The sequence below is a fragment of the Rhipicephalus microplus genome, chromosome 3 (genome assembly GCF_043290135.1).
Source record: "Rhipicephalus microplus isolate Deutch F79 chromosome 3, USDA_Rmic, whole genome shotgun sequence".
NCBI lineage: Eukaryota > Metazoa > Arthropoda > Arachnida > Ixodida > Ixodidae > Rhipicephalus > Rhipicephalus microplus.
This window is the reverse complement of record NC_134702.1, coordinates 43642012-43714100: the sequence shown is the minus strand read 5'-3', so window position 1 is coordinate 43714100 and position 72089 is coordinate 43642012. Positions and strand designations below refer to the sequence as shown.

The window sequence follows — 72089 nt, the reverse complement described above, 5'->3', positions numbered from 1 at the left end:
CCTTCCTAGATTTGTTGGCCTGGATGATAAGTGGATGATAAAAAAAAGAAATGTAGTTAATCTGAAGAGATTTTTGAGCTATATTGACCCAGTACACTGTTTGAATGCGTTAATGTTGCGCATCGCTCACACAAGTGAAAACATTGTGTCAATAGTGCACACACGAGTTGCATACGTTTGCGCATCCAGTACTGTGTGCGAGTTATGGTCATCCATAGCAAAATTTGCCAATTTCTCTAATCAAAGGTGACGTGAGCAAGTCCGTGTGTGTAGCTCAATTTTCATGCACAGAAGTTATTGCAGTATAATAACATCAATTTCACCTGCAATATTGGAAGCAAGATTGGCTAAAGACCATACAGGAAAAGCAACCTTCTCGGATGCTTACCTAATTTTTCTCCTCTGCGTTCTCCAAGGAAGAAATAAATGACTTCATTTCATTTCTTGTGTTTACTGCGATTATTCTACATGGCAATTCAAAATAAATGAAGTTTGGGAATGTTGCTTGGTGTCAAAAAACAAGATGTTAGCTGAATGTTTATGTGTGTGTGTGCTAACTAAGTGCGAACACAAAACAAAGTAGTGTTAAAGATCAGATAGAAAGTGTCAATCAGAGATAAAGCATCCTACATGCTAAGCACCGTCAAGCTTCGATTCCTTTTTGCATACTGAGCTTGGATGCTGGATTTTTGTTTCATTGCAGATGCAACGCATGGATGGAAAATACTAGGCAGGAAAACTTGAAGGAGGTACCAAAAAAGAAGTTGTACAACAACTTGTGTCTTTGCACTTTACATTTTAAAGATGAAGATTTCACGAGCTCTGCCAAGAAGAGACTTATTTGGAACGCAGTTCCATCTGTAAGGCCTGATGTGTCTAACCCCTCAACTGTGTTTGTGTAACACGAAAGAAAATAAGGCATGCAAACTAACACACAAGGGAAAGGACACAACCGCTGGTACTGTGTTATTCTCATATCTACTGTCCCTGTATGCACCTCTTACGTTACTGCATGATGAATCCCTACTAACTAGCTGAACTTGCTGTCATTTTGACCCGCTAAGTCTGGAACTCATTACTCTCCATTCAAACATAAACAGCTTTTCACGAGCAGTTTCTCTCTCTCTTTTTTGAACATCTCTTTTCAATGAATGAATAGATGGATGAAAAGAACTTATTTAAGCCCACTAGAGATCTCTTTTGGAGCTCTTAAACATGGATGTCTTTAAAGGAGCCGGCCATTGTGAGTACTCACATGCTGCGTAGGAGCCGGCGCTCACGTGCATGCAGGGCCGGCTCGCGCGTTGTGACTGCCTTCATCTGTCTTGCCGTGCCGTCAGTGTTTATTTTCGTTTACGATGTCCGCGTTGTGCTTAGTGTTGACACTGTCCCGTGGCAATATTTTATTGACATCATTATTGTAACATATACTCATACCGTATTACGGCATAAGCAACTATGAGCTCACTCAAGTAGCTAGTTTCAGCGGCTACGTTTTCTGACAATGCCACCAGCATCTGTCGCATTCGTCGTCCATAATGACGAAAAGAATATACCGGAATTCTCACCAGGACTGAACCCAGGCAGTCTCTATCGAATTCCACCCATAGCTTACTACTGGATCATGCCAGTTCTTGCAAACAGATTGTAAAACAATACTATACAGTGACTTCTTGTCATGCTGGAATTTATGTATGCAGGCATGTGGTTGTAAACATTGCACTGTTGTTGTCTATTATAACATCAGGTGTGACACATTGTGAATTTTTAAGGGGTGGGTACCCGTCAGCATCAGTAGTTGCTTTGGACTAGAGATCCACTCTTTTGTCTCTCATATTTTTTAAGTTTTTGAATCAATCAGTCATTTAATATAACAAGCCATGATTCACATGTGCACATATGTAACTGAAATGCTTATTTTTTAGCCCGTAAAGTGCCCATGACTTCTCATCGTGCTACACGCTTGAGACCACTTGGTATAAAAAATAAAAGAAAACTATATGTGAATCAGATAAGAAAAAATGGAGATGGAACATGAGATGATGCCAGGGAAAACTGAAGAAAGCAAGATATTGTATTATCAACATCGATCTGGGCTTTTTACCGTTTCACCACTACGTCACAGTTACTACATAGGTTCTCCCCCCCATGGTCATTCATCAACTGATTCTAAGGCCCATATTCACAAACTAACCTCGGCCTTACTTAGAAGTGTGGCAGCTTGGGCTAGTTGGTATGGCATGACGATAGTTATAGCGCGAGAACAAAACGACGACACAGAGACAAGAAGGACACGAAAGACACGAGCTAACTTCCGACTCAGTCACTAACTTAAGACTCAGTCGAGCGCTAACTTCCGAGCAGTCGGAAGTTAGTGCTCGTGTCTTTCGTGTCCCTCTTGTCTCTGTGTCGTCGTTTTGTTCTCGCGCTATAACTATCGTCTCGGCCTTACCTCACATTTTGCTCAACTACTCTCTACTTGCGTTATGAAGGCACAAAAATGGTAACAGGGCGAAAGATAAGGACAAGACTGGTTTATGAGTACTGGTCCAAATTGTTTATCATGCGCAATAAAAGTTTAAAATCGATAAGGAAAACTCGAGTAGAGGTTGAGGTTGGTTTGTGAATACGGACCTAAGCGTTATGCAATTCCTTTTTCACCCTGCCTTTTGTTTCATCTTCCATCTTGCCTTTTCTATTTTCACTACTTATTTATACTCTTTTCTTTTTTAATTCCTTGTGCGGTACTTGCTGTACTGTCTACACTAAGTTACCTATTTCATCGCTTCATTTATTTATTCAGCACGCACGTCGACAAAACGTCCCAAACTTGAAAAAAGGTGACGAAAATAGCAGTGCTTTAATATAACCGCGGTGGTTTAGTGGCTAAGGTACTCAGCTGCTGACCCGCAGGTCGCGGGTTCGAATCCCGGCTGTGGCGGCTGCATTTCCGATGGAGGCGGAAATGTTGTAGGCCCGTGTGCTCAGATTTGGGTGCACGTTAAAAAACCCCAGGTGGTTGAAATTTCCGGAGCCCTCCACTACGGCATCTCTCATAATCATATGGAGGTTTTGGGACGTTAAACCCCACATATCAATCAGTGTTGAAGGCTCTTTTGCCGACACATTTTTTTATATTCATGATAAGAATGTTATCTCACAGTGATGAGATTGTTGTCGTAACATCACATATGTACATACATTTTTATTCCAACTAGCCTGGCTCTTCGAGGGATTCTGTGGCTGAAATGTACGGGCTGTTTTTTAGAAGCCACTTATTGTCCACGGCTAATCGGATCATGTTGATATTCCATGATGTCTCTGCAGTATGGGATACTTTTTTTAGGGACTCCAAACGGATGAATCTGACACTGAAACAACCACCACCTTTTCGTCATTCTTGTGTCACATGATGCGAGATGGAGTAGCAACTGAAGTGGCCCACGAGGCAGTTGAGTCGATGCTCCCAGCAACTACAAGCAGTCCAAGAAAAAAATCTAGGCCATTGTACATAACATACATTGCTTACTGAGGCCAAACTGTGAGCCACAGGTGTCGCTTCTCGTGTACAAATGTGAATTGCATCGATAATTTATTACTGAAACTTTTTATAAGATGCCGTTTAGGACTGACGGTATGGGTGTTGCAATGAAGCTACACCGCTTGTGTAGTTTCCAAAATAAATGTTTAATAAAAGCAGCGGCTAGTCATTTACGTCGTCTGTAACTTTCTGGGATGTCATCTGAGTTTTTTTACATGTTAATCCGCACTATAGAGCAAAATTTTTGCTGTTAACAATGTGATTGGTGTGTATTTTTAACTTCCATAGTAAGAACGCTGAAGATAGCATAAAACAATAGGCACATAGGACACGCTGAGTGCTGAACGTGCTTTGCATGCGGCCACGGCAACAAGGTACTACTCCTAGAGAACCAAGGACATGAGCAAGAAAGTCCTCTGCACTAGAAGTGACAGACTACAATACGATATGTTGGCCGACTTGGGTTTGGCTTCAATAATCATGGTGCATGAAACAGCACTGAAAAGAAGGCACGTGAGATGTACAGAGTGCAGCACTTGTTGTTTTGCCTATGTATTCTCTGTGCCATCATGCGTGCTGCACTTTTGGACTTCATCATTCGTAGCAGATAGTCATTTCTGGAGGGGCCATGTTCCAGGTGGAACAAGTGACCACAGTAGCACTTAGTCTTTCTTGACTGTGTTCATGTCGTATGATTATCATTACTGCAACATTGGCAAATCCATAGTCCCGGTGCCAGCCCCACCAACGGTAAAAAAATCTAGTGTATAGTTAGAATTGCAGCTGTCATGCACTACTCAATGTTGCATTGAAACTGTTGCGGTTATTGTGACAGTTCGTCTAAGTCATTCTTTCATCATAGAATAGCACCATACAAAAGACATGTGAGAGTGTTTGCTCGCCACAATGTACTCCATCATTCTTTATTCTCTCAACTTACTTTATGCGGTAGTACATGTAGGGTTGCATTGTGTCTTTATGCCCCCATTTATTCTAGGGGCGAAGCTCCTCTTAGTATAGCCTTGTCCTGCGTGTGGCGTAACCGAGAGCGAAAGAGACGAGAAAAAAAAAGGAAGGCAGTGTCTCTCGAACAATATAATAGATGGCGCTGTCTCATAGAAGTACATACAAACTGCAGTTGAATGAGAATATTCTAGATGGCGCTGTACTGCTACTCTTCGATTGGCTGCGTCACAGGTGCGCAAGGAAGAAGTGCCTTCCTTAGTCTCCTGGATAGTTGCCGTAGGTGGCGAATCGTTGGTGGGGCATAGACAAAGCAGAGCGGCGGGTATGTTGAAGACGCTTGCGCTCAACTTCCTTGATTCAGGTGTCGTCGGTGCTAGCCACGCGTGGGCCGTTCTGCATTCTCGAACGGGATCAGACACATGCACGGACGGACCGACACACGGACGTATGGATGGACATACACTTCGTCCTACTCATCATTCACTCCGTGGATATGGTGCGATTTTTTTTCTAGGGCTCCCATCAGCCAGACTTGTGCATAATATGTTCCAGGGCTGATTGAGTGTGCAGAACTTCCTTGCCCGTACACAGCTTGTAAACGAATATTGGAGCAGTACAAGTACAGTGATTTTATATCAATTTCTAGTGGTACATATCAGTGCTGCTGGCTAGTGCACTCGGGTATATCACATGAAACATTGGTCTGTGCGTAGGTCAAAATACTACGTCTATCAGTACTCACGTTTGCATAGAAAGTTCTCGGCTACATGGGAGGCCACTCTTCTTGCTTTAAGAAAAATTACTCTGCAATATTATTTACTATTACTTTACAGTTGCAGGTGTGTACAGGAAATTGAAACTTCTCAATTTGTGATGAGAACTGCCCCAGCTTTTTTCCTTTCAGATTAAGCAGGTGTTTGCACTTGTTAATGCAAATCACAGCACAGAAATGCATGTCGTACACTTTTCACTTAAATAAGAACTCTGCTTTGCAACTTGCCAATAACGTTATATATTGCAGATCAAGTGAAAATAATTACAATTTGTACAATAGAGCTCCTCCCACTTTTTTTTAAAGATCTTTGAATATTTGCCACAGAGTCACGAATAGAAAACAAGACTAACACAGCTGTCTATGGCATTCCATTGCTGGTCACCGAACCTAGAATGGCAGAACTTGCTAGTACAGTTCCTTTCATTTTTTGTGCGAATTTATGTACTCGCGTTTTTGCGTAGCAGCCCTTTATATGCCAAATCGATTCTGCCGGAGCCTACTAGGTGGACAAAAGGAAAATCAAGTTCTTGTTGCAGGACAAATCTTTTTGTCAAGCAAGCAGCCTCATTTCCTCCTTGAAATTCATATGAATTTCTCGTGTAGCTACTGTTGTAAATGGTTTGATGACATCTTCACATTGTTAAATATAACTCTTCTCGTTGAATATAACATAATGGGGTGACGTAAACTGAGCAATGTACTCTGATATAGCTTCTTGTCTCATTGTTATAGCACCAAGTAACCTTGAATGTGTTCTTCAGACAAAAGGAGAGAAAAAAGCACTTAATGTGCGTGATGTGTCTGTTTGGACATATTTTGCGGCGATCGACTCAGATGGTAAATAGACTCAGATGGCATGGTCATTTACTGATCACTTGGAGAAGCGTTGCAGGGCCCCTTGACAAGGACAGTAGTTAGGTCACCAGTCGACACAAAAAGTAAAAGCTTGTCCATAATACATTACTAGTAGACTCCTTTAGTAAGCTTGGACAATGAGATATGCTGTAAAAAGGTGAGGGCTGAGATCCACCAAACGTCTACAAGGCCGTTTACATTTCTTTCTTGTGAACATCAACCTTATTCCAGGATAGCCGTGAAACAACGCACAGTTCAACCTGGATATAGCAAAATTGACACATTGCCGCAAAAGTTCATTATAGACAAGCTTTTGTTATAGGCAGTTTCAGCGCGAAAATTCGAAAACAAAATAAACAAATTAAGCAAAAGGGGAATTGAAGGCGTAGTACACCCAAAACATTTATTTAGCGGTAAAAAACTATGTTTTAATTGCAATAATTGCGATAGCAATTATATGGACATTTTCGGCGGGTTTTTCGTCGCCGTTACATAGGCTTATATAGCTTGCGGTGAATTCGCACTCCACCTGCGCAATGCCATGAGCGAACTTTGCTTGTTACCCATCGGCCGCCAGGGTCGCGTGTTGTGCACGTTGACCCGCAGCTCACATTGTCCCTATTATGTGTTAGTACCACACGATGAGGTTCGGCGATCTCTTCAGCCACCCTGTGGCAGGCTGCTTGAAGTCCTCCGCCGCGGGAACGAACATTTTACCCATCTATAGATGCAGTCGTGAGGAGGCTGTTTCGGTGGACTGCATTAAGCCAGCACACATGGACAGTGAAGATGCAGCGGTGTCTTCGCCTAGGGAACTCCGCCATGGCCCCCAGCTTCAACACCAGCCCAAGCTATAACGAGGTGACCACCAGGCTGACGCACAGCGGACGGCTCTCAAGAGCGCCCACTCAACTTAGTTCGGGAACTGGGAGAGTTCGTGGCCACCAACAAATCAACTAAACAAGCTGTGGTGTCCCTCCTTTTGACTGGTCCTTCCTTGTCTACTCAACTTCCTCACCGCGCAGAGAAGCGGAGGGCGAGGAGAGCTGACTCGGCAGAGAATGAAATCAATGAAGTTGGTTCAAAGTTGGGATTCGAGCCGTCCCTTTGTCTTTCTTCACCGCGCGTACACGCGTCCCAACAAGTCAAAGTTGTCAGCGTCCACACGTTTCTCGAAAAATGACGCTAAAACTTCTTCTGAAATCATCGATGAAGTGGAGCAGATGTAATAGCCATGTTTATTGTCGGACTGCGTCGCTCATTTTGTCCGGTGGTCTCTCGGGCAGCTTGCTAGAGCGGCGCTCCAGGTTGGCTTGGGGGATCTCGGCAACCTTCACCAAATGTGATTATGTTTATTGATATTTTGAGGTCGTTACGAAGGAAAACCATATGGTTACAGTATTTTAGTACACTGTAATACAGTATACACAATGCATGGCTGGCATGGGCGGCACAGGCTTTCGTGCAATCAGATGATGATATAATGACTCAATATGGCTCATACCCACTCAGGGGTATTGTATCAGTTAATCAGTGAGACATTTTCAGTGCTGAAACCAGAACGATGGTCTTTTCGTCCTCTTCCACAGGCGCATACCCGCTGGCGCATTTTTATTTAAAATACCTTACAGGCCCTTGTTTCAGGGCATTGTGTAAGGGGGGTTACAAAGGGCGAGTGTCGCGACAAAACTGTAAGGAAACATTAAGGAAGGCTCCACTACACCCAGAAATATGGAAAACGCGATCTCGAATGGCAGTTTTAGGTGTCAAGTTGTTACCCCCTATGCCCGCTTCAGTAGTCTTTATTGTCCCGACACTCGCGAGAATAAGTTTCGTGAGTGCGGCCCGCTAAATTGGGCGAGTTCGATACCATTGCCATATACCAACCTATATATGAGCCAAGTCTGCAGATTTGCCCCGGAGACTCCCGAATTTTCAGCAATCCCCCCGATTGCATGGTGTTGGGACCGGCCGTTACCAGCACCGGAGTGTCGGGAGGAAGATGCCGAGGCACCATGAAGAGACGTACTGAAGGGAAACTTTACACAGTTGCAATTACAGGGCAAGCATTTTTTTTACATGACGAACATCTCGGGATAAAGGACAAAGGTCGTGTCGAATAAGCCCGCGGGGGCTGATTAGACCCTGAATAGTTTCTTTCTCCATATAGACACACTGAATAGTTTCTTTTCTCCATATGCATAGACGGGGAAATGGCCACAAATTGCGTCGCGGCCAGAGGGCTCCTCGGCGCGTTGTGCCCGGAGGCAGCGCTGCTGTGCCGCTTGTCACGTGATCATAGAGGGCGGTGGCGAACTTTGAACTGGGGCGGAGCCCGCACGTCGCGACGTCGCTAAAAGTGCCCCAGTATGTCGACTGCGCCTACCGCTGTTTACAAACATAGAATAGCTCCACAGTATGGAATAGCAAGAGATGAATGATGGAAGGGACGATGAGATGCAGTGATGGGAGAGTTGCGAGGAAGGAAAGAGAAAGCGAGGACATTATGGAAAGTGATGAAGAAAGAAAGATGAAAGGACTCTACGTGCGTTCGTCTGGTGGCGGCGCTTGCTTGCCAGCTCCGCTAGAGGTACTGTATATGCTTAGCCTAAAGGTAGCAAAAACAGTAACTCTAAGCTCTGCTATACTCGGAGCCATATGCAGTAGTTTCAAGCCCCGCTGTTGACTTATACGGCACATGTGTGGCTTTAATTATTTCATTGGTTTTTCCTTCTTTTGTGTAGAACAAAGAGGAAAAAAACAAGCAGAAAATTTTGTTTAGTTTTTCATTGTTCATTTGTATTATTCGCAATAAAAGCTTTATCACCACCAGAACTTCCGTAATATATTTTCCCAAAGTTTCTACTCCACAAGTTACCCCATTCTTAAGTTTTATAGAAATTCCTAGAACCATTCTATTCTTGGCCGATCCCTTGCAGTGGGTGTGAGCCACGGTTCACAGGTGAGCAAGAACAAGGCACGAGCACGGAAGAAGAAGAAGAAGAAGAGGTGGTCGCGTGCGAACGGGTTCAGCGCTGCGGGCTGTATCCGTAATATCTGCTTTTCCTACTTTTGCAACTCTGCGATCACAGAAGTGTCCCAGAGGCTACGCTCATGGAGACGAGTGGCTACAGCGCCCAGGTATTTACACGATGGGGATGCGCACTTTCTTAGACTAGTCTGATGTCATCGTGCCTACCAGGCCTACCAGGTCCATGTTCGGTGTCCGTATGGGACAAGAGCTATATAGCTATCTGCTTTCTGCATACACTCTGTGTACTCTCAATAACTTTCGTTGGCGTTCAACGCCTCAAAACTCTGACAGGATTAAAGAGACGCTGTAGTGAAGGCCTCCGGAACTTTCTGCAACCGGGAGTTTCGTGGCGTGCACCTAAATTTAAGCACACCATGGAGGCTTAATCAGGTATCGGGTGACGAATCTCATCCTCTGGTAAGTTCTGGCCGTGCCAGTCACATTTCGATGGAGTCGAAACGCCCGTGTATTGTGTAATGTCTCTGCACGTCTAAGAATCCCAAGAGGCCTAAACTATCTGCGAACCTCCACCACGGTGTCTCTCGTATATAGCCTTAGGTTACTCTGAACTCCATAAAACCAGTCAACCAAAGGCTAAGGTTTAGGGGCGAGTTAGAGTTTTCCAACCAACTAGCCATGCAGGTGGGTGAGAAGGTTCAACCCCCCCCTCACAGCTTTTTTTTAAATATTGTTCTCGTATATGTACACGCACTCATACAAACAAACGCACGTACGAGCATAGAAAAGTATGGTTGAGTCCAGGTCCCCCCCCCCCCCGAAAAATCTTTCTGACTACACCCCTGCACTTACCGCACACTTGACGGACCAACAGTTGTGTACCACTTTCTTTGTTCTACGTTTCAACGAGACATGACAGTAATAAAATTGCAGAATTTAAATTACTTTTTGAAGTAATTATGACTGGTAATATAGTAATGAAATGATAAAATATTACGGATACTCTTTTTAAGCCCTAGCAATAAGCGAAGCAGCTTGATTAATTAGTACACTGAGGTCCCGAATATTCCCGTGAATCGGCATTCAGGTTCGCCAGCCAACTTAGCGCGTCACAGACTTTTGATTAATCTTGCCGGTCAGCAGCGAAAGAAATCTTGCCTGTGCTGGATGTCAGACACCCCTTCTCATGGATGCACCCCCCTGCAAGAAGTTCTGAGGTTGCGTTTGGTCATACAGCGTGTAAACCTTGGCCCAAGCGAGTAATCCTGGGCCCATATAATCTGCTATAAATACCCTAGGGGAAAATCTGGCGCTGGTGTCTAGGGGAGCTGCAACGCGTGGTGCTCCGCCAACATGGTGTCTGTACGGATTTGTCCAAACGTTTTTTTTTCTTTCGTCTTCGTTGGGCCCCGTGTGGCCCACGTGAGCGGGGGTATGGGGAGGTTGAAGCTTCCTCCCCACCCCCGTTTTCACCTGACAACCCCACCCCTGCCCTTACAGTAGCAAGCATAGCCCAAAACACCGCATATGTTATCAGCCTCCCTTCCCTCCTGAAGGAACTCACTTGTCGTGGTTGCCCCCCTCCTTCCCCCCGGAAAAAAAAATCGCAACATATCCACAGAGTGAATGATGATGAGGGGAGCGAAGCGTCCTTCAGTCCGTCCGTTCGTTCTTGCTTCCGTGCGTCCATCCGTCCGTCCATGCACCCCTCTGTCCGTCCATCCGTGCGTCCGTCTGTGCGTTCGTCCACCCGTCTATACATCTGTCTGCCTGCCCGTCCGAGCGTGCGTACGTCCATTTAGTGAACACTCCAAGTACCGCCATCTTGTATTTTTTCATCATATATTCATTATACAGACGTACCGCCATCCAGCGAACATTCCGAGGACTAAACGAGAGGTGGCTACCTACTGCCTACTTCTACTGGTGCCCCCCTCCCCCTCCCCCCGGTGTGGCCTGCGTCCTCGCAAGACGAAGTTCAGCAAAGGCTCAGTAGTTCTACTTCACCACCTTCACCTTTTTAGGCTCACTATAATTGAAAATAGGCAGCGTGTCCATGTGTGCCTGCATTTGTCCCGTCTTTTATTCGCGTGACGAGGAAGCCTGCTGAATGAAGGTATTCCAGTGTGTGATGTATGTGCAGGTTCGACCTCAACTCATCGCCCTGCAGTCGGTGGCGGCTGCTACCGAGGAGGCGCCTTCGTCGGCGCACCGGATGCTGCTGCTGCCGTCGCTGGGCATCGCGGCCGTGGTGCTGGGATCTGCGCTGCTCCTCTCCATTGTGTTCGCGCTCATCAGCTCGCGCACAGAACCGTGCCGCTCGTACGCCTGCGGACGGTTCGCCCGGAATCTGCGGGAGTCCATGAATAGGTAGGTTTCGTGCTCCGCTGCGGATATCTATAAAGGGACAATAAAGCAAAACGATGAACAGATGAAGGCTAATAAATTTTAGTCTGAGAACTGCAATGTCGTTAATTTCACCACCATATCTTTGCTGGTAGAGAAGAAAAACGAGGTCAAAGTTTCATGTTTAAATTTCGCTCCGAGATCTGGGTTCGTCACGTCACGAATTTCAAAGCGTACATTTCGTATTTTGGCAACATTGGCTCAGTTAAATTTTCTTAAGTTCGGAATGTTGACTCTATAGCCTCCTCAGATGACTGTGTATTTTATAATTACTGATTGGGATCTACGTAAGACCTAGTATACGTCGTCAAAATTGACACGACTTCGCGGCGTTTGATGTGAAATTTCAAGGTGGCATTGCCACTCGCTACTATGTACTATGTACGCTACTATGTACTAGTTCCACGTAGCTCCTAAAGAGCCGTGCTGCGCATGCGCGAGGAGCAGTGACGTCACACGGCGCCCGCCCATGCGCGCCTCTCCGGTCTGCCCATTCCAGAGGAGGGACGTTGGTTACGTCATAGCCGCGGCAGACGCATTCCGATCGTACACCCTGGCTTGTGCCCCTCGAGCCACGCTGCTCTTTTCTTTGGTCGCATTTGCCAGTACGGCAGCGATAGAGGAGGAGAGCGAAATTGCCACTCAGCGGCGCAGAAGAGTGAAGATCTCGCGCGAACGAGTCCCGAAGCAGGCGCCTGGTGATTAGCGGTTGAGCGTAGGAAGAACGAACAGTAGGAAAGCTAAACGTGCTGCAGAGACGCCGCACCAAAGGTAGGAACGTCAAGCAAAGCGGCGTCGTCAGGATGCTGAGCGACGCGCCCGACCATCGCAGCAGCAGCAACAAGACGCCGTCGATGACGCCAGGAGACAAAACGCCGCCATTTTGGGCTGCGTGCTGGGCTACAAAGGTTGACGTCACAACCTCAGCAGTGCATTTTTTGTGTGCTACGCTAATTTTTGCAGCCCAGAAAGGACTCCGACGGCGCTCAGGTAGCTGTTTGTGAAAACGTATATTCGATGGAACTTTGAGAAAGCGCCAATGCGGCTTGTTCATGATTGACTTCATGAACAATCCATTTAGATATGCGTGCGACGTGTGTGAAGGGATATAAAGCATAAAAGACTTTACGCTGGTAAGCACCGCTACGATGAAACGTTGAGTTTGATGGCACCGTGCATCTTAGCTCATGGTACATGTCCATGGCGTAGCCGAGCTGAGCCACTGCTAATTACTTTTCCCGTTTCCTCGCTTACCGAGCGCTTAGTCACAGCGAGTTTGATGTTTCTGGTATCGTGAAACAGTAATTTACCAGTACAAGAGAAATTGTTTTTCTTTGTAGTGCCGAAGGAGGTCCCAATTCAGTCTCCGACTACGGGACCTCCTTCTGTATACTGTCTGTAATGACTTTACTTCACAGTAACAATAAAATCTGATTCTGATTCTGATTTAAGGCGAGCTAACTAAACGGATAAATGGCTGTTGGCGTCAACTCGAGCGCTCCAAAAAGCATGACGGCATCATTGATGACCCCAATTTTATGACGCCACATGTGATGTGTGAGTCGTCATGTGAAATTCGTGACGTGTAGCACATCTCTTGATTAGCAGTTAACCGGGCGAGCCCTCAAAAACGTGGCGCTTTTTCCGTGGATTTCTTTTGCCTTAAGGTTCCCGTTAATACTACTTCAGATCCCTGGATTTCAAATTATAAATTAGCAGAAATTTTACATGGATGAAATTTCACATTTAGTTTAAAATGTTTTTTTTTGTGTGTGTGTGTCTGTGTGCGTACGTCGTTATCAATTCAAGACATCCATAGACATGACTGGCCACATACATCGCTTTATAGGAGTGTGGATAGTCTCTTATGCAGGGTTGAGTCAATAGACAGTGCATGCTACAGGCAGAGCCACCCCGATTTGTGTAAACCTAAAGGGTACTTTTGGAGCACAGTGGGCAATTTCCCGGTAAATGACTTGCAGGTCCTTCAACCCGTGCTACAGCTTCACCCGCTTCGTGTGCGACGGCTGGCAGCAGCAGCACGCGCACTCGGTGCGCACCGAGATCTTCATGTCGGCGCTCGAGCGGCTGTCCCGACTCACGCGCGACACCGTAGATGCAACCACGACTGACCACCGGGGTAGCGGCGGCCGGATGCGCACAAGCCGGGAGCGTATCGCGGCGCTGTACCGCAGCTGCGACGCCGTGGTGCGAGACGGCAGGAACGAGATGCCGCACGTCAAGAAGGCCCTGGCCGAGGCCGGCGTCTTCTGGCCCGCCAGGTCCAGGACGCCCGACGTTCTGCGTACCGTGCTTTACCTGTCCGAGATCCTGCACTGGCCCGCCATTGTATCGATTCGTGCTAACGAAGACTCTTCCAGTGGAAGGCCAGTCAGCGACGTCTGGCGAACTACGGTCGTCGTGCGAGAAGCGCACACGTTTCCCCGGATGCTGAGCCGGCAGGCCCGACTCCGCACCGTCAACGAGTCCCGACAGTTCTTCGACGTCCTCCACGCCCACTTTGCCTCCGGCGGCGGGTCGGACCACGAAGGGGTGACGTTCGAACAGATGAGGGCCGTGGAGCTGAAGATGCTGCCTCCGCTAAGCAGGGCCTACCAGGGCGTTTTGCACGTCGAGCCGAAGCCGCTCGATGACGGTGTCGAAACACTCGTCAACCACAGCAAGTGGACCGCAGCCATAGCGAGGCACTGGGCCGTGGCGGGCCACCGGGGCATCCGTATCCTGGCGACTAACCCGGCATTTCTGCACACTTTCCTCGCGTTGCTTCGCCAGTATGGCGAGTCGGACACGCATCTCTACGTCTCCTGGTGCGCGGTGCGCTACGCCGCGCTGTTCGCCAACATGGAGCTCGTCCTGAACCACTACGGCGCCGACCAGAGCAAGGCCCTGCTCAACTACGGCCGTGCCTGCTTCGCCATGACGTACACATTTGTCGGGGACCTTGTTTTCGCCCTGTACGACTCTGACGTCGTAGTGCGGCCCAGCACCAACATCAACGTGCACAGCCTGGTGCGTGACGTGCGCGGCGCCTTCGTACGGCGCCTGACGTCGTCCTCTTCGAAACCCTTCGCCGCCAACACGTCGTTCGCGAGCCGCTGGCACACGGTGGACTCGGCGCTGCGACTCGTGGACATGCCCACGGATGCGTCGACCGAGGACGTCGCGCTACCGCTGGAGGTGAGCGACTCGCTGGTCACCAACTGGCTCGCCCTCTGGTCACTGACGCGCACTCCCGGCTACGTGGCCCCGCGCAAGTCGCTGTCGGCTCGCCCCTTCCAGGACTGCATGTTTTACACGATCAACGAGACCGAGAGCGACTTCGTGCTGTCGCCGTTCACACTTGTGCTGCCCTTCTACGACGACGGAATCACGGCCGCCGTCAAGTACGGAGGGCTGGGCACGCAGGTACGCCAGTGCGTCTCGTCTGCGGTGCATCAAGGAACGGCCGGATAGTAATTATTGGGGTGGAGTGCATTTGACAAGAATTGTAAATGGCAGTATGCAACCACTAATAAATGTAGTTGCAACCACTCTCCCTCAAGAGGAAAGTACATGACAGCTGCATTTTAACGATACCTGCGGTGCACCAACCACGCGTAGCTCGCAAGAAAGGGTTCAACTTAAATTGAGGACGACGCAGCTATAGCCAGGAAATAAAAAAAATGATACGAGTCACCTTTAGGGATGAGAAGAAATCGGAGAGGGTCAGGGAACAAACGTATGTTAGTATATTTAGTCAAAGCCGAGAAGTGGGTGCTGCGATGCTGTTGGATGCGTGGTAATACTGGGATGGGTCGGATTTGGATTGCCACCATTCACGAAGAACCCGGACACTTCGGAGAGTGCGTCTGGCTATACAGCGCGTATACTTTGCCCCAAAACGGTTTATTTCAAGCTGAATCGGCACACAGCAAGCTATGTCGTCTTCGTTTTTTAGCAGTGTACACGAACTAGATTTACTTAACTCAAAAACTTCAGCGTCGATGCACGTACTGCTTTTACTAAACATAAAATCTAACGAGTGGGCGCTGAACTTGGCAGATCACAAGGTTCGCTCTAGCTGTGACTGTTTGTCGTCTGTTTTTTTTTTCTTTCGCCGTTTTGTTATGCTGTACAGGTGAGTGGACATCTGTTTTAGAATACAATACGCGTGTGAATAGATGCGTTTGTAAATGTTTTGTTTTAGAGAAGCCTTATTGTGTGCACGTTTGAACCCAAGCCTTTCTCAACGTATACGTCTGCCAACACTATAGCCTCGAAGACACATCCGGTTATTCCTTTGAATTGACGGCATGGCGCGCCTAAAGAAAATCGCGTGGACGGTAGTGCCAGATTTACCTCCAGTTATTGCGAGAAAGTTCCCCTAACCCGGGGGCCCGAGAAAACGAGCCACGGTACACGTACCTACGGTCCCTCGCGCGTCTCGGCCGTCGTCTATCCCGCCAAGCCGCAAAAAGCGACGAAGCAGCCCTTGGAAAAGCACCTGCATAACCTCGCCCCCGCCATGCCACCGTGCTAAGGCACACGATCACCGAGTCGCCTCGCTCTGGGGCGTTTCAGCTAAGCCTAATCCGCCAGACGAGCGTGCGTCATGGGGCGAAAACGACTTTATGAGGGATAGCACCCCCGCAACCTTCGCATATATCTTTACAGAGCCTGTTAGATGGCGGGAATACCGTGTGCAAGTTTGACATCTGTCTATTTTTTTAGCTTTGGGAACAGGAAGAAGTCCGCTCGGAAATCGGAGTAGATGCAGCTCTGGTACGCGCCGATGTGAGCTCAGCAGACTTCGACACGTTCCCAAAGTTCAAGGAACCACTAAAATGTGACCGTTTTGACAGTGTTCCCGTCATCCAACGAACTATCTTGGTGTCCCTGAAAGTGCAGACTTTCAGGGAGCCGTTGCAGTGTGGGATTCGCATAGAGGTGTATCAAAAACAAAAAAAAAAAACTGGTTAGAAGAATTTAACTATAAGCCTGTCAGATCGATCAATTCTTTTTATCAGCTAGACTTAGTCTCATTACTTACAGCCATTGTATATATAAACCTCAAATGCGCACCCCCCCCCCCTTTTTTTGCGCAATGTGTGTGTTCTTCACACAGCCTTGCATGTTGCGTTGTTCCTTTATTTATTATGCCCTCAGGTGGGTGTTGCGTCGGCCGAGTTGGCCTTCCGCTTCTACCACCACCTGCCGGACGCCGAGGCGGCGCTGAACGAGTCGCGGTCCTGCCTGAAGTTCTCGTCGACGTCGCCGGCAAGCCCGGCCTCTCCGGACCTGCTCATGGCCGAGCTGGCCTCTATAGAGGCCGTGCTGGACGCCTTTGTGAGCTCGGGTCACGGCGAGGACGACCGGTGGCTGGTGACGCCGCAGCTGTCGCCGGTACAGGTACAGAATCTTCGAGGACGGTACGATGGTTTCCGCGTCTGGAACGAAGTTCGGGCGAAATGGCGCGCACACTCCATGCAGGTGCTGCTCATCACGTGGTGCTTCGTCAAGTGCCCCGGTCGGGAGGAGCCCGGCGTCGAGGGAGACCCGTGCAGCGACGTGCTGCGCCACGTGCCGCGCTTCTCGCAGGCCTTCGACTGCTCGCCGGAGACGGTTCTCAACCCGACGCACAAGTGCAGCGTCTTCTGAGCGCCTCGAAACCGACGTCACCTCTTTATTTTAGTTTCTGCACCCGCGTCGTTCTGTTGTGGGCGTCGGCCGTCGTAGCTGGAAGATTCGAGCCCAAAGACATTGAGTCAATTGAGATTTTGCGCTATATATGAAAAAATATATATATTGACATGGGCGATTTTTTTGTTATTTCTCCTCCACGCTCGCTATTCAGTGGAAAAAGTCTTCTAAAATCAATGGGTGAGTAAGTCAGTTAGTATTGCATTCCTCGCGAAAACATCTGTGGGAAGGTGGTACTTCAAAAGAGTGCCTACTTGGGATCGTTGATATTGCATTGTTGAAAGAAATATACTTTCTTGGTACGCAGGGAATGTTTCAGAAACGTTTCAGTATTGTCTGTCTTCTTTCTGAAACGTTCCCTGTGCACTAAGAAAGTATATATTTTTCAAAAACGACGATACTTGCGTTGCATGCAATCTCATTAAGGCATTCACGCCAATCGTCCCAGCTAGCCGTTCTGGCAACCATATTAGACGCATTAAAGAAATTGTGGCTTTATTGTATGGAAAGCAATAAATTGCTACAACACTTTAGCGATTAAAAACATTTTGGTCACGTTGGAGCCTTCCGAACTTATAAGAATGCCACCCGAGTGTTGCTCGTTGAAACATTTATTCCGAAGTAATCGTTCATCGTTTAGTTGCCAAATTTCGTTTGCACATTAAGCAAGTACAACTGCGTAAGGAGTGTACCTATTAAGTACACCCGTGTAAGCTTACCTGCGTAAGCTTACACACCTGTGTAAGGAGTGCGAAGGTAAGTGACATTTCTACGATTTCTCTGTCATATTCGCCTTTACGAATTTCGCAAGAATGTTATATGTTTGTATTTTTGCTTTTATAATAGTAGTATGTATGAAGATATAAAAATGAGTAGTTATACTGCAGAGGGTATACACAGGTGACGAATATTATGCAAGCAAAGCAGTTCAATGCTGGTTGAAGCATTAGCAACTGTTTCGAAGATTAGGTTCAGATCACATTAGAGACCACACAAGCTTAATATAAAATGCAGGAATAACATAACATATATTAAACCGTGCAGCTGTACTGATAATTTTGAAAAAAAAAATTTTCTCGCTTTCGAAGTAACAGCCGCAAAATGTGCTGACCAACTAAGGTCGGATGTTATAACTTCCGAAGTATTTCACGGGATCGCTATAGCTTCAGGGATTTCCGGATTGCCTAATGTATACTTCGGATAGTTGAGATCAGAGACTTGAGCCATCATAAGCACGTTCAAGCATATCGAAGAATTTATTGGTTAAGGTCACATTATTCATTAGATATTGACTGGTTATCGTTGTATATTAACTATGGGTTTCGACAATGCCTTCGGGCCACGCTAAGCATATTTAAGCTTTTTTTCTAGAAATAATTGGTTATTAATTTACTATCACGGGACATCGATGGCTATGCTAGGAGCTGCTTGGAACAAACCCGTTTTTGCATGCCCGCTCAGATTCAGCTAATGCGAGACGCATAACAAAAAGCTGAAACGACTCCGCTTTTAACCCTTTCAGCCCCAGTGATTCGAACAGTGGGAAGCGTAAGTTATGTAGGTCAGTCAGCTAGCATCTGGTTAAGATATAGCGCTGTTCTTCCTCATGAGCCCGTATTTAGCATCTTACATGCGGTGTCAACGTGGTACACACGATAAACCGAGGTCACATCTCGACGAAGAAATGACAGAAGTGGTCGTGCTGTTCACGCATTTCTTATTCTCGTCCTCCGCACATGGCACAGATCCATTGGAGGGGCTTGGTCGAGTGCAAGGTGAATTCTCATAATTACAGTATTATATTATTCTTGTGTCCACTAGTTAATCATTGTGATTAGTCGGTCGGTCCTGGCGCAACCCACCACGTTGCTGATTTCGCTGAGGCGGTGTCTTCTTTCATCGTGCCGAGATAGGGCATTTATTTTAGTTATGTGTCGGAAACGGAATTTTGGCTGTAGGACATTGCGGTGTCCTGTCTAAATGGCATTTCGGGTAATAAATCAAGTAAGAATCTTAGAGTTATTGAGTAATTATTATTTAATAAATTTAACTGGCGCATAATTACTATTCCCTGAAAAGTGTGAGCAAGTAGTCTTCTAGTTATTTTTTTCCTTTTTTTTATTGCACCACTGCCATGCGCATCTCAAAAGAAATAAAGAAAGGGAGCTAGTTGCTTACATTGAAAATATTTAATTCGGAACCAAATGGATTAAAACTAGATTTTAGTTATTTAAGCTACTTGGTGCCAGTGGATGCCCAATCGATGCCTAGCTAGTACTCGTTATTTACAATGTGCTCACGTGAACACTATAGGACGGTCGTAGACAGACATTTTTTTTCGGTATGGGGGGGGGGTGCTCCTTGAAAAATTAATGATCATTTTTCGCCCTGTGTGCCATGGCAAAATATTACTGGGTGCAGGGGGCTCGGTATGCCATTCCATGGCATAGCCATGGAATGGCATAACCATGGGATGCATTTTGCTTTTAACGCCCAAGTTTAACGGTGAATAGCTTCTACCGAAAACGAGGAAATCGTAAGTGGACATGGAGGAGCCGTAATGGCGAAAATAAGAAAGAAATGATCTTCATAATGAGTGCACACTCGGGCATCGTACAGGATGTGGAAGGGGTTGGCAAGGTACGATGCGGTGACCATAAAATGGTACGGTCTCGGATTCGCCTAGACTTGAAGAAGGAACGATAAAAACTGATACGCGAGAAACCAATCAATGAGCTAGCACTGATAGGGAAAGTACAGAAATTCAGAGTGTTGCTTCAGAACAGGTTCTCGGCTCTTAGTGAGAAAACCAACCTTAGCGTAGATACAGTGAATGATAATCTGACGAGTATCATTACGGAGTGTGCAGTGGAAGTTGGAGGCACGGTATTTAGACAGTACATTGGCAAGCTTTCCCAGGAAACGAAGAATCTCATTAAGAAGCGTCAAAGCATGAAAGTCTCAAGTACAACAAACAAAACAACAAACAAATCAACTTCGAAAGCTCTGCTTTCGAAGTTGATTAATATGCGTAAGGTATCCGATGTAAGAAGGTATAACGTGGAAAGAATTGAACACGCTCTGAAAAACGGAGGAAGCGTCAAAGCAGTGAAGAGGAAACTTGGGATAGGGAAAAATCGGATGTATGCACTAAGGGACAAAGATGGCAAAATAACTACCAATATGTAGGATAGATAGCGGAGGAGTTTTACAGAGATCTGTACAGTAGCCGGGACAACCACGACCTTATTACTATAAGAACTAGCAGTAACTCAGATGACACTTCACCAGTAATGATAGAAGAAGTCAGAAAAGTCTTGGAGAGCATGCAAAGAGGCAAAACTGCTGGGGAGGATCAGGTAACATCAGATCTGCTGAAAGATTGAGGACAGATTGTGTTAGAAAAACTAGCCACCCTGTTTACGAGGTGTCTGCTGACGGGAAGAGTACCAGAGTCTTGGAAGAATGCTAACGTCATCTTAACACATAAGAAAGGAGATGACAAGGACTTGAAGAATTACAGGCCGATCAGCTTGCTCTCCTTAGTATACAAGCTACTTACAAAAGTAACTGCTAACAGAGTTAAGAAAATATTAAAATTCAATCAACCAACGGAACAAGCAGGATTTCGAACATGCTACTCAACAATCGACCACATACATACTATCAATCAGGTAATAGAGAAATGCTCAGAATATAGCCAACCACTATACATAGCCTTCATAGATTATGAGAAGGCGTTTGACTCAGTAGAAACATCAGCAGTCATGCAGACACTGCGGAATAAGGGCGTCAATGAAGCATATATAAACATCCCGGAAGAAATCTACAGGGGATCAGCTGCTACCATAGTGCTTCATAAAGAAAGCAACAAAATACATATCAAGAAGGGTGTAAAGCAGGGGGATACAATCTCCCCAATGCTATATACCGCGTGCTTAGAGGAGGTTTTCAGAGGCCTGGAATGGGAAAAGTTAGGGATAAGAGTTAATGGAGAGTACCTTAGTAACCTGCGCTTCGCCGATGACATTGCATTGCTGAGTAACTCAGGGGACGAAATGTAACTCATGATTACGGAGTTAGGCAAGGAGAGCAGAAAGATGGGTCTTGAAATTAATCTGCAGAAAACAAAAGTAATGTACAACAACCTTGGAAGAAAGCAGCGCTTTGAGACAGGTAATAGTCCACTTGAATTTGTAAAAGACCATGTCTACTTAGCAGGTAATAACCGCGGAGCCGAACCACGAGTTTGAAGTAACTAGAAGAATAAGCATAGGGTAGAGCACATTTGGCAAGCACTCTCAAATTATGACAGGTAGATTGCCACTATTTCTCAAGAGGAAGGTATATAACAGCTGTATCCTGCCGGTACTTAGCTACGTAGCAGAAACATGGTGACTTACAAAGAGGGTTCAGCTTAAATTGAGGACGACACATCAAGCAATGGAAAGAAAAATTGTAGGTGTAACCTTAAAAGACAAGAAGAGAGCAGAGTGGATTAGGGAACAAACGGGGGTTAAGGATATAATAGTTGAAATCAAGAAAATAAATGGACATGGGCCGGGCATGTAGCGCGTAGACAGGACAATGGCTGGTTATTAAGGGTAACTAATTGGATTCCCAGAGAAGGCCAGAGGGTTAGGGGGAGGCAGAAGGTTAGGTGGGCAGATGAGATCAAGAAGTTTGCGGGTATAAATTGGCAGCCGCAAGCACAGGACCGAGTTAACTGGCGGAACATGGGAGAGCCCTTTGTCCTGCAGTGGACGTAGTCAGGATGATGATGATGATGATGATGATGATGATGATGATGATGAAAAAGTTTAACGGGGCCATTTTTTCTGGTCGGATAGGTCTCAAAGTGCGTCCTTGTGTTATTTAGTAAGCCTTGAATTCAAGGCAAATTTTATTAGAGATTAAGTTACCATTAGCTTCTGCGTAATATTTCTACGGAAACAACTATCTTTTAAATTATAATTACCGCAGCTCTTAGGCTAACAAGTCAAAGCCACTTTATTTAATATTTATTAGCAATACCCTCAGGGTCAATGGCATTATAGAGGGGAGTGGGTACATTCATAAGAATAACAAAAAAAGCAGCGAGAGAAAAACATATCAAACAAACATCTTATACAAAATTAGGCAAAACAAAAAGAAACGCAGCAAGCAAGCATAACTGTACACAACAAGCAAGAATTAGAAAATGTTGACTATGGCATTTTTGAAAAGCGTGTGATAAACAATGGTTGCTGTAGGAGAGGGAAGACGATTCCATTCTAATGACGTACGGGGAATAAACGATTGATAAAAAGCGGCCGTTCGTGTTGATGCAATACCGACTTTGTGAGCATGACCAAGAGTACTAAGTACTCTAAATCGTTAACCACTTTTTCTAAACGCATGATCAAGGCGAGAAGAAACGTACAGTGGAGGCAAAATCAGTTCATCGCGGAGATGTTGGTGATAAAATATTTTGTGGAACAACGAAAGTAGGGAAATTAGACGTCGAACTGCTAGGGATTGAAGGTTAAGGGTAGATTTCATTGTTGTTACACTGGCGGTTCGGTTATAGTTAGACAGGATGGAACAAGCAGAATTGTTTTGTACCATTTCGAGTGAGTTTATGAGATTGTTAATATAAGGATCCCAAATACACGGGGCGTATTCTAATTTAGAACGAATAAGTATTTTGTACAGTTTAAGAGAAGATGGTGCCTTAGGAAAATTACGCCTCAGGTAACCGAGCATGCGGTTTGCATCGTTAATAATATGTTCAATGTGAACGTTCCAGGTGAGGTTGCTAGTAATGTTAACATCGAGATATTTATAGAAAGAAACAGAGTCTATGGGGATGTTATCAAGGTAGTAAACAGGTAATGTGTTATTTTTTCTGGATACGCGCATAAATTTATACTTCCTAACATTGAGTTCCTTGCGCCACTTTAAGCACCAAGCCGTTATAGAATTCAGGTCAGTGTGAAGGGTGATAAGGTCATTATCACAGATTATTTCTCAGAACACTACGCAATCGTCAGCAAATAAGTTTATATTTGATGAAACACACGACGTTAAATCATTAGTATATATTAGGAAAACCGGAGGGCCGAGAACAGAACCTTGTGGCACACCGGATTGAACGAAGGTATTATTAGAATTTTGGCTGTTAATTGAAACGAACTGCGAGCAAGTAGTTAGAAAAATCTCAAGCCATGCAAGAAGTTTCGGTTCAGTATTAAGCTGCCGTAACTTGTGTAGTAATATAGTTTATGGCACACCTTGTCAAATGCTCTTGAAAAGTCTAAATAAATGCAGTCAGCAGATTTATAATGAAATAATTGGAAGCGCAAACCAACGGGACACAAGAGAAGAGACAAACAAGCGCAGACTGAAACTCAGTTTATTCAGAGAATAAATTATATACCAGAAAAAAGAGAAAAGGGAAAAACTGAGGAGAAGGTTCCACCAAGATCAGGTGTCGTCCAGAAACGAGATTTCACAATCTAACAGTGATATAGACGGTGAACTAACACAACTATCAATATTATTTTTTAATAAAAAAGGCTTCCGCAATATCTCTAGTTTTCGTGTCATGATGGCTGTATAGGACCAATGTGCGCGAAAATTCAGGTACGAAGCCACACTTTTTGCAATGGGCGGACAAATGTAAACCCGGCGCTGATTTCAGCGCATTGTAGTGTTCTCGCAGGCGAACATTCCATCCCTTCCATCCTCAAATATGTTTAGAAAAGGGGGTTAACGATTTAGAGTACTGGGTACTCTATTATAGGAGAGCATAACCGCCCTGTGGGCCTCACACTTCGAGAAGCTGTGTTTAAATAAGTGGTTAACGATTTTCAGTACTTGGTACTGTACCATAGAGTGACATAGTTTACTATGTTACTCTATGACTGTACTATAGGAGAGCTGAAAGCCGTCCCACACACTGGAAAGTTCAGCCACACAATGAAAGCATATTGTGAGGGTAGGCGTTTAGAAAAGAATGTTTAACGATTTCGAGTACTTTGTACTCAACTATGGGAGATCACTGGGCCGTACGTCCCGTTGCAACTGTAGGCTTCAGCGAAAGCGAAGGAACTACTTTGCGAAACGCTCACACTCATGTCAGCACATTATTTTATATGTGTTTCTATAGCCTCCAAAAGCAGCCCAGCTACACTTGCTAATTTTGGTAATAGGTTGTCTCTAAGTAATCTTGATTTCGTTTTTACTTAGTTATTACAACAGTGCTTTTACCGCTGCGTGTGACTTTTATCTGAGACATTTACTATTTCAGACAAACATGATCTAAATTTTTGTTTGATTGGTTCCTAAATTTTAGCGATCTCTGTGTTGTGAATGCTTCGAGACTATTTTTTTTATTTCGAAAGTTGGTTGAACGGCGTTTGTGTGATCGCAGAGAACAGCTCCAGCGTTCAGCTCTCAAAAGTTTTCTCAGTTTTCTCTGCGACTTCTGCAATCTGAGACAAGAACACTGGGGGACATGGTCCCATAAAATGGGGGATCCAAACCCCGCCCAGCTTCCGGACCCTGGACCGTCTCATCAGGGTGCGTCCGATGTGAGTGACCGCTTTGGCCCCAACGTGGTGCACAGTTACGCTTCTGATGACTCTTACACCGAAGGCATGGCCTCGGACAGTGATTTCACCCTTGTTCCAAGCCGCCGTCTGAAGAGAAAGATCAGAAGAACGTCGCCGACCGGTCGACAGGCACCGATAAAGGCGAGTAGCATGCGGTCCTGCACGATCTCGTACATGCCGACAACGACGACAGACGTCATGAAATAGGCAAAGCTTGTCGGAGTATTTCGAACGTATTGCACCTGGCCAGGTTGAGGAAATACGCATAAATACCCGCAAGAACATCCTGTCGGTGCAGGTTACTTCGAAGGCTACACGCTAAAGGACATTGTCCAGTTGGGAAACATTCCAGTGCGCGCGTTTTCCGCGTACGACAAGGCAACTACCAGAGGCGTCATTTATGATGTGGACGAAGAGATTACAGATTCAAGTCTCGAGAAATTGCTTTCTTCGACTGCTCCTGTAATTGGTTTTCACCGCTTTGGACGGTCTCGTTGTGTGAAAGTAGTGTTCGAGTTCGAGTCGTTGCCTACTCACGTCAAGGTTGAATATGTGCGTCATCCGGTACGCGCTTATGTACCGAGGCCTCTACAGTGTCATAAATGTTTGAAATTCGGGCATGTCAGTGCAGTGTGTAAGGTTGTGGTAACTTGCAAACGATGTGGTGGACCTCATGACGATGGCAACTGCAACGCTGCTACAAATTGTCCTAACTGCACGAGCGCCCACGACGCAAGCTCAAAGGATTGTCCTAAAATGAGGAACCAAATAACTATCATTAAGAAGATGGTTAGAGACCATTCCATGCACAGAGAACCTGCGAGGGCTGTCCGGCGCAGTATACGTCGTTCATGACACCGACGCAAACGAGGGAGCAGTGCTAACCGAGTTGAAGAACTGACATGAAACGTCCAGGCTTCACCTTCTCGTCGCTTGCTTTTACCGGCCAGAAATGAAGATATCTGTGCTTCCGCACCTTTACAGCCGACGAATATACGAGCCAACCAGCCACCGGCCCGTAATACTTCGGAGTGGCCTTCTTTACCAACAAGACCCACGTACGCCTTCCACGCATAATGCTGCTGAACGCAGCGAGCTGGATGACAAGATGGATAATAATGACATCAAGAGTATGCTTAGAAATTTGATGGGTTCAATGCGCAAGGTCCTTAGTGGTCTAAACACTCCGGTGGCTAAAGCTGCTGTCCAGTTATTTGAGGTGCTGGAGCCACTTGTTGTTGTTCTTCAGCAAGCGAACATGTCCTCGATGTTCGAAGATCGCATGCGGCAGACGCTTGTTATGCAGTGGAATGCTCGTGGTTTACGTCGCCATCTCTCTCATTTCAGACAGCGGGTATTGAAATACCAGTTCCCAGTTATTCTCATCTGCGAACCAAACATCGATTCTACATTTCGTTTATCTGGGTACATCCAGCTTTGGTCTTGCAGTGATCACCGTGCAAGCAAGGTGCTAGTTTGTGTACGCCGCGGTATGACGTACGTGCGACATGACATTCTGTCGCATACAACGAATGATTACGTTTGCTTGACTATAAAGTATAAGAGGCGCACGTTGTCAGTTATTGGAGGATACATCCATCCAAGTGCGAAGATGGACTGCTCCCACCTTAGGTCTGTGCTTCAGGCTGCTCAGAGCCCCCACATAGTCATTGGAGATTTCAACGCTCATCATCCCCTCTGGGGTATCACTGTAATGAACGGTCGTGGCAGAGATTTGTGCGACTTCGTGTGTAATTTTGGACTAAGGGTGCTGAACGATGGATCGCCCACTTTCATTCGGGGTACTTCTTACAGCAGCTGCCTCGACATTACATTTGTATCCAGGAGTCTCCTGTCTTCTGCAGCTTGGTCCACGGATATAGAGACTCACGGTAGTGATCACTTGCCAACTTATGTCCAGTTTAGGTGGTACCGCCGTTCAGCCACACGCAGCGTTCATCAGACAAACTGGTGTCTCTTCAAGTCATCTGTGAAAACCAGCTGTCAGCGCACTACTACACCATTTGAAATAGAAGACATCATTTCTTCGTCCCTGCGTGACACAACAAGACAAGTTACCATCCCGCTGCAACGATCGGCTATCGACTTACAATACGAGGCCCTTCGTGCTATCCGTCGCCGCGCAGAACGGCGATACAGAAGAACAAGATCACCGTCAGACCTCTCAGCCTTTCGTCAAGCTCAACGACACGTTCTTCGGCATCTCGACAAGCTGTACAGGCAACGATGGAGGTCGTTCTGCGGTTCTTTGGACCCAAGACAGCCTCTCTCTAAAATCTGGCGGATATAGTACGAACTCTACAATCTTCTCCACAACAAACCTGGCCATTCCGTGCGGCGGCTCTACATCAGGGTCGGAGTGAATTAGAGGTAGCCAAGGACTACTGTAGCCTTGTCGTTTCCACCGCTCACACTGTGACCCAAACTCTTACCACCACTGTGCCCCCGTGTTTCGATGAACGCCTCGAAGTGCCTTTTACAACGCAGGAACTGGACGCTGCAATTTCACTTTCCCGACGCTCATCGGCACCCGGGCCGGACGGAATCACGTACGCTGCACTTCGCCATCTTGATACAGAAGCTCGACAGATCCTGTTATCTTACTACAACACCTCCTGGGAGTCAGGAAATGTTCCAGATAAGTGGAAGTGCAGCCGCATAATCGCACTGCTTAAACCGGGGAAGTGCCCTAATGAGCTTTCATCTTACCGGCCGATCACTTTAAGCAGCTGCGCTGGCAAAGTCGTGGAAAGGATGGTATTGTCGAGATTAGAGTTGCTCTTAGAGAGCAATCATCGCTTTCCTGCGTTCATGAATGGCTTTAGGAGAGGCCGATCAGCCATTGACGGGGTCATCAACTTGTCTCCGATGTTGAACAGGAAAGATGTCGAGGCAGATTAGTGGCTGCTGTTTTTCTTGACATTAAAGGCGCCTATGACAATGTATTACATTATGCCATCCTTGATGCGCTTGAAGATCTAGAAATCGGCAGACGACTGTATGCATGGATCGTGAGCTAGCTTAGCGACCGTACCGTGTATATGTCAACAAGCGATGGAGATACAGACCATTATAACATTCACCGTGGTGTTCCCCAAGGGAGTGTTCTCAGTCCGACACTTTTTAACATTACTTTGATTAGACTTGCTACTGAACTTCCTGACACGGTGAAGGTGAGCACATATGCGGACGACATCTGCATCTGGGCTTCTGAAGCTACGCGCCCCTAACTGCGTGCTCGACTGCAACGTGCAGTGACCATCACAGCAAGGTACCTATGTCGTCAGAGTCTCGCATTGTCAACTGAAAAATGCGCAGTGCTTGCATTTACACGAAAACAAATGACAAGATACCCACCAACTGTGAATGGAACAGAAATGCGTGCTGTTGCGCAACACAAATTCCTGGGTGTTATCCTCGACCGGAATCTATCGTGGTCAAAACACGTCACAGCCTTGAAGTCAAAGCTCAACAGTTTTGTCCACGTTCTTCGGGTCATGGCCGGAGCAATATGGGGCCCTTCGGAGGCAGCTCTCCTGCAACTGTACCAATTTTTATTCGTAGGGTACTTACGATACAGCATGCCCGTGCTTTCAAGCATGAAGCCCAGTTGTGCAAGCACGCTAGAAAGCATCCAAGCTTAAGGGTTGCGCACATGTTTGGGCTTACCTCAATGCACATCAACCAAGGGAACTCTCCCAGAAGCTCGGGCTTGTCCAATCAAAGTATATGTGCTCTGCGAGCCTCTTCGAGTCCACCTTCGCCTGTTGACTCGACACAGGCAACATCCCCTATCAGCGTTCCCTGCCAGCCACCGAGACTGCAGTTATTCAAGAGCTATATCGCGGCTCGAGAACATAATACCGCCAAGATGCTCTCCCCCACGTGTTCCTGAAACACCTCCGTGGCTCCTGCCTAGACCACTTGTCATACTTCAGATTCCTGGGATTATGAAGAAGTCCCTTGTATCGTCGATAGGCCTAAAGCAACTTACACTGCTGCACATTTATACTATGTACGACGGTGTGGCGCACGTATATACTGATGGATCTACCACGTCGCGTACCTCCACCGCAGCCTTTGTCATCCCGCAGATGAAGATAGCTCGACGTTTCAAGACAGATCACAAGACCACATCAACAGCCGCGGAACTTGTTGCTATTCGGGAGGCAATACGTTTAATGTCGACAGAACCCGCTCTTAAATGGACGATACTGTGCGATGCCAAAGCTGCTCTTCAAACTATCGATGGCTTCTTGAGACAAGGTCCATATCATACTTTATCGAGTGAAATTGCAGAGCTTCTTGGCATTGCTACAAAAAATGGACATCAGGTAACATTTCAACCTGCTCATTGTGGCATAATGGGCAATGAAGAGGCGGACGCTGAAGCTAAGAGAGCTTTAAATAGTGGCCCGGACGTGTGCATCGCATTTTCTCGACAAGATACTAACATCCTACTTCAACGCGTAATGCGCAACTCCATCTTAGAGCACTGGCAGAAACCAGAACACCAGCACAATCGGCTGCACAAATGGGACCCGGAAATGAAGTTCCGTAAGCCTCACAAGTTAAAGCGAAGCATCTCATGCATTATCCACCGCATTCGCATCGCTGTGGCTTACACGAGATGTTACACCCACTTGATTGGCTGTAATGACACAGGTACCAATTGTGGTCACTATCGGTTGTCAGAAACGCTCGAACATATATTTTGCGACTGTCCAGCATATGCAAGCGAACGTCAGCAACTGATATCTTTAATTGGCCGATATATTAGTCGATGAGGTTGTGTTAGGTCCTTGGCCTGACGCCAGCAGCACACATGTGGTTATACGAGCCGTCATCGCTTTCTTAGGTGCCACTGGACTGGATGCACGTCTGTAGAGTTCTCCAGCCAAATAAGAACATATCTCTCTACCTTACCATCGTCATTCATCACTCTTTCACTCCCCAGTCACCCTTCCCCAGTGTAGGCAAGTAACAGGCCAGAGCAAACTATAGCTCAGGGCGACCTTTCTGTAAATAAATTCTCTCTCTCTCTATCTCTCTATTTTCACTGACATCATTAACATTTCAACAGATTTTCTTGTTAGACATACGTTAGCGATGATGCCAAAACAGACTTCATTTACATGAAAATCGAAATGAGATGGCTTGGAAGAAACACGTACTGTCAATGTTTTGTACAAGCGCAGACGACCACCACTACCACCACCCCCATCATCATTATCATCATCATCATCATTATCACCATCACCATCATCATCGTCGTCGTCGTCCTGTCTACGTCCACTGCAGGACAAAGGCCTCCCCCATCATTTAACCATATGGTGTAGTAGCGCAATTTTCACGGGGACGAAGAGGACAAGAACACACGACACTCGCTACGAGTAGCGAGTGTCGTGTGTTCTTGTCCTCTTCGTCCCCGTGAAAATTGCGCTACTACACCATATGGTTAAATGATGTCTCACCAACTAGCCCAGCTCTCAACCCTACTGGCCTCCCCCATGTTCCGCCAACTAACTCGGTCCTGTGCTTGCTGCTGCCAATGTATACCCGAAACTTCTTAATCTCATCTGCCCACCTAACCTTTGTCTCCCTTTAACCCGCTAAGCACAGACCGTAGCCGAGGCTTATGCACAGACACACAAAAGTGTATCACAAGAAGACAGCTACACATATAGTGAATGTAAACAAGAGGCAAAAATAAAACATGAATATGTACCGTGGAGGAAGAAAGCTAAGGAGAGGCACTCGCAAGGCGAGCTGCAGAGCAAAAATTGGGGCGGAAGTCACGTGCTTTTGCAGTGGGGTTGTGGGACAAGGTGGGCACGCCGGCGCCTCCCTATCGCCAACGCCCGTTGCGCACGCGCGTGCTGCCGTAGCGTGCCCACAATTGAGAGGAGGAGTCCTTTACTCTCAACAGGACACCTCAACAGTAGCTCACGAGGGTTGGGGGTAAAGAAGGGATTAAAAGGATAGGATTAAAAGGCAACGAGACAGAGAGAGAGAAATGGGGGGGGGGGGGGGGCGGAGAGAGCGAGGCGCGGGGACAGCGAACGACAGAAAACGACGGAAGTAAGGAGGAGATAGGAAAGATGGACACGGTCGCAGGAGCCCGAGAACGGGGCACTACCCGAAAACGGGGCACTACTCGGATTCGCTCGCAGGATTTCAAGCTGGACGGTTGTGCCCTCGCGATCTCCGACATCAGCGTAGCTCCCGCCGACTGGTTCGCCCTCCGTGGTCTCCTGACACCGTGCAGCTCTCGCATTGTGGCACCCCGCCCTTGGACTGCTTCGACCGGATCCCCACTTTCCTATCTCCTTCTTTTTTCTCTCGCTTGGCTGTCTTCTTCTCCGTCTATTTTCCTTCTATTCTTTTTATCCCTCCTTCCCCCCACCCCTATAAGGCACTGCGCCGTGTCGCCTGAAGGCAGGCAGAAATTAGGTGCCTTTTTCCTCTTCATTCTAATCACTACCACCACAAAATGTGACGTAACGGCCTCTCTTCAGTTTATTCCACGAAGGAAGGAAAGATAGGCGAGGACATGCCCAGCCGGCGCGCTACGTGAAAAGTGTGGAGGAAATGACATCATGGCGGCCATATTCACTGGGCACAATGGCGGCGTTGCTATGGTTACGTGTTGCGCAGAGTAGCTGGTCAAGCAGTGAGCGGCCGCGGTTGGCGGCGGCATGTGTGCCTCCGCAGGTCTCGTGCTGAGCCGTGGTGGACAATATCCGTTATTGGTTATGCGTTATTGGCCGCGTTGTTGGTTATGCAGTGTTCTCCTGGCAGTTACTGTACTCTTAGCAATGTTTACAAAACCTTTCGTCCACCATGGGGCCTCAACAGTGCGTAGAACGAGTGCATATCCATGTGTCATGGGGCGGATGACGCGGATGAAGCATTTGAAGTGTTCAGCGAAATCGCATTGAGCACCATCACTAAGCGGAACGACGGCGAACGCCTTGCAGGTCAGTGACGGTTGGGCAGTGCTCCTGCTTGTGACAGCGGATGAAACTGTTGTGCCCAGCAAGACCCAATGCTGACTCGCTCGCTGGATTCCGTGCCGACCGGTTGTGCCCTCGCGATCTCCGACGACAGTGCAGCTGTGGCTGACTGGGTTGGTCCTACGCCACCTCCTGACGCCGGTCCCTGACGACGACGACAGCGTAGCTCTGGCTGACTGGATTAGCCCTACGCCATCTCCTGTCACCGACAAGAGCTCTCGCCAGTGGTTTTCCGTCCTCGGACTCCTGCGATCGTCCCCATCTTTCCTATATTCTCCTCACTTCCGTCGTTCGCTGTCCCTGCGTCTCGCTCTTTCCTTCCTCTCTCTATATCTCTTTTCCTTTTAATCCCTTCTCTACCCCCATCCCTCGTAAGCTACTGTTGAGGTGTCCTCCCCCTGAGAGACAGTTACAGGGCCCACTTTTTTCTTCTTTTCACTTAAAATTACTACCCCCCCCCCCCCTTGCGCACATGCGTAGTTTGGTTTTCAGTATGTGTACAGTAACAGCTTGCATGTGCATGCAACTTGCGTGTAACAACTTGCATGCATGGAACCCCGCAAAATGCCTTTCCCGTCAATGTGAGGTGACCCTCACAATCTTTCGCTGTAAAGTTCTTCGGTTAAATTTTTATCTCCACAAATCAGGATTTTCATTAAGTAACCTATGTGCAGTTTGCAATGACAAGACAAGAAAGACAAGACCCTTGACGATGTGGCGCATACCCACGATGGGGGATTGGCAAAGAACCGGATAGTTTTCATGAATTTCTTCTTTAATAACAGATTAAAATTGATCCATTTACGAGAAATAAAAGAAAGATAAAACAAGACGAATTTGATGGTTGAATTGTAAATAATCTGTAGTGTAATGCAATAAAGCGTCGTATTTGATTTAATATGAATTTGGAAATTTCCAAATCTACCGAACAATGATTTCAACACTTGGACCGGAAACAATAGATCACTTTCTTCTCACATGCCGCCGCTTCGCCTCACTGCGCCGAATAATTCTTGAGAGACCGATTGGTATGCTCGAATTGCTAGTTAATGTATCTACACTTTTATTGTTTGGAGCCAGTCAGTTGGGTGCGGGCCGCAGTGCTATTCTGTCAGCGCTACATAAATTAATTCAGGGAACTGGAAGGATACGCTGCTAGTGGTACTGCCAGATATATATCCAATTCTTTGTCCCCCTTCTTCATTTTTGCTAGTTTGTTTTATATATTCCGGTTTATCGAATCCTTCTGCACTTTTTCACGTTTTTTTCAAAGGAACATTATTATTTTTCTTATCTAATTTCTCTCTTTTTAGCTAGCGTTGTACAAAAAATTTCCATTATAAAGTACAGTATGGCCAATCCCCTTTGTGGGTATGAGCCAAGATCTTCTAGGCGACAAGACAAGGCAAGAAAGCACAGAAATAGATAAAGAGAGAAAGATATACAAAGAAACAGCTAAAGCGGTAAGTAGAAGAAAGTTGAAATGGTTTCGCCCCCCCCCCCCCTCCAAATTTTTTTTTTCACGCTTTAACTTTTGAAACGTAGGTGTTCTCTGGGGAGTATTCACACATCTTCACATTAATCTTAGCAGTTGTGATGAATGTCTGTACTTTCTTTTACAATGTGCGTTGCGCTTACAATGCAGATCTGGGCGCAAACGAGCGACTTGCAGGCTTTTTACAAAACTTGGAGCCACATGCATAGTGGATTGACGTATTCGTGTAAGCTTCACCTGATAATCTAATTTGTTCAGTTAGGCAGAGACGCAGGAGACAAAAAGATGGTCATCTGTCCACTGATCCACACGTAGGGCGTTTCAAGAGTTCCCGCGAAAGGTATTACACCGTATTTTTGAACGACGGCAGCAGATGTCTCGACCTGTCATTCACGAATCACGCAAACGCGCAAACCGACCACACTCGCAATGCGTGCTGCCATCTGACGCGCTATTTCGCAGGCTTACCGCTTACGTTATGTCGACGTCTAATGTTCACGTCTGACGGCAGCAGCAAGCAGCAGCGGCAACGGTAGGCGTGTAATAGCAGCCTTGGACCCGAGAACGCCAAGCGATTCACGATCGGTGGTGAGGTGGCCGCGCATTACTCAGGCGCGCTAGCCCCCCAATGGGTCCCAGGTGATACCCGTTGCCGCTGTCGCGGTGACAGGCGAAGCTAGCCGTTGTTCGAGCCTCGCCAGCGCCTGAGGCATCTCCCGTTCCAGTCGCTTGGACTTCCCCCGAGCGTATGGCTCACAACCACAAGAAGCTCGTCGAGCCGTCGTCGTTAGGCTTCGCAGTTCCCGAGCACCCCGTCGTGGTTGTTCAAATGACAGACCCGAACAACAGCGCATCGGTAACGTCGCAGTCGTCTTCAGTGGCCTCCCTCTCGTCGCTAGCGCAGGGCGCTGTGCAGGCGCCGCGACCCAACGACAGGACGCCTCTCCTTCGGCACACCAGGCTGTTTCGCAGCCTGAGTGGGGGCACCCAGAGTCCCCAGCAGACGACATGTCAGGCGCCGTCGACACGACGGCTCGCCACGTTCTCGGGATGTTTCACCCCGGTCTGCCTCTCCATGTTCAGCGCGATCCTGTTCCTACGGATCGGTACGTGATCACGGCCAAGTAGTGTCGTTTTTCTTTATTGCTTCGCGTCCTTCCCACCCCCTTTCGTGAGCCTGGCCCCCGTCACACTTGAGAATGTATGGAGACCTCCCCTACACCCCCGTGGTTTCTTGCTAAGAGAGAGCGCAAGGCCCATTTACGGGGTCGGCCAGCCGCACAGCGAAGGGCTTTCAGGAAGTGACTCACTCGCTCGTGAGCAGCGCGTTATACTGGAACCGTTTCTTCGATTCAAAATGACACACAGGACAGCCCGATTAGCTTGCGTGGAGCCCAACGAGAAGGGCAGGCCGCATTTCCGAAAGATGGATGCGTATATGTTGCCACTGCTCACGCGGAAAGCGGAGGAGCGCGCGCGGCGCTACTTTGAGCGCACCTGTGCGTCTTGTCGGACGGCGAGGAGAAACAATTAGTAGTTTGTAAAGTAGCAAGCGTTACGTGCAACAGCGGGTGGTCGACAGCCTTTGTCGGAGATCGTGCTTGCGTAATCAGCGATGCGATTGAATTTAAAATGAACTTTCTTTTCGGTGCTCGCCGCCGCCAAGCGGAATTCTAGGAGTGTTCCTTAGAAAGGGAGCTAGCCGAGAGAAATGCCCTTGTTTCCAACGATGAACTGTTATTGAGTGCTTTAAACGTGGTGCGCCCGACGATGTTTCCACGAATGAATGGGGCGGATGTCGCGGCTGATGTAATCAGCTGCGGCTGCAGACATACGGAACGAAAAAAAAAGGGGGGGGGGGGGGGCAGGGGAGACCGAGGCCACGCGCACGGGGCAACCCGCGCTACAGTTATCTCTTTAGCGCCGTAATCGCTTTTGCTCGCGTCGGCATGACGTAACGGCACGCCTCAAACAGCTGTGTTCGGTCAAATTGGCGGTAAACGGCGGCATGGGGGTGAAAAACGAGTTTTCGTCGCTAATGATTACTTCTTTGCGCTTGTGGCTGTAACGTGGGGTGACGTGCTATTAACCGCTGCACGCCTTGTGCGACTCTGGCGTATTCCGAGGTTGTAAAGCTGCAACTGCCAACTTGCATTGCTTTTATCTCCTACCCAGTGCGAGACCTTTTCAGGAGCAACTGTATCATTAAAATACGCCTCCTGCGGAGGTGTCCCCTTTTTATTTCTCTTGCTTCCGTGACGAGCGTGTGTGTGGTAAATGTGGCAGCACAAACATTTCATAACACTTAACACACGTCAAATGCATGGAAGCAGCTGCATGAAATTCACCGTTGTGTGTATAGCTGTGATCACTTTTTTTTTTTTCTTGAACAGGAGTCAAATTCTCGAAACATTGTTCGCCAAAGCATTTTGCCATTGGTCAACTGGCCTCGTTAATGATATGTGTCGCATCGTGATTAGCTAAAAAATTCTTCTACGGAATTTTTAGCATAAGACGTTTTCGGGAATACGAACCCTGGAGTTTTAATTTGAACTAAGTTCAGACATGAACTTTCGTGTTGCTTTGTTCTTATGTTCCAAAGCTAGTTTGCCATGCGCAGGTAATCAAGAAGTAGAATGGAGCACGCGGATTGTGGTCAAGCTACGCAATTGTGAATGCCAGTGTGCTCCATCAGAGAAGTGCTTTTTTTATTTTTGTATGAAAACGTGCCTGAAGATAGCATCATCATTTGCATGTAAAAATAAAGAACCACTTCTCTGGTGGAGTACGCTGGCATTCGTATAGCTTGGCTGCAGCTCCTGTGCTCCGTTTTACACCCTGATTACGCCTGTGTTTTCCAAAGATGATCTGTTGCAATTTTATACACACCAGAGTACTTAAATATTGTAAACGAACTTTGAAGATTCAAAATGCCGTGTGAAGGTAAAATTTACTTATTTGAAACCTAGTCGCTCCTGACACATGGGTACCATATGCCTCTTTCATTGCCCACGTACACTGAACAGTCCATTTTCTTCATTACTTGAAGTGCGGAGCACCGTAGGGGACTGGCTTGTTGTCTATCCATGGATCTCATGCAGTGTGGTCTCACATACAGTAAAGCACTCTGTAAAGGCTCTAACAAGGCTAGCAGTGCTCAAAACCGAATGACAGTGAACAAACAAGGTCTGAAATAATACAATTAGCAGAAGTAAATGTGCAGTAATCACAGCATTTTAAGTTCGCTAGAAACGTTTAGAAAACGTGCACAGCGTTTGTGAATCTTTTTAACAAGATTGTTCTTGTGCCTGGAAAATCCTACACGCTTACCCCAAACATTCACATCATCGATTCTTCGGTAAATAGACCAGTCGGAACTCTATCAATGGGCATTGCTGGTTGCCTGTGTTGTCCACTTCTTTAGGCACAGTCAGTAGTCAACCTAGTAGTCAAACTGCCACATGTGTTGAAGTAATGCATTGGTATGCCAATGCAATTTGCCAGACGTTTCAATTGATGAAGTGTTGACACTTCATTGCTTTTAAAAAAATGTCTGTGTTGTCTGAATGCAATGGTTTTTCCTTTGTCACTCATTGCCCATAATTTTTTTTCTCTCTCTTTTGGAACAGGCTTTCTAATAGGTCATTCCGGCCTACTCGAGTGCCTGGTTGAGATTGTACTCGCCTACTCCATCCTTTTCTTCACTGTGTTGTCCATTTGCGCAATCTCTACAAATGGTGCCGTGGAAGGAGGCGGTGCCTACTGTATCCTTTTTTTCAATTCTGATGTCTTGTTTTGTCAATTGTGAAACAAAAACGATTCCTATTGATCAACTGCATTGAAGTATTGCTTTAGCTTGACTGTCTGTAACTATAGTATTCATACTATGGAAGGGATCTTTGCAACGTTCCACACTCTTGTATGGGCTCAATACCTTTGTTTTGTTCCTGAAATTTTTTGTCCACTTGTACTTAGTTTTACCAGACTGTGGTATCAAGAAATAATCATCACAACATTGAAGTTAGTAAGGAGAGTTTTGAAAAATGACTTGGTAAGGCTAAGTCATTTGGTACTTGGAAGACTTGTGAGCTGAAAATGTTAGCAAAGCCACAGGTTCAGTTACTAGCTTCTGCATATTAAATTTGTAGTTTCTAAATTGCTTTTCTGTAAAGCTAGTAGACTAAGAAAAAATCAATCTAAAATCTATTTGTAGGCAAGTATTTTCTGTCCATTAAGCCATAGAGCTTCCTAAACATACACTAGAGGGAACTCTGGTGCAAGTGTCTATGGGAGCTGTGATGCACGGCGCTTCAGCGAGCATGGGAATGATGGGTAGCACACGGATTTGCCTAATCTTCGTTCTTCTGGCTCCGTGTTTGTTCGTGTGGCTTGGAGTTATTTTATCACGAAACAACAATCAGCAATAGTTTATCAGTTGGGTTTCACCACCTTAATCTTGTAGACTTACCTATTTTAAATCAGGTCACGAAGTTTAAGATGATTCGTTATTTTCCTCAAAACAAAACAGAAACCAACAATAAATGAAGCCGCAAGTACGAATACTGGGAATATCCGTGTACTACTCATCATTTCCATGGTCCCTAAACGATTACAGCGCCAGAGTCCCCTCTAGTTATTTTTAGGAAACCCTGTGCATTAAGCATTTATTATCTGCAAAATTTGCTATTGTATTCCTTCATGTACATTTATGACATTTAGCATCCATGCATTGGCACATTCAACTAATACATCGCAAAGCCTGTTTCATATTTTGTGATGGCAGTTGATTTTTTAACCGTAGCTTACTGGAGAAAGTTAAGAAATGTTTCATAAAGTAACATGGCATCTCACTAAGCTTTCAAGACCTCCTTATTAAAGAGCCAGTAAACAACCCCAAAGTCCAAAAATTGTAATGAATATGCACACTTTCGCTATGTGAACATGTTGCCACAAGAATTTAGTACATACATGCTATAATAAGAAAGGTGCACGGCTTACAACATCCGTTTCAGCTGGTTTCAAATTTTTTTGCGGTCTTGCCACTCTCCTATGCTGAAGGGAGGGGAAACGCGTAGCCCGTTGCCGTGACTCCACCCACTTTGGCAACGTGACATGATGCCAGCGATACGTCACGGGTCTGCAGCCAACGACCGAGCAATGCAGCCCTGACAAGAACGTGTGTCATGGCGGTGTGGGGAAGAAGCGTAGATCGAGAAGCAGCCTTCCCCTAGCAGTAAATGTAGCGAGATGCCTCTTTATTTCGGAGCCCTACTGTATGAATTGGTGAACTTGTGTAAAAGGGGCCAAAGAAACGGAGCCTGTTTACTGGCCCTTTAAATATTGAAAGAGAGGCGCTGTGAAATTTGTGGTATTAGTCCTTGGCTTGAAAGTGATATGCGTGGGATGTAGCAGTCTGCAGATTTTGCCGAAACTATTGAGCTGGAAAATATTATAACGCTGATTACATTTGTGAGGAAGTGCTCGTGGCTTTTGTCGTCTTGTCCTCGGTTATTGTGTGACACACTGGCAGCTTTATCTTGTCTATTGATAAAAACAAGGTAGGCCTTTGTGATCGAATGCCATTCTGTTTCTGTGTCACGGGGTCTCAAGTATGGGGTAACACATTTTGTGACTAACCGGATTGTACCGGAACCTTTCGCTTGTGTTTTATTGTTCTGTCCGACATGGATCTTTGTTTACCCTTGCATTTATATGACAAAAGGGATAATCAAGGAGAAAAAGCAAATATTTAATCATTAAAGGGGAACGTAGACGTTTAAAAAATGTGGTTTCTGTAGGCACATGCTAGAAATGTTTAAGGACAAGGGGCTGGGAAAATTTCTTTTAAATTGAAATTTGGTTCCTTGTTTGCTTGGAATGATTAGGTCTTTCTTAACACTATCCAGTGCCCCACTCATTTATGTGCATATTGATTGAGCCCGAAAGGCCAGCTTTTCGAGACCAACTGACGAGCTGCGAAGCCGCTTTTTCTCAGATTGTAAACAACCTGAGCTTTTTGCCTCTAGTAAACATGAAAAATCGATACTGTTAGTTTCTCTGAGCTTAGCATGGTCTGTAAAAAATTATTCTGGCTATTCAAAGGCACGTGGTGCTGTTTTTTTTTTTAATGCATAGCGCATTTACAGAGTCCACTTGCCTTGCGTGTGGGAGAACGCATGAGGACTGGGTTCTGTGCATTTATTTTAAATTGGGGGAGTTTCGGCTTTCTTCGTCGCGGCAGTAAATTACGTTCTCACTCTGACAAACCAAACGACACTGTTTAGAGAGTGCAATATGATTTGTAATCGACACCCTTTAGCTAGTTACAGAATAATGACCGGGAGTGCTCGTGTGAACACTTCAGCAAGCAAGCTTAATCCTCATTCTGCATTGCCACAAGGACTAAATGTTACCTGTAGTGATAATGGCTATGCTTTGATCTAGTATTTAGATTTTATACAAACCGTGATTACATGTAACTGTGTCTGCAGACATATCATTGAGCTTTCATATTATTAGAGGGGGCGGGGTGCCCGACTTGCTCTTCCACATATCTATTTATGTATACAGTTAAAGAGACATGCCCTTTATAAGAGGCATGCTCCGGGCAGCAGTTCTTGTCTTTTATATGAGACGTCTTATAAGCAGGTTACCTTGTACGCATTTTCTTATCAACCCGTATTTTGCCGTAGTCCCACAGGGGTCTCTTATACCCATTAGTCTCTTATATCAAAAGGGTTCGACTGTATAGTTCAAGGAGTGGTTGGCTTTCGTTACTGTATATATAGAAGTATGAGAGAGTGGCACTTCAAGAAGACTTCATTTATCATGTCGACGTTTCGGCCAGAGCCTGACCTTTATCAAAACAAAATTTTCATGTTTGTTTCTGTTCTTATATACGCAACAAATGAGAGGGGAAGAAAAAGAGAGAGAGGGAGTTGGAAAAGAAGAAAGGCTTGCTTGGTGGCTATCAGGTGGAAGGACCAGGAGGAGTACACCGCCACCGATAGCGGAGCGCTTTGCGAGAAAACTTATGCGACGGCCATTACTCCTTGTTAAACGCCGTCGTCGTATTCTGCCCCAGAGGGCAGTATGAAGGGCCGTTGAAAGTGGAAAACAGACGCTGCGCGATGCAGCTTGGCCGATCAAAAAATGGCAGGTTAAAGTGGATGCAGCTGCTGACGGGGCATCGGAAAGGGGGTGTCGATGAGATATGTTTCCGCGGTGCATTGTCCTTTTGGGGCAATGCTGAGGGAGAGCCACTTCTACGGCCTTACTTGCTGGGCGTACTCGTTTCTCTGATAAGAGATGCCCGCTCTTAAAGCGAGAGAGGATATGTTGAGTGGCATTAGCGATTTCCGTTTTAGGAGTCATCAAGGGGAGTGGGAAAAAAGGTGAAAAAAGGGGGAAGGGAGCAATCTTCCACTTAGAATGATTGAGTACGACTCTTCCCAAAGGTCAACAAAACAACACAGCAGAGCGCAAAAGGCGGCACCACTGAAATGGGGAAAAACACTGCAGTCCCGCGGCGGTGGTCTAGTGGTTAAGGTACTCGGCTGCTGACCCACAAGTCGCGGGATCGAATCCTGGCTGCTGTGGCTGTATTTCTAATGAAGGCGGAAATGTTGTAGGCCCGTGTGCTCAGATTTGGGTGCACGTTAAAGAACCCCAGGTGGTCGAAATCTCTGGAGCCCTCCACTACGGCGTCTCTCATAATGATATAGTGGTTTTGGGATGTTAAAACCCACAAATCAATCAATCAATCAATCAAAACATTGCAGGTATGATCACTGAAGCACTGGCTCGTGCAATCATCTGTGCCGGGTGTCATGCTGCAAGACAATCAGCAAGGCAATTAAAATTATCCGTCCATTCTATTACCTTCGGATTGTTCCATACGTCATCTATTGAAAGTTCTGCAAAATGCGTGCTGACACTGCAATACTGTGAATTGCAAGTGTTGTAAGGGATTTAAATCCTTCGCAACTGCCAAATGTTATAGAAAATTGTGTACAGTGTAACGTGAAGGAACTGCATATTAATGCAGCGCTGAATACTGTCAAATGTTATAGGAAGTTGTGTACAGTATCAGGTGAAGGAACTGCATCTCAATGCTGTTAGTTTGTGCTTTTCCATTTCTATTTTAAGAAGTCTAACCTACTTTATGAATAGCTCTAAAAACTTCTAATGTTTTATCTCTCATAGTGCACAGCCCGAGAAAGATAATGTGTGAAGGTTGCAAGTCAGATTGGAGCTTTATCTTTCAAGGTGCCCCACATTGAAAGCTCGTGCTTTTTGACCATATGTACTGCATTTCACGAACTGATATGGAGATAGCAGATAGCTTTGTTTCAGTCTTCCAAAATCTTTCCACAGCGGACAGTGTGCTTGCCTGGGCTTGGAACGTGCTACTGCTGATATATCTGCTGTCCCACTTTGCACATAAAAATGATTCTAACTTACCACTATTTACATGGATTCACAATGTATCTTCTTGTATGGGTGGGTGTGTGTCTGTGTCACTGGCCTGCAATTTCTGATGTATTCTTGCATAGGTTTTTGCTTTGTTATTATTGCACAGCTTATTATATTTTTATAATAATAAATTTTCTATACACTTTTTTCAATGTTCATAGATCTCTAAGTGTGGTCGGATAGATATGAAGAAGGTAGAAAACTGAATAGATGTTCTTACCTTGTCTATTTGTCCCAATCATCTGTTTTAGCACTGCACATGTTCTCTGCAGACCTCTGATATAAACCTGACAGAGACTTTTTGTGTTCTTCAATGCTTTTTATAGATTCATTCTATAGCCACTGCGGTGGTCTAGCGGCTGTGGCACTTCACTGTTCGCCTGAAATTCCCAGAATCGAATCCTTACTGTAGTGGCCATACTCATGGAGGAAAAGTGCTCGAGGCCCGCAAGGTGTTCATTTAAGAATGCCAGATTGTCAAAATTTTCTTAGCTCTCTAATGCAGCGTCTCTCTTAAAGATATTGTTGTTTGTGGCACATGATACAGCAGTAATTAGTATTAATAGATCTATTGTAGATTGCTATGCATAATCCTTACTGGCAGCACAGGGTTGTTGTAAAGTAAGCCTTTTACCAAAGCTTTAGTTTTTGAGTTACTTTTACATTCGACATATTGAAGGGATTTCATTTGCCAATTGCTAAAACCAATTTCATTTATATTTGTCTCATTTGAGAGAACATAATGAACTCTGCTCATTGTAGGAGCAATAATTTCGTTCAGGGCTTTATGTTTTTCTTTAAGCATTTTAGGAAATCACGCACGGCATATAGAAATGAATCCCCAAGTCAGTAGATTTATAGCTTCTCATCGATAAGATATGGCAGCCCTTTAGAGATAAGGGGGAGAAGGCAAAAATGCTCCTGTACTTGAAAGAGGGTCATGTCCAGGGAATCAAAATTGATTGATAGTACCCCGCTGTTCTAGCTTATAGTGGAGAGAAAAGAAAAAAGAACGAAACCTTGACCTTGTTGTCTCAGTCATGATCAGCAGAGCGCTGGGACCTGAATTTGGTGGCAGTATCGGCACCTTGTTTTTCATAGCAAACATCTTCTCCAGTGCCCTGTACATCACAGGATGCGTGGAGGGTTTGGTCAACAACTTTGGCCCATCCGGTAAGTGCTGTGGATAGTGTCTCTCGTAGCAATATCTTGAAGTGAAGCTGCCAGACTGAGATTCTGGATTCTGGCTCGCTTATTCCTTTGTTGTAAACAAACTGAACATGCTCCTTGCTTGAATGAACTGCCTACAGCTTGGAAAAAATGTTTTGTTGGGGGTGAAAACGAGACTGTAACATCGGCGGCAACAAGCATGTTGTTGTCTGATAAAAAATGGATTATATTTTTATAGGCTTTGAAAAATCATGAAAGTATGTCTGCTAACGTCACCCAACAGGGATGTGTTTCATTATATTGGCTCGTAGATAGAATTATTTTGCTCGAAAACAATTGAGTATTCATTAAAAGTGTATTTCATGCACTTTTGACAACTCTTCTTTGCGTCTGAGGATAATTTTGTGCTTTTTTTTTCCTAATGCGTTTAAAGCGCCTACTAGCTCTGCCAGCAACGCATTCACCTGTCTGCCTTTTGCAAGAAACAAGAGCCACATAAGCATGATGTCTGTGTTAGCTGTCATGTCGCATATGCAACTCGGAACAACTAAACATAACTGAAAAACAGCAAGGATCTTTTTTTTCTTGTGCTAAGCATGTCTCGTGTTTATTTTAGTAGCACATTTGGTATGAATGGAACCAGTACAGTCCGTTTCACAGCGCCGGTATGCCAGTGTTGCTAGGACAGACCAAGTTTTCCACTCGACCGCAGCGGTATTTCAGGCTCACTGAACAAAGCTGGAGAGATTGTGGTAATAATACTTTATTTGACAACTTGTATACTTTAAACAACCGATGTGGGGAGAGCTTTATTATTATAGGAATCCTAATGATGCCTGCAAAAACTGCTTGTGGTTCTAGTTTTTCAACTCTCACCAGGACCACGATTGTCGTCACTTGCAGTAACCAGTGTTGCAGGCATCTCTACATGAATTTACAATGACTGAATGCAGATAGATAAATTATCATTTAAAAATTTCTTCTCGCTTTCCGGAGAAACTGCTGCAAGATTGGACATATCAAGAGGGTATACTTTGTATTGCAGCACAAAACAGAAAGGCGACATAGGATGGTAAACAGTTCCTTTAACTTAGTGGTTGCATCATTCTTGTGGGGGGTAACTTTGGTGTGGTTACTAAAGTGGCAACTAGGCCTGTACTTTTGATTTAGATACATAGCAATTTCAATTTAGTGTAAGAGCTTACTCACGAAATGTGTATGACAAAAATTGGGCGTATCTCTCGTACCTTGGTAATTGATGTTATGTGGAGCATGCAAATCAAAGGTGACTGTGTCGTAAATTTTTTATTCAGCCAAACTCTACGAAACGATGCTAAAGATATATGTAAATGTTGCACGTACAGACGTACCTTGAGCATTCGCAGATGCTTTATATAACCATTTGTTTACAGTTGCGTAACAAGGCCGAGCGCAAAATGGGTATCAGCAACACCAGATGCAGTAAGCTGATAGGTAGCACCTGTGGTCATGAGGATGGTGGTTAAGGATGGTGGTCCTGGACATCGCTAAATAAACAACTTCAGCCGATGACACCTAACTACAGTAGAGTCTCATTAATCGTAACCTGAAGGGATAGGGAAATTTTCTATTCAATACAAGTTCTGTTTACTGAGAGATGATCAGAGCTGCAGAATATGAGTACAAAACCAGTCATATCAGAGGCAGTTCTGTTTAAAAAGTTTATGTTTACGGAGGGTTACCTGCACAATTGACATTAACCCGATGTGATGGCTGTATCATGGGAGTACATACGTAATGTTTTAGAATTGGATAGCAGTACTACAGCCACAATTCACGTTTCACGAACATTTGGGTATATTTGAAAAGCAGGTCTGAAAGCTGGCATGGCTCTGTGGTAGAATACTTGATTGCCACATAGAATACCGGGGTTCGATTCTTGGTGGGACCTTGACATGTATTCTTTGCATTCATGAGGTCAATGCTGTCAATGTCAGCTTTTTATTAACACTTTTGCGCTAAAATCTGTCATGTCAACTGGATTACTTGGAACTTGGAGATATTACTTGCACAGAAAATAGCATGGTGATGTCAGTTGACTCTCCAAAGAAGCACATCTGTTCCAACCGTGCAATTCATACAGACACATAATGGAAAAGTGAAGTAGACGTACAGGCAGAAGATGGCCTTACTATATTCTTCTATGATAAGGACCTCGAGTAGTATGCTTTAAAAATGTGGAAAGTCTTCCTGTTCTCTCTCCATTTTTTAAAAAATTAGGTTGTGCGATATGCTTTCTAAATTTTTATGTTCAAGAGGATAACTTTATGCTTCTCACTCTGTTATTTTCAAGTAGTGATAGCTGGGCACCTGGCTTGCCATATCTACTTGGCTGTTTTCTCTTTAACAGTAGTTCCATTTACTCAGAGGTGAACAGAGCTGCAGTATTCAAGTATGAAACCTATCAGAGGAAGCTGATCCATTCGAGCAGCTATTTTAACAGATCCCTGTTCACCGAGAGTCTACTGTGGTAAAGAAGTGACGAAGCGTATAATAAAGGATTAACCACCCAAGGTTTTTTCTATGGAGTTGTGAATACAGTATGAAAAAAAAATTAATATGGTGTCCCCAACTTTTCCAGGTGGGGTGGCGCGCCTTCTTCCCGAGGGCTTCTGGTACAACCTGCTGTACGGCACGGGCGTCAACTTTGTCAACCTCATCGTGTGCCTGGTTGGGGCGACCATGTTCGCCAAGACGACTGTTGTCATCTTCGGTGTGGTCATTGTGTCGGCCCTCTCAGTGATGGTCAGCTTTCTGGCGCAGCCGGCCTTTGATGTCTTGCTGCCGCAGGAGAACCAACACATGCGTGACCTCAACATCACCCACGCACCGTACACAGGCTTCAGCTGGGTCACATTCACCAACAACATTTGGTGTGAGTTGTGCTTTTTAATTTCACTGTGCACTCAGTACAGTAACGCTCGATCGCCCGTAGCATTGGTTCTTGGACAAAAATCTATTAAAGGTTCCGGGACATAGAAGGACGTGTGCGCGTGTACTCTTGGTGTACCGTCTACCGCTGTCACTGCTACACAACCTGTGTGCACTGCATGGGCACTCTCAAAATGTTCCAACAAATACAGTATTCTAGCATGCCTTGTCATGTGTATCACTTTACAGACCTTGCTAAACAGGCTGTACTCTGGAGAAACATTAAAGATTCTGAGACTTTCGAAAGACAGGGCGTCTGGCGAAAGTGTATGCAGATATTTTTGCTCTGCAGCAATGTTTGGAATGCACCAGCCTTGGGGACCATTTTGCTGAATAAGATCTTGGGCTAGTTGGTTCATGCTTAAAATGATATACCTGTACAAAAAGCTGCATGAAAAAAAAAAAAAATCAGACATGTTACTCAGTGTGCTAGCTTTCAACTTCTCTTCTGAACAGGTTTGACATTCGGCCACCACAATCGATTTTAGTGGTGTATTCACTACTGTGAGAAGAAAATAAGTGCATTCCTAATTGAAAGTCCTTGTACTATCCATAATGCATCAAGATATCGATAGTACAAGGACTTGTACATTGTGATTAAGGGCTTTGGAGCTGTGTTGACGGTTCGTTACGCCGTTGCGGGCACGCGAATATGTGTAGGTGTTGTCTTGAGCTGTGGACTCAAGCGGATGTGCTTTCTTCGTATAGCTGTGTGCTTAAGGTGGACAGCCCTTGCTAATATGCACAAGTACCATTTTTCGTGTCTGTCTTTGCAGCCTCATACACTATTGACTACACGACAAAGACCATGACCACATTCCCCATTGTGTTTGGTGTACTCTTCAGCGGTGTGACGGGCATCATGGCAGGTGCTAACATGTCTGGTGAGTTGAGTTCTCTTGCATACTAACACCTCCAGTTGGGAATTCTCAATGTGAAACAGTGATACTTTTTTTCAAAAATTAGTACCTGAGGTTAACCAGTTGAGTGAATTATGGGTACTTTCTCTGTCAGTAGTGCATATTGGTTCGACGCTTGAACTATATCATTTTCCTGCATCAGGCTATGGTGTTGTGTTGCTAAGCTGGAAGTTGCAGGTACAGTTGTTTGGTTTGACTGTCAAAGCTGAATGTTGAAGGAAGAAGCATGCGAAATGCCAAAGTTAACTTGTGTGAAGACAGTCCGGAATGTAACTTTTAAGCACTTGCAGCTGCATTTCATGCAGTGTCCATGCGTTAATGTGTATATCTTACACCTTGCTGTATTGTAGTATGGAGTGGTTACGTGAAGTCTTCCTCTGGGCTTTCTTTACTCCGTCGTCTGTTGGTTTTGCGTGATTGTCTTTAAATATATTCTTGCCCCTGCAATAAAAAGTGGTTTGTGCCAATATTAATTGTGCAGTTGCTAGCTGATAAACTTGAAGTTGTTCTAAGTGAACAATTATGCAAGTAAAGTTGATATGCTTGCACACGTGTGGTTCATGGGTAATTAAGGGGAATGGAGCTAGAACTGATGCTGGCTGATGTGGTGACTCACACAGGGGAGCTGAAGGACCCGGCCAAGGCCATTCCCAGAGGCACACTGTCGGCTGTTGGCTTCACATTCGTCACATACGTCCTCCTCATGTTTCTGACAGCCGGCACATGCTCCAGGTGGGTCACAGAATCAGTCAAGGACATGCAGTATATATGCCCTAATGTATTCTGATAAGTTATTTTATTCATGGTGTTTAACATCGTTATGCGATGCGGGGACTGTGAGAGAGAACGTAGTGGAGGGCTTCGGATGAATTCTAAAACCACTAGGGTTTTTTCAATCTGTTTACAAAGCTGAGTATATAAGCATCTCTTGCATTTCTCCCTCCCTGTATTGAAACATGGTCATGGTGGAAAAGAATCGTACCCATGATTTGTTGCATGGAAGTGCAAGAGGTTTGATGTGTTCTGGTGAGCTCACGTGCTATGATAATTTCAATGGCGTGCGAGATAAAAAAAAAGACCACTTTACCTTCAAAGCATCTTTTCACTTGTACATCCTCTGAGCTAGGCTGCCACTGTGCCACAGTGTCAAAGCAGCACCAATGACCGGTTCGGGACTGGGCAAGTGCCCCCCTCCCAAATATGGTTGGATTATCCTTCACCTTGTGGGGGCGCTTGCTATCCTGATGTGGAATTCTGCCATCACGAATGAGACTGCTTGTTTAGTCTCTGGCTGTGATGGCTCTGTTTTGTTTTACAGGGCTGCATCTCGAGAGTGCTTGCCTACGAAGTTTTCTATTTGTGTCTGAGGAGCTATGGGAATGAGAATTATCCACAGGTGCGATCCTCAGTACCTTGGTCGCTCTGACCTTCCTCGCAGCCCCTGCCCTGGCTTGTGGTGTTAAATCTCTGAATCGTTACTGTATTGCCTCATTCACAAGTAATACAGTAGACTCTCAATAAACGAAACTCTTTTAAATGAATTTGCTGCTTAAATGGAGCAACTGCCACTAATATGTTTGGTTTCCTACTTGAATATTCTACCCCTGTTTATCTCTCAGTAAATAAAACTCTCCTTAAACGAAACACATTTTCCTGGTCCCTTCAGGTTTTATTAAAAAGAGTCTATTGTTTAGTATTTCAATGATTGCAAGTGTGATCGTGTTCAGTTGTAGTTGGCCCTTCAGCTCGTTTACGTTTCTCGACTGGTCCATTTTAGGTAGATTAGGTGATGACAAAAGGGTGTGTTTGGCAGATATACTGCTGTCTGACACAAATGTGATTCATGTAGATGTGTCAACTTCTTACATTCACACATTTCCTTGACATCACTGCAATACAGTAAAAGCTCATTAATTCGAAATAATGAAAGCGAGCAAAAATGGGTGGATTTCGGGGGTGGGGGCACGAAAAATATTTATTGGCCAAAAAAGTCGGTGATGACCATCTGCTTCTTTTCTCTGAATACCACAGCTGCGGCTCTCTGTTCCAGCGCGCGGACGCGGTGCAGGGAATTCTCTTCAAAGCTGAAGAAGAGACACGCCACATTGAGTGCCTCCATCATCGCAGAAGCTGACGGGCGCACAGGCGCTTTGTCATTTTCGTCTTCCTCACCTTCTGGCTCTTCAGCATCAGGCTGCGCACCGGCTACTTGAGCGATAATGTCCTCATCAGTCAGGGCACCACACACCGATGCACCGGTGTCAACTTCAATATAATCGGTAAAACGTACGCCCCGAAGAGTGTCGCGCAATGCCACTGGCATGAGCTCCTCAGCCCCATCCACGTCGACGTCACAACTATCCTGCGCACTTCCAGCGGCAAATCCACTGTGGCGGAAACAGTTTGCGATTGTGGTCGCGGTCACCTGTTCCCATGCGCGCACCAACATGTGCATGGCAGTGAGCAGCGTAATGCCGAAGTCCTTCCTGTCGCTCGCGCACAAAATCATTCTCTCCAGCACTTGACACCTATAAAAGCACTTAATGTTCCTTATCACGCCCTGGTCTATTGGCTCTAGGGCCGCAGTCGTATTTGCCGGAAGGAACACCAACTTAGTTGCTCTCAGCTCAATGTCGACTTTGTGCGCCGAACAGTTGTCAACGACAAGAAGAACGCGTCTGCCGCCCAGTTCCATTCGCCTGTCGAATTTCAGTAACCACTTCCTGAACAGGTCACCTGTCATCCAGGCTTTCTTGTTTGCGGCGTACTCCGTCGGCAGTGAGCGAATGTTTTTGAAGCACCGTGGCTTGAGTGCTTTGCCAATCACAAAAAGGGGGACCTTTTCTGTACCGGTCATATTTGCGGCGACCAGAACAGTGACACGCTCTTTGCTGCGCTTGCCGCCGGCACAGCTGTCTCCCTTGTAGGTGATCATCTTGTCTGGCTGCAACTTGAAAAATAACGCTGTCTCGTCAGCGTTAAACACATCCTGTGGTGAGTAGCTCTCCAAGTACTGCTGCAGGGTGTCGCTTCTCCAAGTAGCGCATGTTTCGGCATCCACTTCCTTTGCCTCGCCGGATAACGTGCGGAATACGGGATTGTGCTGCTCCCTGAAACGATGAAACCATCCCTTGGAGGTGACAAAGTCTTCAATGTCCAAGCGCAGGGCGAAATCGGCTGCCTTGGCCACGATGATAGGGCCGCTCAATGCGATACTCTGGGCTCTCATTTCTTTAACCCAGATAATCAAAGCTGACTCTAGTTCCGGGAACTTCGCTGTCCTTAGCCTTTTTCGACTGGCGCCAAATCCTCGGCTTCATAGGCGTTTTCAATGGCCGTCCTGTTGCAAATGTAGGTTGACAACGTGCTCGGAGGTATGCCGTGCTTCCTCGCAATTTCGTATTTGCTCGAGTTCCCTTGGTCAACCTTTCGCAAAATCTTCACCTTCTCCTTGACAGTCTTTGTGCAGTAGTTTCCCCGCGGCATCTTGCAACTTCGATGCGGAATAAGACGGCTTGACGGCGTGAACGAACAATGTGCTCGAGGAACAAAGTGACACTGCGGGGAGCGGCCTAGGACTGCTAGGACTACTCCGCTGACTCCTCAGCGTCCCGTGGATCCCGCGTACAAGTGGCGCCAGGCGCTGAGATAGCGAGAGGGCTACGGAAAAAAAAAATTGCTCCCTGGATTTTGGAGGCCATACTTTGCTCGCCCTTTGCTCGGAGGCCACTTGAAGCTCGAAAAAACTGGTCGTGCCGCCTATCGTTCGAGCGTAAAAGCTTCCACTAATGTTTGACGATGATGACGCTCAGCGGCGCGCGCTTCGAATTATCCGTAGAGGCAGCAATTTCTGTTCGAATTAACGAATCGTTTTACACATGGTCTTCTATGCACTGCGGACCGGACTGCAGCGATCATTTTGAATTATCCAAAATTTCGAATTAATGAGGTGTGAATTAACAAGCTTTCACTGTACAAAGGTTTTTTACATATTGTAGTTTATTGGTAGCTGCGTCTCAGAAATAGAAGAAAAGCAGGACAGCCTTGGCGGCTGTTTCAACAAATGCATGTGTACCAATTTCATAGGTTGTTGCTGAACGCAACGTTTACTTAGTGGTAATATTGCTAGCACTCATCTTTCTGTCAAATTTTGTCACGCGCAGGTTGTTGCTGCAGAACAACGTCCTCTACATGCAGTACATAGATCTGTGGCCACCTTTTGTGGCCATTGGAATCTTCTTTGCCACCCTGTCTGCATCCCTCAGCAACCTGATCGGTGCATCGCGTGTGCTGGAGGCGCTCAGCAAGGACGAATTGTTTGGTACGTCTTGCCAAATCCTCTTGGTCTCACTCGGCTGGAATCCTACTGCAGTTCTCTTTACAAGGCCTTGTGTCACAGATACTTAATGTCAAATATTGTATTTATTGGTAGATAGGTTGATTTTTTTCTCCGGAAATGTTGGCTATAATAATTGGCTATTGGCGTGTATTTGTGACAAAAGAAACTTGTTCTTTAATCGAGGCCGAAGTTAGCAGAAGTACCAAAATAAAAGATTTCTACTGTCAGACCTGCCATTTTTCAGACAGTGCCAGCTACACTGGTGCATTACACATGTGTATTTGCAATAAATTTGTACACCACAAAATAAAATGAAAATATAGCATTTGAACTATACCGAAGCATTTGCAAATCGTTGTGTCAGTCCAGACTCGGCCGTTGCAACTGCACATGCTGGCACACTGGGAAGATTTTTCGTCGATGGATAAAACAGCGGAGATGAGAATGGCGAAATTCACGAGGCGTACGCAATTCCATTTTTGCCAACAGTGGAGACACTACATGAGTAAACACATGCGGCACTTTTGCACGACGACTCACAAACACGGAACCGCAAAGCAATGCGATCAGACCGCTGGGAGAAATGGAGCACCTGTCGTGACGATGAGCCCACGTCAACGTGATACCTTTGAACAACAAACAGAAGTTTTGAACACTTCACTTTTGATAAGTAAACAAGTGATATGTGCCATCTTCGAGTAGTGAATACAGATCTTGATGGCCATCTGTTAGCTAGTGGGAATCTAAAACGTCATGGGTTTCCTAAAAGATATTGGCAACCTGTGTTCTAATACTTGATTTTTTTTTTAATTTTGAGGGAGCGCAATATATAGTGGTCAACCTATATTCGAACTTTGCCTGTTTTTAATTCAATAACGTACCATTAATAACGTTGATTTGTATCTTGCTCAATTATTATACTTTATATGTCTTGTTATTATAAAACATATAGCTATCATATATTTATAATATAAGCTCTATACTACGTCTCTCACCCACTGCAGGTGTTGTCCTCCGGCCAGTCAGCATCCTTGTCTACAAGAGCAATCCACTGGCAGCGGTCTTCACTTCATGGTTTCTTGTGCAGGTCAGCTTCCTCTTTTTCGTTTTCATTTGTAGAGGGTGCGGAAAATGACATGTTCAGTGGAACTTCGATTATATGACTTTCAGGGGACCACGCAAAATCGTCGTATAATCCGGGCGTCGTATAATCGAAAAACCAAGAATATAGACACTGATGGTTGTTGTTGCCCCACAACAGTTGTCACATAATGCGTAAGAAAGTCCGCGGCACAAATCTACGCTGCTCCGATGAAGGTAGATTAAATTACTTGAAAAAATGACAACCACGCATTTTATTGGAGCTGTGAACAAATCTTTATTCTCACCTTTTAAAAAAATCTGTGATTTTCTTCTGCGAGTTTGCGAGCTGCGACATCTGGTAGCAAGTCGCCGATCTCGTCGCGTGCGCAAGCAAACCGCCGAATGTTGTCGACGTAGCACAACACGTCCGTGTACGTCGGAACGGACGCACTAGCCTCTGCTTTTCTCCAAGTGTCAGCGGTTTTCGGTTCCGCGACATTGCGAGACGCAGCACTCGCAACAAAGAATTCGAAAGCTTCCTCGCACACCAATGTCCGAATACTGAAAATTTTACACGTAGACGCAGCAGCTGCGGCGCACAACCCACCGATGAGGCAAACACGTGAAGGAATGGCTGAAAGGCAACAAGGCAGTGGACCCATTCGATTTTTGCAAGTGCGTACGTCTGCGCAAGCTTCGACCCATCGCGAGGGGCTAAAACTCCCCAGACCTCTGGTAGCTAGACAGCAGCTAGTTCCAGTCCTCGCGGCTGTCCCAAATGTAGACAGGCTCAACATTCGCCGTTCAACACGTCCGGTACATCGACGCGAAGTCTAGTGAAAGTTATCGCATACTAGAAAGCGAGCTCTAAATTATCTGCCATGTTACCTGCTGACAGCTGTCACTACAAAACCACTCAAAAGAAGGCAGAAAACAAAACAAAAAAAGTCAACGGAAGTGCGCAGTGCAATGCGACTAAGCAAAACGAATGCGCTCCGGCTGGCTCTGGACAACGTTGGCTTTGGCTAGCTATGGCCGACAGCGTGTCGAAAAATTGAAGAGGCCCTGTGGTGGCAGCGGTGGCAGCGCGGATAGTGTGCTAGAACTTGCGGAGGAACGAACACGGTTCCTCGGTTTACCGACTTTTTTTCATCCGGCCGCAGTGTGCTTGCGTCGCAGCCTGCATGCGTCATCGTAGGTTTTTTTTTTCTCGGACAGTCCAGCTAAGCGTCGTACGAGGCGGGGCCGGCGTGAAATTGCATCGTAGAATTGACGTTTTCAATACATTAGTTCTACGGGGGTTTTGCCGGGACCAAGCCAATTCATCGTAAAATGCGGGTCGTCGCAGGACTGGGGACGTATCATCGAAGTTCCACTGTACTACATAGTTGATTAATGTTTTTTAACCTTGAATCAAGGAGTGTCGATGTATTAAGTTATCAAATTATGCGATGTAAGAATTCTAAACCTCTTCATGGCCACATGTATTTTCAGGTATACAGTTCAGGTATACCTTGTGGGGTCTTGCAGTGGAGAGCGACACGTTCTTGGAGTAAACGGGACACAGCAGACACGGTCGGAACAAACCAAAACAACTCACTCATTTATTTAACTACCTTTAGAAATGATGATATTGTCAGCCGAATTATTATAACATCAATCATGATCAACACGCTTAGACATCCTTACACAATAATAAACACTCAACAATATTACAAACAAGGCGGTGTTGCTAATGTCTGACTCACCACGTGGACCCACCGCAGACAGCCTGCGGTGCCGTCCACGGCAGACCCATTGCTGGGTCCGTGCCACAGCCGCACGCCAGAAGACTCGCTCAACTCTCTCGCCCGCCACCAAGGCTTGCCTTCCACCAGGGGTCACCGCCGGCGCTACCACTCTACCAATCATGATAGTGGTGATCACCGCTCGCAAACACAACGCCACCTATCGCTTAATAGTTGTCATTCCCGAGCTACGGCTTCTGTGCGAGACACGTGCGCCACGCGGCGCAAACAACTTTACAGGGGGTTGTCAGCACCCTCACAACCTACATTATAATAATAATGATGATGGTTTATTTTCCTCCAATACACAGTTGATAGAGGGGGTGAGAATAAAAGGGACTATTTGCTTGACTAAGTTCTCATCCCCCTATTTACATAAGGAAGTGACGGTAGTGGCACCAGAACACCACAGCTGACACAAGTACACAACATGTACATAACATAAACAAAATTAAGATTTATAAAACTTTCAAACTGATGGCAGATGGTTGCACTGACAAAAACAATAGTACACACACGCACAGTGCAATAAACATTTATAGAAATGTGAATCAAAGGTTGCCATTTGTAAAAACACAAATACGCTAAACATATCATTTACGTGCAGTGGTGACTGCATTTTCATCCCTTGTGTTTTTGTTTATTATTTTTCCTAATTTTTGCTACGAACTTTGAAGATGAATCTTAATTGCTGGGAGCATTGATAAGATATTGGAGATGTTCAGAAAGGGTGATATGTGCTCTGTTAACATCTGATGAATATAACCTGTTTAATTGTAACGGTAGCTGATAAGCAATTTTTTGATGTCCATAGTTAGTGTATACTGCTGTAATACAATACAGTTGTATATGTATTTACGGTCAGTAAATGTGTGCTTGCACGATAAGTAGCTGGTGTAGCTGGAGGCAGTCATGTCAAATGCAACACTCTTTTAATAAGTCAAACAATGCCAGCGTGCTGCTGACTGCTGCCCCGCCATGGTGGTCTAGTGGCCAAGGTACTCGGCTGCTGACCCGCAGGTCATTGAATCAAGTCCCGGCTGTGGCTGCTGCATTTCTAATGGTGGCGGAAATGTAGTAGGCCCGTGTGCTCAGATTTAAGTGGACGTTAAAAAACCCCCAGGAGGTAGAAATTTCCGGAGCCCGCCACTACGGCGTCTCTCATAATCATATGGTGGTTTTGGAACGTTAAACCCCGCATATCAATCAAATCAGTGCTGCTGACTGCTGTGTAATATACTGTAGAAACTCGTTTATACGTTTCCGAATAAAATGTGGGAAATAAACTTATCGTCCGGGAAAATGTACAATTAGAATCGGGTTAATTTAATTTTTGCGATTGCGAGCGTGAGAGCAGGGAAATCGCATTAAGCGGGGACGAATCAATGAGGTTCTACTGCATTTGTATAAGGCCTACAAGTTTTCTAACCCTCGGTGCCCTGCGCGCTGATCTTGGTGTGAACGTGCCAACCTTGCTGAATTTTACTGAGACGATAATTTATGACTCTGACAAAGGGGACAGTAACCTTGTGTGAGCACTTTTCTAGGCATGTGAAATTCATTTAATTTTTGGGCATATCTTTATTATCCTTAATGAAAGATTCTTTCCCGCCTTCATTTTTATTGTTCCTGAATGAGTGTTGCATGTAGTACTTTTGTTTCCACCATTTTTCGTTCGTGTCATAGTGACATAACATTAGTTTGCACACTTGTGTGAGAGCACATGCCACCTTTAGCGCCCAGATCTGTTATGACATGACGCAGTTTTTTCTAGTCAATTGCACATGCCAGATGTCATGATTAAAGTTACGATGTTTTGTTTCAATCACGACATCATGTGTCGGGATTGAAATCAATGTGCAACGAGTATTCAGTGACACTCTTTAAAGTGCTTATTCCATACCATTAAGTCAAATGCAGGTGTGAGCTCTCTAGAAGCTGTGATAGAAATTAAAAAATATACTATATATATTACAGTCGAACTCCGAATGCCGCATCAACGAAATTTCTGCTACAACGAAAAATTCACGATTTCTCGTCAGCAGTCCATAGGAGTCAATGCATACAAATTGTTGCCACAACGAACACTTTTTTTTCAATCGTCCCGCCCGCTTCAATGAAATTTTACCATGCAATTTTAGGCTCATATACTTAATTTTATGCAGTAAGCGCACTCTCTAACATTTTGATGCATTTTCAGTGCCTGAAAATGCATCATTGAAGTCTAGAACACGCATTGGCACCACCAGAAACCACCGCTATACCGCTGCTGTTCAGCAAGCATGGCCGCTGTCATTGCTCGATAGCGATGGCAATGAGACTGCCCTGCTTTTGCCACTGGTGCTTTTGAGCTGCAGACGATCCGAAACTGAGGCGCAGTCGCTCTGTTCATGGTTTCCTTCACGCAGCTGCTGGGTGCAACTGCGGAATGATGCCTTTTCCGATTCCAATGCTCATCATTATGTTCACGCTTGGCCAGTGTGGCAACTAATCAGAGCGGCTGACTGTCCGCATTATCAACAAAATCAGCTTGCTGCGAGTGATGGATCATAAGAATGGCATTGAATAATGCAAAAGTCGCCGCTCCACGATACCCTGCCTCCATCTCGGCGTTGTCAGATGCACTTCGACGGCGGACAGCTGCTGGTGTTAACGTGTTAATGCAACTGTTTGGTTCGTTCACGAAGGCAGTTTTAGGTGTTGTTTTAGCATGCTTTTCCCCATGGCCTCGCTATGCATGGGTGAGAATCACGTCGTGATGCTGCTGCGAAAGAATAGGAAGCAGCGGACATTTTTTAAATTTTGAGAATAAACGTTCCTTTGTTTTGCTAGCTGAGATCAGTTATATTTTTTCGATTTCACTACAACGACATTTTTTCCGCGCCCCGTCAGTTTCGTTGTAGTGGGGTTTGAAAAGTTCGTTGGCGCTGTACTGGCATGTATGTCAGCAGTAACTTCAATATATATATATATATATATATATATATATATATATATATATATATATATATATATATATATGAGAAACAAGTGTATACTTAAAGGCTCGTTTTTCGTGTTTACACAATATTAATGAGATATAACAGACAATAATGCCAAGGAAAGTATAGGGGAAGATATTAGATTAAATTGTTATGTAAATGTGAAGAATAGTGGGTGAAAAGATAACTTGCCATGGGCAGGATCCGAACCTGCGACATTCGAATAACGCATTCGATGCTCTACCACTGAGCTACCACGACAGCCATCCCCCCAGCCACTTTATTGGATATCTATGCCAATTTAAACGTAGGAGTGTCAGTCAGCGCCACTAGTAGCCATGGCGGCGTGTGTGGCACACTCTTTATGAGCCTGTTAGGCGTCACGTAGCACGGGAACTTATTACTAACTGGCAGCTGACCAATACCTAGTCCCTCGTATACGACCTAAAGGCACCAAGTCTGCCAGTACGAGACCCTCGTTAATGAATAGGAGAAACAAGTGTATACTTAAGGGCTCTTTTTTGTGTTTACACAATATTAATGAGATATAACAGACAATAATGCCAAGGAAAGTATGGGGTAAGTTATTAGGCCAATTGTAATGTTAATGAGAAGAAAGAAAAGTGGGTGAAAAGATTACTTGCCGTGGGTGGATCCTGCCCCCGGCAAGTTATCTTTTCACCCACTTTTCTTTCTTCTCATTTACATTACAATTGGCCTAATAACTATCCTATACTTTCCTTGGCATTATTGTCTGTTATATCTCACACACACACATATATATATATATATATATATATATATATATATATATATATATATATATATATATATATATATATATATATATATAGTTGGAAAGCATTGAATGGGTTAACATAAGGGTTGGCATATGATGAAGTGGACATTTAAGTGTGTCACAAATTAGAATTGTTGCACGCTTGTATGATATGACAAGAGCAGTTTATTTCCCTTATTGAAATGTGTGCCTTCGCTCCCCAGCTGATCCTGTTCATTGGCAGCCTCAACACCATTGCCCAGGTGACGTCGGTCTTCTTCTTGCTGTCGTACCTGTCGACCAATTTGGCCTGCCTCGCCCTTGACCTGGCATCGGCACCAAACTTTCGGTTGGTCGTATGCCTTCTTTCACATCTGGTAATGAGTACAAAGCTTGAGAGAGGCTTTTGACCTGCAGTGGGCTTAGTCAGGCTGATGATGATGACGATGACGATAATGACGACGATGACAAAGCTAACAGTGCAAATGTGTGGTATAAAATGTGTGGTTGAAATCAAAGTTGGAACCTCTCTCTTGTGAGTTTCTATTTTGTGAAAGCCTGACGTTAGTCTCGAGTTTTTTATTGGTTGTATGTTTTTTGGCAGTCTATATGTTATGCCTGTAATGACTCATTGTGGCTACAGTGGAACTTCGATTATACGTCCCCCAGTTTCGTGATGATCCACATTTTACGATGACTCGGTTAGGTCCAGGCAAAGTCCCCATAGGAATAATGTATTAAAAACCTTGGTTACGTGACGCAGTTTTACGCCGACCCCGCATCTTATGACGACATTCAGATTTCGTCCAAAAGAAAAAAGAATGCCTTTACTCGAATCAAGCGTGGACCAAATATTCACGAGTGCAAAATGTAAACTTGCGTTTCCCTAGGTTGACGATTAAGGAAGTAGAGAGCAAGACAGATATCTTCTTAGAATGGAAAATTTATTCTCCTGGAAGTTCATGCACTTCTACACACGCCGCAATCGCGTGTGCAAGTATCTGGGGCTGTTACCTAGTAGAGCTTTATCCACACAAAGTAGCTCCAGCCGGCCAGAAAACTGATATTTTCACGTTTTCGGTCCATGGAAACATTTTCTGGTTGACATACAGCTGATCTCCTGCTTTTGTCACACTCGCAGTCACAGGCTTGTGGAAGCATAAGGGCGCGACGCAGCTGTTTTCACTGTGAAAGATAAATTTCACAAGATGTCGACGTTCATACCAACAGCGGGGCATCACTAGTTGCACTTTACAAGGTCACAAATTACAACGTGTGTAGCTCTGTCCCACACAAAGGCATTCTACGCACACTCGTGGTTGGTCGCCTTTATGTGATAGCGAAGACACTGTGTCTGACTCTTCTGATGGGAGGCTATTGGCAACACGGTTTAAGTTTCGTTTTCACGCGCAGGCAATTTTCGGACTCTATTTATCGGTAGAAAGATGCACGTGTGATTCAGTTCTTTTTAAACTTGAGAATAGAGACTCGCTCGCACCTCTTTCAACTAAGTTACGATGCCATTAGCTGTCGCTGGCAAGAATAATTTAATCTGCCTTTCTAGGAGAGGCACAAGGTCGTGCCGTGGGCTTATTCAGGCGGTCTATACCCATTTTTTAGAAAAAGGCTGGGTGTAATTGCTATATTCTTAGTTTTTAGATTATATGATGCCCGGATTATACGACGGTTTTGCATGGTCTCCTGAAAGTCGTATAATCGGGGTTCCACTGTATATTGCTTTATTTATTGCTTGAATGAGGTATAGTAGTATGTTTCAAAATAATGTGTAATTTGTCATCTGCTGGAAGTTGTGTGTGATCTAGGGCCTTCACTAGCTTTGGCTATGGTTTCAGCAGTTTTCTAGTGCACCCACGGAGTTATCAGGTAAATGAAGCACACGAGTATTGTGCTGAAATGCATCTGAAAGTCGAGTGATATAATTGAAGTGAGCCCAGTTGTTGTATGTGGTGCAAATCAAATCTTTGAATGTCGAAGCCTCAACAGAGATCAGTCGTTTTATTGAACAACTTGAAGATATGATTAATAATTATAAAATGCACGAGTTTCACATATTATGTAAGCCCTCCCACCTCAGGGTGACACCGGGCATTGCTCGGGGCACTGTTTCAAAATAAACGTTTACTTCTCTCTCTCTCTCACATATTATGTAGCTTCCTCTCTTATTCGTAGATGCTGAGAAGAAACTATTCAAAACGTATATGATGATTTCGGTGGAATGTTGATGTGTTTCATAAATGTTCCACAAATCGGTAAAAAAACCCGATCATAGTTAGTAAAGTTGCACTCATCCTTAGTTTTGCGATGCAGTTTTAATTTCTTGTTGATAATATTCATTTTATTGTGTTGTGCTGTTTAACCTCATTTCTGCGATAAGCAATAAAGATTTGCACCAAGGAATGCACAAAAAAGTGTGGTAATTGTTGGTAAACAGTGTTTCAGTAAAAAGGTATTTTTTGCATGGTAAGAGTCACTTTTAGGCTAATTGTTTAAATGAGAACAAGTGCTATTCTAGTTACTTTCTCCATTGTACATTGATTATTAGAAGAGAAAAATCTTTGGAATTTTAAATTAACACAAGTTTGATTCAAGACGTGAGGTTTTGCTTTAGTGTAACAAATGCCTTTGGAATGGTGACTTCTGCCATTTGTTCTTTCGTCTATTTAGAATACCGTCAAAGTACACACAGCTAATTATGTAGAAGAGTGGCAAGAACACTCAAATTGGAAACAAAGCATTGTAGAAAGGAAAAAAAAAGTAAAGATCAATGTAGTGTGATGCAAAAAGGTGCCGTTACTAACGCAAACACTGGCAGTACAAAATGTAAAGGTTAATTAAGAGATAGCAGTAGCAGTGTGCAATCCTCATACAAAGAAAAAGGGCACTAGCTCAGAACAGCATCTTGCGGCACTAAATTATGTTAACAGCTAACTGAAGTGCATTTAAAAATTGGGATTGGTTAACCTCTGGTCACTGCTGATCTTGGTAGTTTATTCCACTCACTTATGCCGTAGCACGGCACTGATAATTTGTATGGCGTGTTTTATAGTTTTGTTGTTTAGGCTCTTGTTTTATGCGCTCCTTCTCAGCCAGATATAATTAACAGGCCTGTGCTCATTTGCACCGTCTTTCAGGCCATCGTTCAAGTACTTCTCGTGGCATAGTTCGTTGCTGGGCCTGTTGGGTTGTGGCACGATGATGTTCGTGGTGAGTCCTTTGTATGCAGCCATTGCCATCATCATCTGCCTAGTGCTGGTCATCGTACTGCACCTTCGCTCACCTCCCGTTCGCTGGGGCTCCATTAGTCAAGCTCTGATCTTTCACCAGGTGAGTGGTGGCACCTTGGTTTATCTTTACGTCTGTATATTTATGTGTGCATCTATGCATGCATCTGCGCTTGCTTCTATGTGCATGTACCTATGTATACATATACCTATGTATATGTATATGCTGCTATGTGCATGTACCTATGTATATGTTTGTGAGTGTGCTTGTGTGTGCAGCCGTGGCCATGTCTGTGTAGAGCACGCGAACAGACGGTTTTTGCTCTGTGGGGAAAAGCCATGGAGTATTATGAGGCTCTGACATGGTCAGCCTGCCAACTAGGCAGTGCATGCTCCTGATACACCTCTTCAGAGCCCGAAACTCCCTCAAGGTCTTGGCCCACAGAGCGAAAACCGGCTGCTCGAGCGCTCTACACTGACGTGGCTGGTCTTGCAGTTGAAAAGTATTTTACCTGATACGCATAGTGGCTGGTGGTTTTCGTTTCACCACTGAGTACTGGTTGATATCTGGGGCATTTGGTGCAGTCATGAAGGCTGCCGATTTCACCGTATCACATCCCGCAAAAGCTTGGTGTCCCACAGCAAGCCGTGGGCTCAGGGTATCCGCTATCATTTGTTGAGACCTGTACACGAGTGGTTGATTGATTGATATGTAGAGCTTACCGTCTCAAAACCACCACATGATTATGAGAGACACCGTAGTGGAGGGCTCAGGAGATTTTGACCACCTGGGGCTCTTTAACCTGCACCCACATCTGAGCGCCACGTGCAGTCGTGTTGTATGGGTACATGCACATACTAGATGTAATGTACACAGCATAGTTTCTTGGATCACGGTTGTAGAACAGCAGACATTGAACTTCAGTGAGCATAAGTGCGTCTAGCACAGGATTTATCCCTTAAATAAAAAGGCTACAACTGTAAATGACAAGCTAGTGTGCAGTGGCACCTCAAAGTACTGCGAGATAACCATTGCATGAAAATGGATGTCTTTTAACTCAGACAGAGGGTGATCGACAACATCGGCATACTTCCGTCTGCTTTTTTTTTGTGTCACGTATTCTGGGCTCCGCATGTGCAATTCTGATGATTATCGGCTCAAGCAATGCCTCTTTATTTTCGGTACATGCTGCCTCTTTTAGAAACATTTTTTTTTTTTGTGGCAGTTGGGTGTCGCATTGGCAGAGCAATGTGATAGGTGTGCGCAGTGTGTGTTGAGCGGTTTTTCTTCCTTCGTCTGACATGCAGGTACGCAAGTACCTTCTCTTGCTGGACAGCCGCAAGGACCACGTCAAGTACTGGCGGCCACAGTTCCTGCTGCTGGTTGCCAACCCGCGCTCCTCACTGCCGCTCATCCTGTTCGCCAATGACCTCAAGAAAAGCGGCCTGTATGTGCTCGGTCACGTCAAGGTCGGCTCGCCCAAGGACTTCAAAGCCGACCCTGTCCTGGAGGAGTACCCCTACTGGCTCGCCCTGCTTGACAAGCTCAAGGTGTGTAGCCTCGCACGAGTTGTCAGCGAAAGCTTGTGCTGTGGGGTTGTAGAAGCCAGTCTAGACTTTTAGAGGGATGCATTGCGGAAGTTGGACGTTTCGACAGAATCGACTTTATGTTGAAGAATAGAAAACTAACAGAATGTCGAGAATTTTAATGTTGAAGAATATTAATGAGAACTTACGTTAATATTGTGTCTAACAAAGAAACAATGAGCCGTTAAATTTCCACTGTATGTTCAAAGTGCTAGTTATTGCATAGCTAATATGTTATGAAGTAAATTACGTCTTTAGCACACGCACATACCTAACTCTTTTAGGGTCGATTTTTTAGGTGAAATGAGTCCTAGGTATGTGTATTTTTTCGTTGCTGAAATTAACTCATCAAATGAACCTGTTTAAGAAAAAAATTTTCTAAATTTTTCTGGGTGATCTTATATTGACAAATAAACCATTCGTGTTTTACACAGATGCTTGCTTCGTTAGTAAAAGCTAGATTAAATAAAAGAACCCTGTACAATAGTGAAAAAGTAGTGCGTTGAAATAAAGGGCCGTCTAGTTCACAAACGTACAAAAATACTTAGTGCATGAAGTGGCATTAAGGGGGCAGACTGCTCTTTGGGACCAAAAAGTGACAAAAATATTCATTTTTTAAAATCGACATATTTGGTTTCTGCAAGTATTTTTCTATCTCTCTGCAAATTTTCACGCACCAAGAAGTAGTAATTTTTTTGTAATGTCATTTTAACTGTCCAGATTCTTGGTGCTGTTAACATGCAGAACCTGCAAAAAAATGGGGAACCGAGTTTGAGGCTTCTTTATAATTTGCCAGCACCTTTGTCTAAAGCTCTACTACCAATTTATGAGCGCCTTCGTGAGGATTGCTAAACATGCGCACCATGATCGTTGCTTTTTGAAGAAACTGTGTGTTTTCAGTTTTTTCCATTTTTCTCAAAAAAGTAAATTTGTGACTATTCAATTTTGAGGCCTCAATATCTCTGCAGCTAGGGCAGGTACAACAATATTTCTATTTGCAGTGGAAACCTGTATGTGTGTAGAATGCAAGTATGGGAGCAAAATTTAGAGCACATGCCCTTTTAATTAATTACTAATCAAAATAGTAACACAATTCCAACTGCTTTTGAAAATGTATAGTTCATTTTGCTGCAAAATAACCAATAAAGGTCTAAAAACAAAAAACTCTTCCATACTTTCACTCTATAGTCATTAGTCTATGTTGGCATATCCTAAATATCACTTTTAATTAAGCACTTTTTTTTCTATGGTGGCCTTAAACAATAGGGAGTGAACTTTAGTTATCTCAGCAACAAAGTGAGTTACAGGAAAACTAATTACATATTTGAAATCAGCAGAAAAAACTGTATAACCCTGTGCAGTTTTATCAAGATCACTGAAGAAATAAACAAAAAATGTCTAAGACCAGTCTGCCCCCTTAAGTGAAAATGTGGGGGAGAAAGGCATCTTTTGATCCAATTAACATCTTGATTCGGAGCACTCTTTGCTAGACTAACTTGCGGCAGAGAAACAGGCACGTACTTCCATAGCGAAAGCCAACTGTACGGGTGAGCACATTAAAGGAAACTGCATACTTGTGAGTGAGTGAAAAGAAGTTCTAAACCTATAAAACCTTTTGGTGAGCAACACACAGCAGCAACAGCATATTCATGTCACTGTTGTCACAGCCACCCTTATAATAGTATGCACATCCATCTACGCTGTACTTCAGCTAGGAATACAAGTTCCGAGGGTCTGTTTTGTCCTGTTTCAGAATATAACTTTTCTTTAGAAGCAATGCCACATTTGGGGCAGTCACCATTTCTTTCTGTGTCCACGAGAAGCGACGAGACCTGCTGACGGGTGAGCATTTGTCTGTGCAGGTTAAGGCATTTGTGGAGGTGACCATGGCACAGTCTGTGCAAGAGGGGCTGCACCACCTGGCCCGGGTATCCGGCCTGGGAGCCATGAAGCCCAACACTATCTTGTTTGGCTTCTTCGATGACAGCCACCCGACGGACTTTTTCGACCAGAATAGCTCGTTCAAGGACCTGAGAACGGCCAAGGTTGGTGCACACCGACAAAGGTCCGAGAACGATCGCGGTCGTGGGGACTGTGACGAACAGGCAAGCAGAAAGGTGACAACGGATGAAAGAAACTGGTGGTTCAACCTTCTAAAAAATTGGTTCAGCCTTCTAAAATTGGTGGTTCAACCTTCTAAAAAAGAAGTACGACTTGGTGGTGGCCATAATGGCAGAACATTGGGGCAGCTCTGGAGATGGGGGTTTCTGATTGATAAGTCCTAGAGTTCACCTGCCGAGATAATTAAGTGTTTATGGTGTTTGACTGCTGACACGAAGGGTGTGGGATCAAATTACGGCAGTCACATTTCGATGTTGGCAGAATGCTAGGGGCCTATCTGCTTAGACTTAGGTGAACAATAACAAACCCACATGTGGTCGAAATTTCTGGTGCCTTCTATTGTAGCTTCCCTCAGAATCGTATTGTGGTTTTGGGACCTCAAACCTTAAGAATCACTACAAGTCGTATAGTTCGGCACTCTTAATTCTCAGTGCTAAAGTGTGACATTGGGCTGTCGCAACCTGGGCTTGCTGTTTGTTAGTTGGTCTAGCGTTTCACTGTGTCGATATAAATAAACACAAAAGCACTGCTTGCCCATACTAGTCTGGCTTATTCTTTTGTGTACTCAACTTGCAGCAAACCAACCTAGGGATGTCAAAACGGGCAGCCAGCAATCTGAGTGTCAGTCAACTGAAAATCCTTATATATTGAAACTGAACTGTGTCACAAAAGCATTCTACATTTTACAGGTAATTCAATATACAAAATATTTTATATGTAAAAAAGTATATTCAAGGGCATTTCACACCTGTTCAATGTACACAACAATTCCTTATATGCGGATTTTGACTGTAATGAACATGGTTAAAATGAAGTAAGCGGAGAGTAGTCTTGCCATTACACTGTGTTATGCGATTCCACCCAGCTGAGGAATGTGCCCGAGTGGTGCCATTGCAGCTATTGCTGGCTTCACCTGTTTCTTCGAAGCTTTTTCACACCTGTGATTAGTGCCAACCGCACGAACAAGCGAGTCGAAAAGCCACTGGTCGTAAGTTGGCGCAAATGGCCGCTTTGGTCACAAAGTGACTGCTTTGGTGCAGTCGCTCACTGCTTTATCTTACAGTCGTGAGACGGAAGTCGCAAACCTCTGAATCAGTCACATGCGCAGGAAGAGGAGGTCGGCTTACTATAGGCCTTTTCCGTATTTGTGAACAGTGGTAGGCGCCGTCAACATACTGAGGTGCTTGGGCCTGTGTCGCTACAAGTGCTTCTGTCAATAGCTCCTACCGCTGTTTGCAAACAAGGAATAAGTCTATAGGGGGCGAGGACAATGCGAGCAGACAGGAATTTTTCGCGACAGCAGATACAAGTCACAAGCAGTTGTGAACGCCGGTTGCCTTGAGTCACTTCTCGGTTACCAGTTGCAAATGGTCATGTGATTGGTGAATGTTGCAAGTGCGAACGAGCCTTTATTCTCCAGGTGCGTGAGGAGGAGTTCCTGGGCCTGCGGGACGCGTCCAGCCGGGATCGGCCGTTAGGTCCGGCAGAGTATGTGGCCATGGTGTACGACTGCATGTTCTGGATGCAGAAGAATGTGTGCCTGGCACGCCACTTCCAGCATCTGGACAAGGCGTCCGTAGTGCGATCTCGCACGCGCCTCTACATTGACGTCTGGCCCCTGAACTTCCTGAACCCAGGTGACAGCCCCGGCGTCATCGACAACTGCTGGCTCTTCACCATGCAGCTGGCGTGCATCCTGCACATGGTGCCCGGATGGAAGCACGCCACTACCCTGCGCATATTCATGTGCATCGGGCCCTGCGGCGCAGGAGGCGACGGCGGCGAGGAGGTGTGTCCATGGCTCTTGATTTTAAACCTTCTGCTTGCCTTCCTTGACCTCTTACATGGTGGCTTAGCAGGTGCGGTGTTGCGCTACTCAGCTCGAGGGAGAGATTCCCAGCTAGTCAGCCGCGTTTAGTTTTGGTGACATGCAAAAAGATCAGTCTATAGTAGAGTTTCGTCAAACAGCACATGAAGAAACTTTAAAGATAAGCTCCATTTAACCGAAGTTTCTTTTATTGAGAGACGAAGCAGAATTCCTACAGCATGAAGCGTAAGAGGCAGCTGTTCCATTTAAGCAGCAATTCAGTTTGAGTTTTCCATTTACCAAGAGTGTATTGTTCTTGGATGCCCACTAGAGGACTCCAGCTGGTCCTAGTCGGTCCAGTCTCCCACTATGGCATGCCTCATAATTATAATGTGGTTTTAGCACACTAAACACCAAAAGTGTTTTTTCCCTCTCCTGCCTGCACCCTGTGAGCTTTTGCAGAACCGATTTGACGTGCTTTTGTTCTTATTCACATCACTGGAGCAAACAGCTGCACCGATTGTGCCAATTCAATACAATTCTCCATTTTTGCACAGAGCCGCGCCAAAATCATGAAATTTTATGAAATTACGTCGGGCTGCGCCAAAATATTCGACCAGCCTCAAAATTTTCTCAGTTGCGCTAATTTCAGCAAGAAATAGAGGCCTCGTTGGCCGCCTGTAGTTTGCGTCATTAATCAATTTAGGGATCCAGGCATGCCCAAAAGGAAGCAATGAGAATAGAGGGCATGCCCAGCCTGCGTGCTGCTTGAAAAGTGGGGGGGGAATAGACATTGTGGGGCCATATTTACTGGGCACAATGAAGGAATTGCTATGGTTATGTGTTGTGCAGTGTAGCTGGTTTAGCAGTTAGTGGAGGCGGCATGTGCGGCTCCATAAGTCTCGTACTGAGCCATTGCGGACAATATTCATGCTTTGTGCCGCGTTGTTAGCTACGCAGGGTTCTCTCGGCGGTTATTGTACCCCTAGGAACGTTTAAAATATCCGTTAGCCACTGGGCCTCCACAGTGTGTAGAACGAGCGCATATATTCATGTGCCATGCGGCGGACGACACGAATGAAGTACTTGAAGTGCTCAGCAAAATTGCTTTCGACCACCATTACAAAACAGAACCACGACGAACCCCATGCGAGTCAGGAACGGTTGTGCAGTGTTCCTGCTTGTGACAACGGGGGAAACATTTGTGCCCTGCAAGACGCATGAGGACATTATGTGCACATATGTAGTTTTGTGTTTGATATGTGTTTAGTAAAAACTTTCATGTGTGTATAAAACACTTTTTCTGCATCGCTTGCTGTGCTCGCCCCCATAGCAGCGTACTCTCGGCATCACCGCATTCATGTGTCACTTGCTTCGTGCTTAAGCAACGCTGTCGCACAATGCTGACGGCGGCGTGCTTGTGGAACACGGGCACGATGACCGGGCGCCGCGTCGGCTGCATGAGGGGCATAATGCAACCACATAAAGCAGGCACACTGCCGATCATGTTGTCTGTACAGTGCGGGAATAAATGTAAAAACATCGACACCACACTTGTCGTAGCCAGGGCATCTAGCACGTGTTTTCTTGTGCCTGCTTCCTTGTTGGTGAGCTGTTACTTGCTGTTAACTGAGACAAAATGATTTCGCCAACAGTATCGCACAGGCCCAGCGTGTAGAGTCTCGTTCCACTGGTTTCGAATTGCCACCGCACGCGTATGCATGCTGTGCAGTGCACGGGTTTTTTGAGCCGGGGAGAAAGATGTAGCTTTTACCTCGCAAATTGCATGTAAACAAGAGAGGAGAATCTGCCCAGTCAATGAGGCCGACTTTCGGCTTCAGTAAGGCTTCACACATAGAGTTTCCTAAATATACACTAGAAGGAACTCTGGCACTAGTGTCTACAGGAGCTGCAGCGCATGGCGCTTCAGCGAGTTTAGGAATTATGGGTAGTGTGTACACGGATTTGCCTGGTCTTTGTGCAGTACACCAGTGGTCTGCGGAAAAGCGTTTTAAGATTTAGAAGAAGCTCTTAGCACTAGTCATGAGACACAACACACTTCGTTCAATTACTCATGCGTGTAACACCGCATAATTGTGAGTACTAATATGATTGCCGAGGTCCAAAAAAAAAAAAAATGCCAGGCCTGCGTGCAATGTACAGCACAGTCACAGCGAAAGGTGGCAAGGCGGCCTTTCAGAGTCTTTTTTTTTTTAAACATTCATTGGGTAACTGTTGCAAGCACACTTGCATGGTACCCCACACCATGAATTGTTATCATTTTTGTGTAGTGGGAAGGTATTCATTGGGCCATCCTTTGTCATTCTTTGGTGAAGTGTGGTACCCACTACCCACAAACAAGGAAATTTGTGCAATATTGTTATACTGTGCCTGACGGCACAGAAATATGCCTGAAGCTTAGTATTGGGTTGGAGCATTCGGCCACTAACTCGTTACAGAATTTGCATTGTTTGAGACCACCTGGTTGTTCCTTCGCAATTTTAAAATGCTTTATTACTGATACTACCGTGATTCCTTCCTCGACATCAAGCCTGCGTTGGGGCAGCCGCGGCGGATAACAATGGTGCACCCGACCGTTGTGATCTCGTGACAGCCTTTGCTGTAAAACGTTACTGACAATCATTTGGAGTACTGTATTATATTTCTGCAGCCCTAAAAAAATCAAACAAAACTGTGCGCCAATTTTATTTATTTTTTTGCCACCTCTACTTCTCAGCTTTAGGAATTTTCCAAATCTCAAGGTCGACAGCTTGGCAGATCCACATTTGAATCTTAAAGAGTCTGTCAAAGGATTTGACAAGCAGGGTAGATGTTGATGTGGACTTTATCATTGTTTGGTGAGTGGTGTATTCAAAGTACTACTTTTATTGAAATAACAGTGCTGTACATATATATTTTTTAATCTAAGCCTTCTTTCTAATGCTGTTCCAAATAAGGTCTTTCATAATAAAAAATTAATGCTTTTTTCACCGTAACCTGCTCCAAATTTGGATCTTAGTGCTCCAAAAGTAACATTTTGCTGCTCCGAAAATTGCTCCGAGTTCTATTTCGGCTGTTGCACTGTTGACAGTAGTGAGATGTGGACAACACAGAGCACAGCTGGCTGGTAATGCTTCGAAATGAAGACCTGGATGCCAAGTCCATCATTGCGCATTTGTATTGCAACCACTATTCATGTACGAAAGAAGGGAATAGTTGTTTTCTTAGTACATACAGTCCTAATGAAAGCCAACATATAATGAAGTCAAAGAAGGTAGTACATTAATGTTTTTGTTTCAACTTTGTTGTTGTAATCATGATACTATACGTGTGGAGAAACTAAAGTGGCCGAAAAGGCGTGCTGCCAGCAGAGACCGAACCTGCAACCTTTAAATAGTGCTCGCAATGCTTTACCAATCGAGCTACAGGAGTCGTCATCCGCATTGAGAATTGATGTATGTTGAAGTACATTGCGCCACATTATTTGTGCACATTTTTTCATTGAGTGTGCGGACAAAGCATGTTTCAGTTTGAGACACCAGTTAATTTTTGAGCAGACGTTTTTTTTTCTTCACGAATGGCCTCTTGACATTTTCGTTGGCAGAGATTCGTCGACTTTAGCTTCAAGAGTGACTCGAGTTACTCCTGTTTGCTCATTTTGGGTGTCTAGGGACACTGGTTTCATCTGCCTTATAGGGTGTACAGTGCACAAACCGTCTTTATCTCTGAGTGAGTGTGCTAACAGCGGTAGCTAATGAGCCAGGCAAGCAATGCTGGCAGGCTGCTTGTATCTACGGAAACTGCCATCACGTTTGCCTCGTCCTCTCGGAAGCAGGTTGCTCGCCACCGCCGCCACTGGGAAAGCATGCTGCAGCTGCTGCGCATAGAGGCGACCATCAGCGTGGTGCTGTGGGACCACGTGGCGGGTCTGCTCGAGGGTCCGCGCGAGGACTACCTGCACGCCGTCAATGCCATGATCAAGCAGCACAGCCAGACGACGGCCGTGCTCTTCCTGTACCTACCGCCACCCCCTCCGCCTTCGAACGACGGTGATGCCCAGCGCCTCGCCTACCTCAACGAGCTAGAGCTGCTCACGTCGGGACTGCCCCCGACATTGCTCGTGCATGGCATTTCACCCGTCACTTCCACCACCCTCTGAACAATTCGGAAGTGATAGAAGGGCGTGCAGGAGACAAATTGCCAGCAGCTGTGGCGACCTTGGGAACTCTCGGAGAGTGTTTACTGATAGACTTTTCCTTCATTATCTGCCTGGCTGTCACATTTTGAGAAGCCGTGTGAACCTGCACGCAGAGAGATTGCTTCATTCATACTGTGCATGTGTGTTGAAGTGCCGTGTGATAGAATGCACCCTTGGTCGAAAGAAGGTGAAAAACGATGAATGACCCTTTATTTTCGTGCTAAAAGTGACTGTAGCTTTTTTTTTTTTTTTTTGTAACACCATATGTTTGTGTTCGCATGTGTCATTTTGAAACTGAATCCTTCTTTTCTGGACAGTGTTAAAGCTAAGCAATCTCAATTGTTTTTTTTTTTTTATAAGAACTTGCTACACTCACTTCTATTTAGTGAGCAGCTCTCAGTAAAGAGATTTCGTAATCGCTGTACGAGACCCAACAGTTTGGCAACTAGGTTTCGTACGACTTGCTACGCGGCTGCGTCCATACTTGGAACCAAAGAAAGACGTGCTTTGAGGCTGTATTGATGCTTTCTTGGCATACGCGTATGGCGCCTTCTTAGGAATCCTTGTAAAGCACAGACGTGAACAGTTCAGAGTTTCATTGCATGCATAGCATCACTTCTTCATGTAGAGCAGTTTACAGCAGACAGCACGCTCAGATCCTTCCGTTAAAGAAGCCGAAGTACTGTATTGTGTGATGAGGTGTGCATGTTTGTATGTGTTGTAAACAACCGGGCTGCCTCTGGGGACTTTAGTAGCCTGTAAATTATGCGCGACAATACCATTCCGGGGCCGGATATAAGTTGTCCGTGAGGCGCTGCTTTAGTTGGGCAAGCGACCTTGCATGCAAGCGTGTTGTGATGCGTTTCAAGGCTTTCTTGACATTTATCTGGAGGTAGTGATGCCCAAAGTTTTTCTCGGGGGGTTCATGTTTAAACGCGCATTTGAACGAGCTTATGCAAGATTGTTTAAATTATATCTCGTAGCCAGTGCCGTTAGCTCTAACGCTATGCAGTGGCGAGATCATCTGAGGTTGAATAGGCACTCAATTTAGTTTGCTTTGTGCACTTTTGTTTTTAGAGTAACAGAAGTCGACTGAGATGTAGACTGGTTCGTGCAAAGATTTTTTTTTCCCCAAGCTTTCGGCATGTGGTTTTACACTAGTCTTTGTTTAGGTCCCAGAAGTCCGCTTTTTGTTCTTGCTGTGTTATATTTAGAGATATTTATGTGTGTATGGCATAAATGAATGTACACTTCTTTTACAGCACCATT

At 45.3% G+C, this 72089-nt stretch overlaps 1 protein-coding gene across 5 annotated transcripts; it reads left to right on the top strand.

Annotated features, from left to right (window-relative positions):
• The first annotated feature begins 33965 nt into the window (after positions 1-33965).
• LOC119175799 (solute carrier family 12 member 9) lies at positions 33966-71186 on the top strand. 5 transcript variants are annotated; one of them, XM_075889349.1, is made up of 14 exons: positions 33966-34468; positions 36992-37126; positions 42876-43010; positions 45628-45921; positions 46754-46861; positions 47518-47629; positions 51061-51218; positions 52241-52323; positions 58090-58214; positions 61018-61210; positions 62416-62658; positions 64557-64739; positions 66236-66604; positions 70458-71186. In XM_075889349.1, the coding sequence occupies exons 1-14, from the start codon at positions 34111-34113 to the stop codon at positions 70779-70781; spliced, it is 2820 nt and encodes a 939-aa protein (XP_075745464.1). In that variant the 5' UTR covers positions 33966-34110; the 3' UTR covers positions 70782-71186. The 5 variants fall into 5 exon arrangements, with proteins under 5 accessions (XP_075745464.1, XP_075745463.1, XP_075745462.1 ...); XM_075889348.1 differs by having other exon boundaries at positions 70455-71186; XM_075889347.1 differs by having other exon boundaries at positions 64557-64799; positions 70455-71186.
• Positions 71187-72089: the final 903 nt, after the last annotated feature.

Coding starts and splice junctions, on each gene's coding strand:
- LOC119175799 (XM_075889345.1), top strand. CDS start 34,111: ATGGCTCACAACCACAAGAAGCTCGTCGAGCCGTCGTCGTTAGGCTTC. Junction 51,219..52,240: donor CAGCAAGGACGAATTGTTTG/GTACGTCTTGCC, acceptor CACCCACTGCAG/GTGTTGTCCTCCGGCCAGTC. Junction 62,659..64,556: donor CCCTGCTTGACAAGCTCAAG/GTGTGTAGCCTC, acceptor TTGTCTGTGCAG/GTTAAGGCATTTGTGGAGGT.